This window comes from Micropterus dolomieu, linkage group LG01, assembly GCF_021292245.1.
Source record: "Micropterus dolomieu isolate WLL.071019.BEF.003 ecotype Adirondacks linkage group LG01, ASM2129224v1, whole genome shotgun sequence".
In the NCBI taxonomy this organism is placed as follows: Eukaryota; Metazoa; Chordata; class Actinopteri; order Centrarchiformes; family Centrarchidae; genus Micropterus; species Micropterus dolomieu.
This window is the reverse complement of record NC_060150.1, coordinates 42947340-43019428: the sequence shown is the minus strand read 5'-3', so window position 1 is coordinate 43019428 and position 72089 is coordinate 42947340. Positions and strand designations below refer to the sequence as shown.

Genomic DNA, 72089 nt, shown 5'->3' with positions numbered 1-72089 from the left:
GTAATGTTACTTACTTACAGTCTAACTGTTGTAAAGTGTAGCAACAAGCTCATTTATAAAATTCAGTAATGTTAGTTACTGAAAAGCAACATTCGAGCTGATGCCGATGTATCATGTCAGCTAAATGCAGTCAATGTAACGTTACCATGTAACCAGCGTGGATTAGTTCAACCTCAAGCTGATTAAAAATACTACTGTAATGTTGCAGTGGGAGTTTCCAGCATGTTGTGTGAAGCTGTTTGTCTGTCTGTCTATAGCAGCTGTCACACTGCCTTTTTATCTGGGAGTATTGTGCCAATATGCCAGCTTGCTCGTGTTTACGCGTTTATTGCAGGATCTCTGTATGAAAGCGATTGTGTTTCGGATTATGCTCGCTCACAAGTTCAAGTCTATGTGTTGAAGCGTACGAACACACTTCTGGTTGTAATCTTAAAACCGCAGAAAATTACATATTGCCCCTTTAAAATATCATAGATTTTAATCCTATAGGAAGCACTTTTTTAAATAGTTAAATATATATATATATATGGTGTTCCATGTTTGGAAGCAGGGTCTGCAAATCTTCCTTAACACACGAACAGCTGCACAATTTATTCACATAAATGAACTCATACAAACCTCATATAACCACATTATTTCTGAGTTGCTCAAGTGAAAAAGAATAATTTAAACTCTGCGTACAGCACAATTCTTGTGGTTAAAAAGGTGCTTCTTACCTCTTTTTGATCCCTTGCTTCCTCTCTGCAGTCCCGTATGAATAAATATGTGCATGTTTCCTGGCATCTTCAGTTTCTGCAAGGTTTAGCTCTTTTATACAATGTACATGGAGCGGAGGCTGCATGTTATTTTTTATTTTTTTTGTCTTCTCTGCTCCATTCTCTAAAAAAATATGGACACACGATGACAGCAGCACAACATTACACAACAATTGAAAAAGTAGCTTAGCGCTAGGGCCTGACAGGAACACTGAATGACATACTGTTGGCAACAATACAAACAATACAACAAGCATGTATAGCTTCTGGAAACACAATAAGACATAATCTGCCTCCATTAGGAAATGCAGTGGGAATAATAGTGAATTACACAATGTAGTACGACATATTCCTCTTTTATAAAAGTAAATGTATCTTACAGATTGCTATAATGAGTACAAATGTGACTGTGGTTGTAAGGATGCGTTCTTCATGTTACCAGTGTCAGTTAAAGTGGATGAATTGTATCCGGGTGCTGTGCTTTCAAGGTAAAAAGCAATAACAAGAGAAAAAAGCAGTCCCAAGGTAGCTGGCCCAAAGCTTTAACAGTAATTGATTTGACTTGAAGATAAATTGAGTTATTGTAGTTTTATGTGCTGTTATGTTAACCGTGGTATAAGAATTATTTACCACAAAATCTAAAAATACAAGGTATATTTATTTAGCATTTTATAACACAGGATTGTATAATGACATGCAGTTGTAGTTCCCTTTACTCCACCAGTTTGTTAAAGACATATACGATATCATATGCTCTGCTACAAGTAAAAGTCTTGCATTAAGTACAGAGGTCATCAACTATAAATCTTGGTGGCACGCCACCAATTTTACACAAGGTGAGTTTAATCTTCATTAGGAGTACTATTTAGCCCGTGAACAGTTGGACAATGTCGTCCATGGCTCCGAAGTGAGCTAACAAAAAAAACAACTTTAAAAAATACTTATCTCTGATGAGGTCATCAAGACACTATTGAGTTGCATTATGGGAATCTAGTACAGGAATTTTGGCACTTGACCCACAGTTAGGTGGTGTTTTTTTTATAGCAATTGTTGCTTCAATACCTCTAATCATAAAGTGTTTCAACATTTGCCCCCCACATGCCAGAGAACAGAGCTTCCACGACTGGTTGCAAATTTTTGGTGCCAGCAAAGTTGATAAGCAGCATTTTAAAATCCATAAAGGAATACATGTGTGGATATATGTTACAGTGTCACTGGTGTGTGAATGAAATCTTGTCCTTGTTCAGGCTCTGGTCATTGTGGTAATCTACTGTAATAGGAATGACAATAGCTTCAAACAGTTCCTGTTTACATGACACTTCTATCACATAAGTGAGTGAGAGGCTGAATTTACACACCTGCCAACCTCCAATATGCTGGGTAGGCGGAGCTTGCAGTTGCTTTAAAACACTCCTCAAGCAACACCTCACTGCATACCTGAATGCTCCAGCAGAAACAAGGTGCTGTCATGTAGGTTTGTGTTCTTATTTCCAGGCTACATTCAGACTACAGCAGCTGTCTGATTTATTTTTTTGTTCTGCCCATGGCAATGGCCTGATGCTTCTGAGTGATGGGCTGCGGGAACAGTAAGGTGCTGCCTGGGGCATCCAACAAGGGCTATGTTAGTGTAGTGCAATCACTTGTGGCCTTTAGTAAAGTAGATGATGATAATGAGCCAAAGAAGCGTATGGAGAAGCAAAGACATCCATGGTTTTCCACCAGCATTAACAATTTTCAAACCGCATCAAACGGCCAACAGCAGACGCTCAGTGATGGACGACACCAGGACAAAGTTCCCACGTATAAGGATAAGTTTGATCCACGTGTGACAGCAAGGTAAATATTAATAAGGATTCGAGAACAATATCAATTCACAAAAGCAGATTTGAAATACACTATACTGCTGTAGCAAATGTGGTGTTGAACACTACATATTAGCACACTTAAAAAGGTAAAAATAATTTCAATACAGATCCACTTTTTTGCACACCCATATTGACAATATTCTTAAGAATGTACTTGAATCCAGTGATACACAGCTTACATAGCTTATTTTTGTGGTTAAATTTGTTTATACTAGCCTATAGTGATGCAGGCATGGCAGTCAGCTAACTTCACATTTGCTCCGACCTGTTTGCTTCATAACGTTCAGATTTTTGGTTGTTTACCGATACTCCGGTACAAACACTCAGCTGCTGCTGTAACTAACTTAACCCACATAATATATAATACTGCAACAAAACGGACAACAACACATTAGAAGACCCATCCAATACAGAAACGTTACTTACTGCGGTCTAACTGTTTATTTATAATATTCAGTCTAGCTCACTAACCGTTTCATAATAATCCAATATATTTAGCTGTGCTCACATTGCTGAGCCAAATAAGGTTGGTCACTGAAAAGCAGGCAGGCGAGCCAACGCCCATGTCTCATGACAGCTAAATACAGCAAATGTAACGCTATCGTAATGAGCATGGATAAGTTCAACCTCAAGCTGATGAAAATATTACAAATAAATATATTGCCACAGGGATCTCTGTATGAAAGTTTCAGATTATGAGTTCAAGCCTATGGTTCAAGCATGTGGTTGCAATCTTAAAACCGCACCGCTAGTGGCCGCTGAAAACTACATATTGCCCCTTTAAAAAAGAAAGAACCCTGTGAGCAGCCAGTTTTCAAACACATATTCAAAAATAGATCACAATGCAACACAAGGTGAAATGACTTATTAAGAGTATTCGTAGTGCTCATGGGAGCCTTTTAATGTCACCAGCTTTCTCATTCTACTCTACCTACCACAGCCAACCTTGGTGCAATACAATTTATTAGCAGTAACAGTAGACATTCATTCGAGAGACTTAGGCCTTGTAATACCTGAAACTGCTTTCCCGTTCTTGTCAGATGAAAGCCAGAAAACTGATGCCTTTAAGAGAAGTGCATGCCTCCCTCTACATCTGATTAGTCTCCGCTTATATGAAGTATTGCCTTGTTCATCATTGATCTAAATCAGATTCATCGTATATGCACATATCTGAATTTGCCTGGTCTACTTTGCAGCAGTAGGCTATACAACATGCAGATATCTTCCCGTACATCACAGCTGCTGATGCAGTGAAAGAAGTTGAGTGCTTTGCAACAGTGTGTCATGAGATAGTTATACTGTAATGAGTCATAATTCCCCTTCTGCCCTGTCAGGTACGACATCAAGGCTCTGATCGGTCGAGGCAGCTTCAGCCGTGTTGTGCGTGTGGAGCACAGGGCCACTCGCCAGCCCTTCGCCATAAAAATGATGGAGGTAGAAGCCCCAGAGGGCCGTGAGGTGTGCACCTCGGAGCTGGTGGTGCTGCAGCGGGTGAGCCACTCTAATGTGATTCAGCTGATTGAGGTGTTTCAGTTTCCGCAGCGGGTTTATATGGTGCTGGAACTGGCCACAGGGGGGGAGCTTTTGGATCGTGTGGTCAGCAGGGGCCATTTCACAGAGAGGGATGCTACCCAGGCCCTCCGTATGGTGCTGGCCGGGGTGGAATACCTGCACAACCTAGGTATCACCCACAGAGACTTGAAGCCTGAGAATCTTCTGTACTACCACCCCGGGGCCGACTCCAGACTGCTTGTTACCGACTTTGGACTGGCCACTTTTGGTGGCGCAGGGTCTGAGGTTTTAGGCCCTGACAGAAGCAGCGACGGGGGAGCAGACAGGACTTGGTCCCTCAGGACCACCTGTGGAACCCCAGAGTACATGGCCCCTGAGGTGTTGCAGAGGAAACCCTATTCCTGTGCAGTGGACATGTGGGCCCTGGGGGTGATCACCTACATTGTGCTCAGTGGATCCATGCCTTTTGAAGACGACAGTCGCATGGTGCTCTACAGAGCCATTGTGAGAGGAAAATACAGTTTCTACGGAGATGTAAGTTCACTGGGTTTTTTCGTTGCAGATTGGAGTTTAGTTATGTACACTATGAAGTTCTAGAGTCAAAATATCGTCTTAATACCAGTAACCCTTGAAAATACATGCATTTTGGACCCAATGATTTAATACCAATGCCAGTGTTTGTGTGCCCTGTATGTAGCAAGAAACGAAGGGTGTGGAGGTTGTGGTGGTGCACAGGCATGTAGGGCAGGTAGCAGGTCCAGCTACAACTTAATGGAAAGAACCAAGGAATCGTAGTATTTTGGGGTTAAAGTTGGCTAACTTGCAAACATTAAATTTACATACAAAAGCAATACAAAGTCAGTTTTTACCTGTTATACTATAGCCTACATAGAAGCTCTTCATTTTACTGTTTGTTTTGTCTGATCTGGGACAACTTGGCTTTCAGTCTTTTATAATGCATTTCTGTTTTGTGTCTTCACACAAGCATTTCTCTATGTCCTTATAGAGTGTTTTTATGTTGAAGGGCAGTGTTTCCAAGCAGCAAATGCGTAGTGTTCAAGTTGTTCCTCTGAAATATTCTCTCATAGAAAAGGTGGAACGTGTCATTCTCTTAATGCATATGCCTTTGCATAATGTAGACTTGACCCCTGCTTCTAGTGATGCATTTTTGCATTTTTTTCACTGTGCTGTCTTGCAGTCAAAATGGAGTTTTTTTTGTTTTGTTTTGTGGATGCTAAACAGAAGCTCTGGAGCACAGTTTAACTACAAAAGATGTAGTTATTTGCTGTGTTTTAACCATAGACTGGATATAAAATAAGTGGACATAGCAACCGTGATGTCACTCATTGGTTTATGGAATACCGTTTTGAAGCCTCATTGTATTTTGGCCGTTGCCGTCGTTAACTGTGATATTAATTGGTAATTGGCTAATTTTGGCTAACAAAAAACAGGCATAAAACTCCGACTCCTAGAGTATCTTTTAGTACACCTGAACAATGAACAAGACATTTTTTAATGAAAACATACTGAAATTGTCTTAGACACAAAAACAGCACCCAAAAACAAGTTCACGGACAGTTAAATTTACACAGTGCAGTGGATACGATTTGTCTCTAGCCTGATTGACAGGTCACCATGGTAGCAACTTGTCAATCACAAGGTAGCCACGCCCTAAAGCATACCCTGTTTTATCATCTATTTTACTCTAAATGGGAACAATTTACAAAGTGAACATCATGCTGTGTTGAAGAAGACTTGAAACTAGTGACTGAGACCAGAAACTCATTTGGAAAGTGTTTACTGAGGTAATAAATCAAGTGAGAAGTAGCCTCATTTTGTCACAGACTCCAATGCAATCTGACTTCTCTTTGCAAGTCACCCCTGCTGGCCATTAGAAAAAATGTCGCTTGCGCATTGGCTTCACTTTTCATAGCTGGAGGTTCTCGCTTGGGTTTAACCCAATGAATAAGACTATTTCTGTTTCGAGAGTATCTATGCTTCAAAAAAAAAACAACAAACTGTTTTAAATAAAACTCCCATCTGCCGTTTCATTTTGACATTCTGCCTCTCCCTCACAATCTGGTTTGTTGTGTATGATGTGCATGCTTTGTGCTACTACCAGAAATAGCTACATTATTCCATCCTTGCCTGGTACAAGTAGCACATTTTCAACTGAGCATGTAGCAGTGCAGGCATGATAACAAGGTGAATCTTTCCTAGTTTTCATCCCTTCCTCTGCAACATTGTACAGCACAAGAATGTATATGCGGAAGTTTGTTGTGGTGTTTCGAGTTTCTGCTTGCTATGGCTCTTTGAGAATACCTCGAAATGGGGAAAAAAAATTTTTTTTACCCTTTTCCTCTGTCATACAACTAAAGTGGGTATTTTTAACAGCCTATACTGTCAAGCTCAGTAGTGAGTTTGGGCTTGTTCTTTCACGCTGATTACACCCAAGGCTGGATTATTCACTGGGCTTTAAGCCTGGCCCGATTCTCAGGGATGCAGTCTGACATTTTAGTTTGGCATACAAGAGGCTCCCTTTACATAGGCCCTGCACTATTATCCCTGTGTTTACCGCTACACTGACCACCAACTGAACAATAGTGCAAAATCCTTCTAGAGTTTATGCAAGGGCTTATTTCACGTCTTCCCTGGTGGCTTTCGACGCAGCTCATATGAAGGCCACAGTGGTGAAGAAAAATCCATGGGAACAAAGCAGAAAACCACACGTATAGCATCTTACCACCCACTGAGATGCACTCAAGGCATCAATCTGTAAATTTACATGATGACAATATGAAGACATCATACATGCCTGAGTAGCCGTCGAGGGCTCGATGGATCAGGCATCAATCACATTTCCATCTTGACAAGACACTTATTCTCCATCATGACTAAGGATCTACCCTCTCTGAAAGATCGAGTCACGACACACACACACACACACACACACACACACACACACACACACACACACACACAGTGATAATAATGTTGTAATGTGTGATGAAGGTTCACAAGTATCCACAAAATGTGGACCTCTGCCACAAGGGTTCTTCATGTCATTCAGAAGAGCGCTTCTCTTTGAAACGAGAATACTTTCAACAGCCTAAGCAATTCCCCTCACATATTAAAACTCACTCGAAGAGTTTAATTTCACATGAGCTGTCCGCCAATTGAACAAAGTGACACAGAGACCTGAAAATATACATGATGCCTTCATAGCATGGGGAGTAATGAGGAGACCAGAACTGTACTTTCAGCAACACAAACACATCCAGTAAAGTTCTCTTCGCAAAATAAAACATTTTTGAATAAATCACAAGCACTGTTGAAAACATCCTAAAATGCAGGTTTGCCCGCAATAACCAAGGAGTAATGCTTTTTTAACTCAAGATGTTACTTCTCACTTTAATTAGATGTCAGACATTTTAACTTGTCATAGAAGGAAAAGCACAGGTGTTCCTAATATTACCAATCTCTTTGTTCTACCCCAGTAAGCCATGACAGTGTGAGCAAGCATGCATACTACCAGAACTCTGAAACCAAAGCCACTAAATGGAATTCCGCCATCATTAATAGCCTTATTTACATCTGTGCTTTTCCTACTCTGAGTGAAAAAGGCCTATAGGCCAGAATAACGATTATATGATTACATGAGAAATCGCACTCAGTGTGCCAAGAGAGCCTTTTAAAATGATTATGTTACTAAAACTGAAATGGGTCAGGATCACGGGCTGCTGCGGCCCAACCTGACGGACGGATCAACATTTCACAGGGCTGACACACAGAGATTCACACATTCCCACATACATTCACAATATAGAGTCTGAATTAATTCTATCCATCTGGATTATGTAGAAAAATGGCATCCTGGAACACAGAGTTTTATGTAATTGAAAAATTTAATAAAACATATTTTCAGAAATGGAAGAGAACATGCAAACCCCTTGCAGAAAGGCCAAACCGGCTAAGCAGCTCAAATCTTGGACTTTTTTTTGCTGTAAAATAACATTGCCAACTACTAAACCACTGTGCCACCAAAAATAAACGTCACCTGAATTTGCAGGCAGCGCACATTCTTCTTTTTCAAAAGTGCAGATAATTGGCGAGTTAGTACAATTTGGCATAACAAGAACCAATAAATAATTCGTAAATGGAATAGGAAAGGCGAAACCATTTGGTAAATCAAGATGCAAATTAAAATCCAAATACTAATAAAACTATTTATTTAGTCTCACTCTAACCATGTCGAATATGAGTTAAATTGCTATATAACCATATGTGAGACTTATTCATCAAGAGCAGACCGCAGAATATTGCCAGAGGAATATTGTAAGTATTCAGCGAAGATGTTTGATGAAAAAGGATCAACTTCAGGTAGTATAATTTTTCCAGATGGACAGATTTTAAAAGTTACTCTTCTTTTCTACTATGCAAATTAATACTCAAGGGCTGCAATTACAATCAATCTTCCAAAGGTATCAGTAACATTTTTGTGTTTAGCAGAATAGGGAGATTCAGTAAATGTGTGTGAGTGGGTGGGCTTGGGGTTTCAGCCGTAAGCTGGAGGTGAGACTCACCGAGAAATGCAAACAGCCTCCGGCACCTGCCCACGAGCCAGGTCCCTCTGTCTCCCGAGCTTCCCCCACCTTTTCCACACTGCACTAACAACACACGCCATGCATACATTCCCCCAACAGGTGCAACAGCCCCTACCCCTAAGACCTGCACTGCAGACTCACACTGATACGCTTACTGAACTGCAGGGGGGAGGAGGGGAGTTGGGGAGAGATGAGGGAAGAGATTGAAGGGAAAAGAAAGAGGGAAGGGACAAGCAGAGGACTGCACATAGGACGGAGCGTTTCCTTCGCACGGAATCAGGGCATCTCATGAGTGTATAAGTGGATTTCTGTGTGTGTGTGCACGTGTGTATGTGTGTGTGTACGCTCTTGTCATGGCAGCCTTTTGTATATGTAAAGCACAAAAATCCTTGTGTTAGTTCAGGCCAGACAGCAGCACAGTAACCTCCTCTGCATTCTGCTGCTGTGTTATTGTAGACACACTTTCCTGACCCAACCCAAACATCTGCATCTCTCAGCAGCAGGGCAACCTGTGTAACGGTTAGCCCACTCTGCCCCCTAGTGAGCACTGAGTGAACAAACCCAGCCTCCACTTGGCCACAGTGTATTGTACATGACAGCCCAATTTCTCCTGCCTCCTGGTATTGATATTTTGATTACTGTGTTTTAGCTGCAACCTTCACCTAAATTAGCAACAGGCCACCTCCCCCATTTGGACTCATTATGATGAGGGATATTTAAACTTGGAAATGCTAGGTGAATCAGATTTGAGACAAGTCTGAGGCGGGGACTCTCGTATGGAGTAGTTCATTACTCAAAAGTGTATTTCCTCATGATCACATTAGCGTAATTCACCCTTCTAGCGTTTTCATCACTTGTTGCAATTACGGTTCTGTCAGGTAAAGATGTAGCACGCCGCAAACACAGTCAGCTTAGCTTCTCATTCACTCTAACAAGATGTTGCGCAATAAGCCAAGCCCTGTAGGTTTCTCCACTGCTTATGCTATATCTGCAATCCACTTGTCTCCCTCCTCGGCTAGCTCAACAGTGATGTATAACACCTGCTCTCTCTCCCCCTTCCACCAAACGCAATAAAGCCTTTGTGCATTTTGACGTGAAAAATGTTCGAAATAAGGGAAAGAGGTAAACTTTCTGCAGGCGGCTCAGTTACAGGAAAGCAACACTCTTTAGCTGTATCATGTTGATAGCAGGAGGTAGGCAAACTTTTGCTACCTCTTTTGTATGATTTTTTTTTTCTGCATCATCCCCATCTAGTGAAGGCTTTACCATCTATCTCTTATAGCCAGCATGCACTAAACTCAGGCGTTCCCATCTTTTCAGATCAAGGATAAAAGGCATCTGCTATCACATGTGTTTCATGGCACAGTAATAAGGAGCCTCGCTGAATCACCGCCAGGGCTAGATGTAAAGGAATGTCAGACTTGTTAGGCATGGGAACTCAATCAAGCACTTTCTCTCCTTCCCAAGGAAGCCAAGTGTCCCTCTGCCTGCCTCTCAGGTGTGAAACAACACACAATGAGAAGAAAGTTTGAGTGAGAAGCATTTTTTATGACTCTTTCTGCAGGCGGCTATGCACCCTCTACTGTGCTCGCACACACTTCTTTCAGTCAGTGCACCGTGAGAATAAGCAACTCCCCGCTTCTTTGAATTCCTCTCACCGGCAACAGTCTCGCGATTGTCAATTTCATGCTTGATTAATTGTCATTACTCGGCGATAGACAAAAAAAGGGGAGAGAAATGCATTTCAGGATTAAAATGGAGAGCGAGACCTCCCTAAAGAGTGAGATTTAGTCTGTGCGAGTATGAGCAAAGAATGAGAACATTTTGCACATAGAGATTTGACTGTATTTAGCTTTTCTTCTCCTCAGCCAGACACTGAGGAGTCTAATTTGCATCTTAAGGACAAGAGAATGAGATAGAAGTGATAAGGAAGCAGTCTCTGAATTATGCTTATCATTACCTGACGTAAATTCAAACAATCCCAACAAAACATTATCTAGAGAAAGAGAGCGTGTTTTGCTTTTTGACACTGATAGAGGTTCTTGTGTTACAGCCCGGTCTTCATAACCAGTTGTCTTATATCTTTTTAATCTGATGCCACATCATTCTAATTCAGTGTCTAGTAATATTGTATTTAAAAATAAGACTGAAGCACAAGGGTCATCGATTTCCTGAGGCAGGCCTCCACAATGTTGTCTCCATGACAAAGAACCAATGCCGTGATGAATAATTGAATGATTCTGGATCATGATAATGATTCTGATGTCTTCTCTCCCACTGGAAAGATGTCATGGCAGATTTCAAAGCATTCTTGAATGTCAGCTTGGGTCATGACAAGGGGAATGATTTGCTTTTTGAATTAACAGAGAGCAAAGGATCCCAGTGAGGCTCATCTGTGGTGCTTTTATTGTGAAGCTAATGCAGGCAAAGAATAAACATGAGCCCAAATCCCACACATACGGCAGGGCTGTCCTACCTCCCAGGCTTCGTATTCTGTCAGCCAAGACTGCTGCTTCCCTTTGCCCAGTGACATTTAGCTTTTCTTTGAGTTTAGTTCTGCTTGTTAGGCCTGCCTAGCACAGGGATCACAGTTTTATTGCTTTGTTAGAATGAAATCTTGCATCCTGCTTTGAAGAGGCTTTGAATCTGTGCAGGCGCCTTGTGTAGATACCCAGCCAGCGCTCAGGGAGGACTGTGGGTATCACAGTGTCTGTGTGTGTAGGTTGAATTGACATCTTCTGGGGTGAGTGTTCTTATATTAACACTGAAGGCAATTACTCTGCTCTGCTTCTACTGTTCCTCAGCCTTGGCCCTCAGTGTCAAACCTGGCCAAGGACTTCATCCAACGACTGCTGCCCTTGGACCCAGCCACTCGCCTGACGGCCAGCCAAGCTATCCGTCATCCCTGGGTGGTCACCATGGCAGCCAGCTCCTCCATGAGGAACCTCCATCGATCTATTTCCCAGAACCTCAGGCAACGGACATCACAAAGCTCCTCCCGGTGCCCGAGCAGCACCGCAAGCTCTGGAGATAGCAGTAGCGTGGGCCCAGGAAGGCTAACGTCACTGGAGAAAAAACAACAGCAGCAGCAAGTCAGAGCATCTGGACTGACTCAACCTCAGAGAGCCATACATCATCCGGCCTGAGGGCTCCAGGAGCATCATCGCCATCCAACTAATCACCAGATTCATAAGAAGGCTAATGAGGGGATGGAACCAGCTGCCCCAGCTCAGTATGTGTTGCAATCACAAACCTCAGAGCTGCAAACAGGGAGCCGAAGTGTCTGGGACAGGTGTTGTGACAGAAAAAAAGTTTCCTCCCTTCTCTGGACTTCAGTCAGGCTTCACTACTAGAGTAATAACCCAGGTTCCCCTGAAGGCTGAGTTCCATCCTCCATTAGTTCCTCGTGGTTGGATTAAGCTGTTAGTGAATATTCTTCAGTTTGAGGTCCAGGCTTATAATGAGACAGAGCTATAGTGTCCATCTCCACAAGGTCTCTAGCCCCTGGTTATTCACACAGCTTGGACTAATGGGTTCAAGATCTCATCTAGATTATTATGAGTCACCACACTGAATAGGTTCATTCCACAGATGAGAAATTCATCATTTCAGAAATATGGGAGTTAATCTTAGCGAGGGTGGAAGAGATGGTAGAAGAAACCTTGCTTTTTTGCTCTGATCGTTTTCTGTCTTTAGAATAGAATTTGAACTACCCACCACCAAACAGCAGGAAGATTTAAATTTTTAATATTCTGAGGCAGAAAGAAGCAAATACACTGTAGTCTTGTCTTTTGTTGTCACTCCTCCTACATAGCAGCACCCACAGTCCCGTGTAACCATTGAAAGCACAATCCAGATATTTGGTGACAGGCCTCTATCAAGTTAAAATTAAGCTCTGGTTTTAAAGAGCTCTATACTTTACCCCAAACATGATGTAAGCCATAAACAATAGCATTTTCAAAATAACTTTTTTTATTCCAATGAGAAGTCTTAAATGAAAATAGTAATTCTATTATGCAACGGGGGGCTTGTGAGAGTGTATTGAACTGCAGGTTGGATACATATGTACCAAGTTCAATCTTGTTCAGCCATATCACATATTATATATGGTGGGTTCTTTCATGATTAATGCTTTTGGTTGCAGATGATAAATCATGTATTGGACTATGTGTTGAGCTGGATCGACATACTTGCATGCAAGACAGATTTGAACAGAAAGACTAGTAGAAGAAGCTGATGGAAAAAATAACTAGAAAATGGTATTTTGTCATTTAAGAACACACATTTCCTCTGGCTTTTAGGATAACTTTAATTTATGTTGCAATTAGGTATCTAATAAGAGAATGTATGAGTTGTACATAACTTTTTGGACCTCATACTTAACCAACGTTTTTGCGCAATCCTTGATATTATTAAGCCTCAGATGCATATGTATTTTTTTTATTATTGAAAGAATCCAATCAATTCACAAAATGTGTTGTGGGGCAGCTACTGTCGTTATACTAGTTAGTTAATATTTGCCTTACTAGATTTTTCCAGAGCTGTCAGCCAAAATTTCTAGTTTGATAAACGTTGAACATGTACAAAGAAGAAGGAGAAGTAACGTTAGTTAAGTAGTAGTAGTAGTCAACTGGTATATTAGAAGTAAGAAGAGAAGTGAAATTTGGACAAATGGAGGACCACACATATTATTTAGCACAAGAGCCGACAGAGCGTGTTGGCCACTGTAGCCTCTCTTGGGCGTTCTTTATTTCGTCCTTAAATCTTTATTGCAAAAAGACAAATAAAGTGTACATGGGACATGAAGAAGTATGAAGAACTTTGATTCATGCAAAATCACGTATTGCACCATGTGTCGCTGGTTACAGTTTCGCCACTAAGGTCCTGTCTACACGAACTAGAGATGGGAAAAGTCACTCTTCTGACAGACTCGAGTCACCAAATCTCTCATTAAAATGAACTAATCTTTTTTTGTGTCATTTTGTTCATTTTAACTAGGCTGGTTATTGCGGCGCTGCAGCCCTCTAGTGGGCGATTTTTAACAAAACAGCGCAGTTCTCAAACACAGAAGACTGTCTGGCTTGCTCTAATAGACAAAGTTTAATGCACAAATTCACCTCTTGATCATTCTCTATCATGGTTCAATAAAGCCCCATGGAGCCACAAACAAATTCAAACCATGGAAATACCACAGAAACATATATTGTCAATATTCAATTAAGCCACTACTCCGGCTAAATCCGTCTATTTTCACAATCTTTCCTGAGTATACTACCACACCAGCCATATATATGTATATAATTATAATTACAATCTTTATATCTCTAAAGTGCTCATTCATACAACAGCCTAACGTCCCTATCTATGGGTAAAATCTATATATTAACATCAGATTTGCGGGGAATATATTGAAGTAATAAGCTTGACACACTAGATGAATAAAACTTTTTAACTCTTTTTAACAAATAATAATCTCAAACATTGCCAGGTTGTTCACCAGTCAAGAGCGGTGAAACGACAGCACGGCTCTGTTGATAAATAAAAAGTAAAAGTTAGTTTGCCTTCTCTGGTGGACCGGATCAGCTGTTAGCTGTAATCAAAACAAACCACAGGGCTAACGCTAACGTTGCTATGAGGCTGTCTTTTAATGTTTTAATGACCGGGTCCATTTGTTTTGGCGAGGAGATGACCTCTGTGGTAATTCGGCTCCCAGTAGAACCCTGTCAGGGCACTGAAGTGGAGCGGACCCAGAACAACTGTCATCAGCTGTTAGCTGTAAACACTAGCAGGACTAAACTTATGGGACAGCTGTGTTAAAACTATGGCACAACATCACTGCTCTGTAATAACGTTATGCTTTGTTAAATGTCATCAGTCCGGTGACTGTTACCTGACAACCGACTTGCCTCTAATTCCCTGGTGCTGGCAATTACTCAGCCTGCCGAGTGAAGACCGACTCTGAGGAGAACCCATGCGAGCGGTGAACGATTAGCTCATTCCTGCTCCACAGTAGCCAAGATGTCATGTGAAAAATGAACGACTCAAACCCGGAGACCCACACTTATGAGTTCTGAACTAATCAATTCTGCTTCCTGTGCTGCCTTCTAACCACAGCCCTGTAGCCGAGCTGTCACATGAAAAATGAACGACTCAAACCCAGAGACCCACAGTTGAGAGTCGTGAACTAATCAGTTCTGTTTCCTGTGCTGACTGAGACCATGCAGCTGCCGTATGACGAGTGAACATAAGAGTCCAAGACTATTCACGCATGCATGAAAATGAACGGATTACTAAGTGAGACAACCCGTTCCTCCTGAGTCACATACAAGATTAGGTCAAATGAACAAAACGTTCTTTGAACGACACAACACGAACACGGGTATTTTCGAAACCAGAACTTTTTCTACACAGTTTGGCCGTTCGTCCAGACAGAAACGCAGTATCAGGTCAATGAAACCGAATATTTTTGAAAACCCCTGCCAGGGTGAGGATTTTAAGAAACGCCGGTTGCAGTGTTGTGTAGACAGTAAAACCGTAGTTTTTGCCTTCAGAGTGCGCGTCATTTGTTAGTGCCAAATCCTTACTGCCAGATCTGTTCTGCACATGCACAAAAGTGGTTCTGTTAGTCAAAGAAGGTTATAGCAAATCTGCCTATTCAAAATGATCTAACTAAATATTTTAAATCAAGATAACAAAATGTTTTTTAATCACTGGAGACTGAACTTTCCACTATGATGTAATAGGAATATACTTAAGATATGCAAAACCTTTTTCATCAGTACTTTTTTTTTTTACATACTTATCGCTGACTTAGGTTTAGGCACACACCCTTGTGATGGTTATGGTAAGAGTAAGGGGCTTTGGGAAGCTGTCAACGCCTTTTATACTAAAGGCTATGTAGCTAGCTATGTAGCTAGCTACTAGTGCTTCCGGTCTAGACAGGGCGTCTCATACATACGCACCCGGGGGTGTCTCATACAGACCCTGAAGGGTACATTTTACATCAAATAACGCTTTGTCAGGCTTTCTGAAAGTGTCAATATTTCACACCCTGAGATGAGAACAGACAACGATACACAAGTAATTGTGTACAGGCACATTTGTGCTAATCTTCTTTGACAGACAGGACCACTTTTGCACATGTGCAGATAGGGATCCGTCAGGCAACACAGATTTGGTACCTACACCGTTATCTGCTGTGTTTGATGTCAGATTGTGCGCCACTGCCTGCTTTGTTTATGAATTTACTAGGCTCTGATTCACCAACATTGCTTTGTGCTTAGGGTCATATCGCAGCCTGGTGGTTTGGCATGTTATTGACAGCGCTTGATAGTGTGTTTTTGCATTTTCATGTAGAAAGGAGGAAAAACTCTGGTTATAAAAGTACTGGTGTCCGTGTGGACTAGGCCTAAAACTTACACACTGAACCTTTAGCTCAAGGTCCACTAATTTGCATATGCTTTTGCTTTAGTAGAACACTGTAAAAATGTGGTTAAATCATCTGGAAAAAGTTGTGCTTTTCATGCTTGACCTTGGAAACAATAAAACTTGCTATTTTTCTCTGGAGATTTAGAGAGTAAGTTGACCTTGACCTGTTTTTTTTAATAGAGTTGGTTTGCTGGTAAAATCAGACTTTGGTTCCAATAAAAACAAACAGTTTACTGGAATCTCACAGATACAAGGCTTTATTTAGTGTCTAAGATGTGAATATGGACAATGTCATTTGAATCTCACGCATTATTTCTCCAGCAGGGAGCATTGGAGAGTTGTCAAGGCCTTTAAATGGCTTCCCATACTCAGTGACTTGAGATCAATGTCCCTTTGGGAGGGAGATGAGAACTGCTGGTGCATTTAGGAGGTAACGTGTCAGCAAGCAGAAATACAGAGAGAGCACTGTACTTAAAGTAGGATGTTGGTGGGCAAAGATGAAATCTCCTTAAATTGCTGGAGTTAACAGTGCGTGGTCTTCTGTCTTTGTGCTTTAAAGGGAGAGCTCCACATTCTACTTTAAAATGAGTCACAGTAACTTTTTGAACGTACAATGACATGGCTTCATGTGGCTGTGAGAAAACTTTATATTTTTTATTGAATTGTTTGAATTGTGTTGTGCAATTGACTCCATATCTGGTGTAATCAAATTATGTTTGACTGCATGGTCGAGGAAGAGGTGATTTGTTATGCACTTTTTACTCTGAACTATCTGTGGGCAAACAAAATTCCACTCACAGACTGATAAAGAAATATGAATTGAATTAAACCAAATGGAAGTCAGCAATAATGGAAAATGGTCTTTTTTATTCTTCCTTCTGTTATCTTTCCATTCTCAGTGCCACTATCTCAATCTTTCAAAGGAATAACAAACCAACTGTCGCTTCGATGTATTGTCCATCTAATTTTTGCACACTGACTAATTCTATTGTCTTCTGCAGTTACAGTTTGAGTGGGCAGTGAAAGCTGCTTGATCTTGAAGAAATTCACCACATATTTACTTCCAGTCTTTAATAGAGTACTGCAGATAATCCTTCTATTGTTTTAGTCTGTGATGATATGTGATCATTCAGCAGTTTATTTCCACAGAGCCATGGGTACTGACTGTGGGATAAAGCTGCAAAACCCACCAGATGGATGCAAATAAACCTGCCATCAGCTGTGGATCAGCTTTCATATTATTTGTTTGACTCCTCTACCTTGTAGTGGTTCTGACCAGAGAGGTTTAAAGGCTCTAAATGTGGAAATTTCCAAGCTTCTGCATAGGTAAGGTGGATTTTTAGCAAAAAACACATCCTCAAAACTAATTTAGCTTGTGTGCAGTTGGGTCAATACCGTATAGGCTTTAGTCTCATACAGTGGTCAGCAAGGGCAAACAATTGAGAAAGCAGAGAGCATAGCAAAAATTGAAAGAGATAGCGTTTGCTCTCTAACACCAGCCCTGTACTCTATGAGGACAAGTATGACAGAAAGTGTCTTTTCCTGTTCTTCAGCTTTTCTCAGCAGAAAACCAGGGACTTATTCTCTTTATCTTTGGCCTTACTTGAAGAGATCATTTGCTGCTCAGGACCCTGAAACATAAGCTGGCAGATCCTCTTGTGGCTGCTATAAGAAAGAGGATAACAGAGGGAGGGAGTCATGGTGGAGTCCCCCAGATCATGTACTGAACAGGATGTACAGAGGAACCATCTGGTCCCTCCCCAAGAGGGAAGACACCCCCTCGTCCTTCATGTTTGTCTCCACACAGCTGAATTGTTCAAGGTAAGTGCCTCTTATTTCTATTGTATAAACCAAACACCCAGTAGATCAAATGTTGGCTTCTTTTGTGAGCTTCTCTGTGCAGAGATTATTTTCCTTAAACAGCAATTACAACTCCACTCCACCTTAATGATTTGAGAGGAAAGAATGGTTCATGTTTTTAGTAAGAAAATTGCTTTCCTTCTCTTTTTTTTTTCCAGATGAGCCTGCTATTTGCCGCTGTCCTGTTATTGTGTTGCAGATACAATGCCACGGGAACTCAAGGTGGGTCAATACTTTTCTCATTGAGGATGCAATAAAAGTAAACTGTCTCATTATTCTTCCTACTCAGAAATTCTCATTTAGATTGTAGCCTGGATCCCACCAGTTGTTTGCCACTTAAAATTAGCACTTGTCATCTCCTCGGGGCTGAGAGGCCCTTTTTTAAATGCAAGTGTAGATTTAGATGTAATGGGATAGCAGGCGGTGTTCATGTGTTCATTTCTCTGTGAGGCATTTCAGCACCGTCATGTTGATAAAATGAAACAGGTTGGATTCAAATTCAAGGAAGTTCAAGGAACTGTATGCTTATTCAGTTTCTTGTCGACAGTTAGATGAGAAGATCTATACCTCTCTCATGTCTGACCGTTAAATCTGAAACAAGAGCCAGCAGCTGGTTAGCTTAGTTTAGCATAAAGACTGGAAACGGGGGGAAATAACTGGTCTGATTTTGTCCAAACGTAACAAGGTGCTTGTCAGTTTGTGGTTTTACAGGAGGTTGTGCTCCATTTCTTGCCGGGGAGCAGTGACCTTCTAAAGTCTTCACTTTTTGCCTGGCAATCTCACGCTGAAGACAGGACTCCAAGAAGTCACTACTCCTGACCCTCCCTGTAAAACTGCAACCTTTCATTTTCACACCTTGGTTTTATACAATTTAAACAAACCAGATATAAGTGAACTTTAGCTGTGCTGGCAGGTAGATTTTGTTACCTTTGGACAAAGCAAAACTAGCTGTTTCCCCCTGTTTCCAGGCTTCATGCTATGCTAAGTTAACCACCTTCTGGTTGTAACTTCATATTTAGTGTACGTATATGAAAATGGCATTAATCTTCTCATGTAATTCTCGGCAAGATTGCAAATTAGCATATTTTCCATAATGTCTACTTTAAGATCAGGAATTGATGTATTCGGTCAAGATGTCTGACATTGAAGATTGAATTGGATAATTACATTTTTGAGGTTTCTGATATGGAAAATCAAGGACAGTACAAGATATACATGGTTTTCAAGTGGTAAATTGTGAAAGTGCTTTTGCTGGGCAATTGACAACAAAAGTGGACATTTATGGCTGACAGTTTTGTGGGGGCTTTTGTATTTCAATCACACAGTTAAAGAACAAAAAATGAGAGGAAAAGAAAAACGGATCTAATCTAAATACTCCCACAGTGAACCTCTACATACCAGACCAGGATGTGAAAATAAAAAATGTCTCTTGCACAGATTAATGCAGTGGAAAAGTGTAACTTTTGGCGGGTTTCTGTTCCATTCAGCTCACGAATGTCAAGGTCAGGGTGTCATGAGCTGTGGCCAGTGTCTGGCAGCAGGGCCACACTGTGCTTGGTGTGCTGAGGAGGTGAGTGACCTCGGAAACACACTCAGCCATCCTCTGCGAAGCGATCACAGGTGAGACACCCCTGTGCACACTATGGAACCATGAAAAAGCTTCTTAGTTCAGTTCCTTTATATGAGAAATGCTTTTTGGGAAAGGCTATGAATTATTTGGAAATTAATTCCTTGTTTAAATGTGCAATCAGTAATTTATTTAATTTATTTATTATTTGGAGAATTTAAAAGACAAATTGATAATTCAATCAAGGTTTTAAGCATATTATGCAAAGGCATGTCCTCATAAGTATTGATAACTGATGACAGATAGTTATGATTTTGATGTTTCAAAATTGAGACTGTAGTTGAAAAATGATCTAAAATCTAAAAAAAAACACTTGCCCCTGCTGGAGACCATATGTTAAAAATGATTTACATTACATTTGAATCATCTTATCTTGTTATTGACACGTTGTGTTGAAAAATAATATAAGCTTGATGTAAGTTGTCCCAACATAAACACAATAAAATTAAGTGCTGAAGTAGGCCATCATATATATAAGAGTGTTAAAGTGTTGATAACTTTATATGCAAATGGAAAGATGCAGCTGTGAGCAAACACTGAAAAACATACACACCTTTCATTATCGCATTCACACCCTGTCTATAGTCTGTAGTCTACATCATTTCTTTATGCAAATTGCCATTTTGCACTATAGTATGTCATTTAGTCTTAGCTGTCTTAGTATCTTCCATTTTCATTTTTGAGTTTGTTTAAAAGGGACTGAACTCGACCTAAACCTTTTCTAGAAGTGGGCCAGCACGTATGGGAACGCTGTGACACAGCCGGGGCGCTGCTGAGGAGGGGCTGTCCTTTTGCTCGCCTGGAAGACCCCAGAGGTTCCACTGTCCTTATAAAGATCACCTCCCATCCTAAAGAACAAAGACACTATGGGCAGCACAGAAAGGTCACTGAACTCCAGCCTCAGACTATCCTGCTGTACCTCAGGCCAGGTAGGTGTTTTTCCATCCCATCCATCCATCCATCGTCAACCGCTTGACCTGCGTAAAGGGTCGCGGGGGGCTGGAGCCAATCCCAGCTGGCATCGGGCAAAGGCAGGGTACACCCTGGACAGGTCGCCAGTCCATTGCAGGAGGTGTTTTTCCATGTTGGAAAAAAAAAAAAGTATACACCCCCTTTGTTTTTGACAAATATGCATGATAATTAAATTTTCATTTCATTCATCTTTGTCTATCAGGCTCACGGAGGTCTGGGGAAATTCAGGCACAAAGAAGTCACATAGAAAAGCAGTTGGAAAGCAGTTGCCAACTAATTAAAGGACAGTATATGGATAACTTTCCAGAAGAGGTGATTTCTTAACACATGGACTGTGCTGACTCAGGAAAGTCAATTTCCTGAGTCAATTGTAGGTAGGTAGGTAGGTAGGTAGATTTTATTGTCACAATACAACAAGTTGTAGAGTGAAATTGAGTTTTGTAATCAATTGTGATGAGATTTCCTCCACACCTCAGTGAAGTGGAGGACATAGTTCTTCTGGAAATAACATAGCTTAACCTCATAGAGTCTTTAGCTCAAGAAGCAACGTTCCTGATTGCAAACAGAAGCAGCAGGCTTTACGGCAAACTACGGTATAGATAGAAAGTACACATTCATCTTAAACAAGTTGTTTTACCATGTGACTGATATATGGAATATTACAAAATTATATATGTGGCAGTTTTCCAGATGGATTTTAATTTGATTGTAAATCAGAGAGATTATATATCTCATCTGGCTTGGGGACACCTCAGGATCCCCCAGGAGGAGCTGGAAAACACTGCTGGGAAGAGTGACGTCTGGACTAACATTCTTAGCCTGCTGCCACTGGATAAATGGCGGAAGATGAATGGCACAGCTAGAAATACTGAGTTCATGGATCCCCCAGCAACCTTCTACCCCTCAAAGAAACAACTACATTACACTACACATTTTATTTATGAATTAACTGTCAAATTAAAACTGTATCTCTCTACATGATGGTCTAAATGCTATTACATATAGTAACTTTCTGTGAAAATATAAAGAAATCACTGTAACTCAGTTGTTGGCCGAAAATGTTCAAATTAAAAAAATACAGACTCTAAACAAATGTCCTTAAAAACTTACTGTATGTGATTTGTGAGTAGAAACTCCTCATCAAGACAGTAACAAATCCAAAAACCCAGGACATGTCCTTAGTGTTACAGCTGTGTAATTATGTTTCCAAAGAAATTACCACATTTGCAATTTGTAGGTGAACCCCAGAGCTTTGAGGTGACGTGTGGAGGACTACCCCATAGACCTGTATCACCTGATGGATCTATCGTTCTCCATGGAGGACGACCTGCCCAATATCAAGAAGTTGGGAGTTGACCTTATGGAAGAGATGAGGAATACTACCAGTGACTTTAGAATTGGTCTGTCTGCCTCAGTTTCCATTTCCTTCTCTCCTGAAATGTAGGCTAACATAAATTGTCTTAACTTTTTATACCTCCATACTCCTTTTTATGGTGTACTCCTGTGTCACATTCACACAGCTACACACCTGGGAGCTGCCCGGTACAATAATAATCTTACTACTGGCCACTGAGCAGCACTATTGGAGCGATTGGGGATTAAGCGCTTTGCTCAAGGACAACTGGTAGCTTTTGAGAGAAGGGAGAGCATTACTTATTCACTTTCCACCCTTCAGTCACAAAATCGCTTCTCAAAACTTTGCGCTACCTCTTACCCCCTTTCCATTCATTCCCTCTCCAAAAGGCTTTGGTGCATTTGTGATGCCGTACATCAGCACTGTGAAGGACATGCTCAGCTACCTCTGTAAGAGGAAGGAGCCCTGGCCCGGCGCCCCTCCTTTCACCTACCACCATGTCCTGAGTTTCACCGCCAATGGAAGCCTCTTCACAGAGGCAGTGGGGGGGCAGCAGATCTCGGGCAAAACCTGGATTTACCAGAGGGAGGGCTGAATGCCGTGATGCAGGCCGCCGTGTGTGAGGTAATGCAAGGAAGCTCAGCAGGGAGCAGGACTGCAATACTGAGATTGTTGTTTTCGTTTGGGTGGGCGTTTATGTGGAGGAAGTGCAAAGACTGCAGACAATAGATGAGAGGAGCATTTCAGAATACTAATCTTCCTTTGGGAAACTGCACCAGTTAGTTTTGGGTGTATTTTAAACTCAATAACAATATGGAAATTTGATTTTAATAATTTTATAATGACTGGTTTGAGTGATTTAAGCCCTAAAGAGCATGAAGGAATACATTATAACTCATCCACAGTCATTTGATTAAATACAAAAGCAGAAAGGTAATTCTTTTCCCAAAGCCTGTCAGAAATACTTATATCAGTCACGGTGCTCCATTTGCTGCCAATTGGCAGTTTATTGACTGTTTGATGTTCTTCGTTTGTAGGAGCGGATCGGCTGAAAGAATGTGACTCGTCTGCTGGTGTTTTCTACTGATGCTGGCTTCCACTTTGCTGGAGATGGAAAACTTGGCGGCAATGTACTGCCCGCCGATGTAAAGTCTCACTAAAGTGTCATATATAAAAATGTGTACACAAGCGCAAATTCCCAGGTTTGGTATTAAGCTTAGAAATATTTTAAAGCCTGATTTAGCAATTTGTTTTTAATATTAACACTCTGTTAAATGGCTATGTGTAAGGTCATAGGGGCCATTTTTATAATCTAGAGAAAATAATTATCAAGCTCTGCATCAGCTCTCCTGGGTTTTTATGCCAGTACCAAAACAATACTTATTCTGATTTCCTGACTTTGAGGTATATAAAACATGAAAATAAAACCCTTGACAAAAGAAGTTCTCAAAAGTTACATGTGTCTAAACACAAGCAGCTATATAAACGCTTAAAATACAGCAAATTTATTGTTCATATGAGTCAGGTTGCTAGCAAAAGTAGCATTTCTGTTTTTCAAAACTTGTTGGTACTTGTATTGAGGTTTAATACCCATATTTAGTTCATTGTTTTGTTTAGTTTTTGGCAAATTTACTGCATGGTTAAGTTTTATCACTCTCATCAACCCAATTTCCAGCTCTAGCAGCAGCTATTTTCAGCAGTAAAAGAGAAAAACCTCTTAAAAGCCCAGTAGGCTAGACTACCTGCCAGGAACCAAACAGCAGACAAAGTAATCAACAAGCTTAAAAAGAAGTTGAACATCTAGCAGCTAAAGATCAAGACAGTTTTCTCAGGAGTTAATAGACATCAAACAAGACCGGAAAGGAGAGTAAATACCAGACGTCCATTCATTTGGTGGAAAGAAACACGATTTTAATGGGATAATAATGTTGCTCTTTGGCTGCTGTGTTAGCAGGTACTTGTGTGCTAACACTTTAGCCTTACTTTTGTGGGTTGCTTTGTTTTCACGTTCTTTTCTCTTGTGGGTAAAAAAATGATGAATGCAGCTTTGTGATATCTCAAGCTTATATTCACAGACAAAGACCAAAGCTTTAGCTCAGCAGAACAAACCATCACAGCGGGATGTGTGTGTGTTTGTGTGTTTTCACTCTGTTGCATGTACTGGCTAGCAGTGGTCCAGAGGAGCATACAATGCTTATCCTATGGACCAGATATTGCAGCGCGTGCTAAATTGATTCCCATCTGCAATCCTAGCAGTGAAATAGAGGTCCAGGCTGCTGCAGATAGAAGTCAAAGACAGTGATTTAAAGGTCAGAATCAACAGCACAATTCCCTGGGTAAAGAAGATGCTGACAGGCACACCCTGATGGGAAACAGCTGGAGTGTTTGTGGAGTAATCCAAACCAAAGCTTTCATCTCTAAATCTCACTGTGTGTGTGTGTGTGTGTGTGTGTGTGTGTGTGTGTGTGTGTGTGTGTGTGTGTGTATAGATGGCTACGTCTGTGTCTGTGTCTATTTACCTGCTTGTGAGTGTATATCTTTGTCCCTGTGTGTTAAACAATCCATATAGCTCTCTCATTAAGTTCATGGGAGTGTTATGTGTCTTGACCTCATTGCAGTCCAGGCAGTTGACAGGTGGAGTGAATATAGATCCATTATTATCTCTTATCTATTTCTGTCTGGATAAATGGCCACCCAAGGCTGAAAATTGATGTGCAAGGCTCTGGTGTTACTCCTCTCTGAATGGTACTTATTTATCTATTTGGAGGAAATGGAAAATCTGTCAGGGAGAGTGAATGAAATGAGCGATTAAAAGAGATGTTAGATGGGAGGGAAAGTGGGAGGACAGCGATAGAGGGAAGAGGGAGAGTGTGCTTAACTACTGATTACACATACATTCTCACCTGAGTGTTATGCATTGCATTTTGCATCTGCCCTGACTCCCCTCTGTCAGGACTATCCTTCAGTGGCTCACATCGCCGAAACATTGAGACGAAAGAACATCCAGACCATCTTCGCTGTCACCGTAGAGGTCACTCACTTGTATGAGGTACAGCAGTGACTCTCTCTGTTCATTCATTATTCATCCATCCATTTTTCATAAATGCATACTTTGGTGCTATGAAGAGTTGTTTTCTATCCAGGAAAGTGGGCGGAAGTAAAGTGGCGGCACCACAGTTGTGCCACTTGTGCAATTGTGCTGTAGTGTATAGAAAGGATTTCACCCTTTAACCACTTTTATGGAGCTTTTCCCCAAAGAATATGCTAAATTCACAAACCTTCCTGATACCTTAATGGATCTCACTAATGCTCCATCTGAACCTATCATTTTACATAATTTTCCAAGATGTAAATAAGTATTTATTGAATCTGACTACAATGAAGAACATCATGATTTATGTGTTTCTTAATTGTATGGCTGCAAATCAAATCTGAAACTAGCTAGGCTGCACACTATATAAAAGGTCAAGTCTTGTGATATTCTGCATTTTTGTTATTGTCAAATAAATACCATGAAAAGATTAAAACTAACAATGTGTTAAGACTAGTATTTTCAAAAACAATTAGCAAACAGTAAATGGTGTATTTGTTGGAAACCGCTTTCAGCTGCACATCTGGTGCTCTAGTGGGTATTTACAGCACCAGGACGGTATATGTAGGACTGAATCACAATAAACTACAATGCCTGAGCGCAATGTAATGACATGTCACCCAGTGCAACGGTGTGGCTCATTGATGTGTTTTTAATAGTTTTTTAGACAACAGTGGACGTCTATGGCAGCTATATCAACACAGAGAAATACTTATTCTGATCACATAACAGAAAAATCAACAGACTTATCCTTTGACATTTACATGGATCTTGTGGAGATCAATCAAAAGTGGTAACATTTAAGTTGTTGTTTTTTAAGGGGTTTTATTCGAATTCAACTTCTTTCCCATAGACTACTTTCATCCATCAGACGGGGTGATTTCCAATTCAAGCATCCGTGCTTTGACACCACATGTACGGAAGGGTTGCTTGAAAGAGTAGCATATAAATCAGCTGGCAGACTGTCAATAAGCACATATTCATTCATCTATGTTGAGGATATTGTTGTTTTGCTGCAGGGCCTAAGAAGCATCCTCCCAAAATGTGCAGTCTTTCCAGCAACTCCCACAACATCCTGCAGATAATAGTCGAAGCGTATAATGTAAGTGAGGCAGAAACTCCCTTCCCACAAAGGTCATTACCCTCAGGTGTGTTGCCTGCTGACACCTTCTCATCTTTAAGGGGTTAACTGCTCTATTGACTGCAGGCACTGACCTCTGAGGTTGTTACGGAGAACAGCAAGTTGCCACCGGGCTATCACATCTCCTAAACTTCCCACTGTAAGCACCGCAAGCCGAGATGCAGCGAGCAGGGGTGGAAGTGCTCCAACATTTCCATAGGTGATGAGTTGTGTAGGCATGTGGCTTGCTCTGTGTGTGGTTGGTAGTGTAAGTGCTTCTGTTAGCATGTGGCCATTGATGCTAATGCTAATTATGATTACCTCGTTAGTGGAGCATTATAATTGTGCTCAAGGAATTCTCACCTCCCCTCTAGGTGAGCTTTAATATAAGCATTACAGCACCTCTGTGCGTGACTGCCTCACAAAGACAACCCCGTATTATTATTAAGCCCCAAGGCTATAGTGAAGAGGTTGAGGTCCTGCTGAGCCCCACATACGAGTGCTCATGACAAAAGGCCCTGGTCCCACACAGTCCTTCACGTAGTCATGGCAACGGCACTCTGGAGCGTGGCACATGCAGGTAGGTGAAGTAGCTTGAATGGCATCAATTTTGCTAATAAGCTTAATTTGAGGTTATTCAGGACAAAATCAAGCAACATATATTTGTTTTATGTGTTAGAGGTGTAAAGAGGGGCGGGTCGGAACATTGTGTGAATGCGATCTAGCAGAGCCGAGCAATGCAGTTGACTCATACGTTTGTTGGCGTGATAAGAATCAGAAGTGTGCGGCGGACACGGAGAGTGTGTTTGTCGCAAGAGCAGCAGTAATGCCAACCACGCTTACTATGGGCAGTTCTGTGAATGCTGTGATTTCAGCTGTGATCAGTACCAAGGACTGCAGTGTGGAGGTGTGGGTAACACATAGACAACCACTGTCAGATAAGATGTGTCACACAATCGAAGAGGTGATGAAATAATACTCTTTTGACATGTTTGTTATATCCCAGGGCACAGCAGGTGTGTCTGCGGGGTGTGTACGTGTCTCCCAGCGTTTCGTGGTCAAGCGTGTGAGTGCCCTCTCACCTTGGAGTCTTGTCTGTCTCAGGATAAACAGATTTGTGTAGGCAGGGGGGACTATCACTGTGGCGCTTGCACTTGCCATGACACCCGCTTCCAAGGCCCAACTTGTGAGCTTTGTCCTTCCTGCCCCAGTGTCTGCACCTTGCACACGTACCATGACCTTTTCAGCTCTAGCAAGTGAAAATTCATATGGAGTATATCAAGGTTTTACTGGATATTTAATGATAAAAATATATTAGAGAACTCAGCCTGCTTTCATTGCCGTCCTTTTCTAAATACTGTTTCAATTTTGATTACACTGATAGTTCTTTTCCACAGAGAATGCATCTTGTGCAAGGCCCTCTCACTGGGTATGAATCCAAAGGAGTGTGAGACGAGGCGTGCACACCTGAACCTCACTCTGGTAGGTCAGGCTGGTGTCTTAGCAACAGTGCCCCCCTCTCTGGGCCTTCAAAGGTGTATGGAAGTGGACACAGAGAGCTGCAGAGTGCACTTCCTGCTGAGGACTGGACAAAGAGAAGACTTTGGCCACGTTTATGTAGCTCTTGAACGAGGTAGGCAGACCAGATTCTCTAGGATTTTATGACTTCACCAATATATCAATAATACATTTTGACAGTTTGAGCAGCTCTAGGGATTTTTTCTTAATGTAAAAATGTATCTTTAAGAAGGGCTTCAACAGAAAAACTACTTAATGATGTTTGCACTCACCACCATAAGATTTAACAAGCATATTAATCTGAAATACTGTGCATTTTTTGAAGGAATATCGACAGTCTGTTTCCTCTGTCTCTCAAGAATGCCCATCAGGTCCGAACGTGATCCTGATTACCGCAGTGCTATCAGTTGTGGTGCTGGGTGTGGCTTTGTTGCTGCTATGGAAACTACTCACCAGCATCCATGACCGCAGGGAGTTTCCCCGCTTCCAGAGAGAGCTGGAGCAGAGATGCTGGAACAGGGTGAGCCCTGCCCAACAAACCCTTCTGACAGTCCCTGTCAATCAGGGGCTGTACAATAAATGCAGGAATGTATCTTGGTGACATTGCTGCAGGGACCTTTTTGACAACTGACACAGGAAAACAAGAGCATGCTGGTAAGTACAGAAGAATCAGGAAAATACAATAAGAGCTAAGGAAAGGCGTGAGACATATTTTTTTTTTAAAATAGCCACATATACATGTTTAGCTCTAAAATTAAACATTCTACATTGTACGTGTAACTCAAGACAACTCTAGACTCTAAAATAAAATCAAGTTTGATCACTAATGCCTTCAATTTATCAGTGGTAATGTGACACAAAATTAATCCCTTCATGTAGCATGACACTTGTTTCCACTCTGTTGCAGAGTGACAACCCCATCTACAAGAGTGCCATCACAACAACTGTCAACCCGAAATATAGACCAGTGATAGCAGCCATGGAAAGCGAGATCCCTGTTGTGAAGCACAATGAAGCAACATCTTTTATCTGAACTGTTGTCAGCAGTTGGTCCTACTCATTTGGCAAGGGGGAAGACAGATGTTGATGTCTGACTTACTCTCCTTTGATCTCAATATGCAACCCCAGACTGCCGGTCTCCAGCCCTTCCCGTTCCTGCAGGCCCTGCACGCACACAAATTCAAACAGCATCCCCCACATAAACTTCTTCTTATACAGGGTTAGTTGTCTGTGGGATACATGCAAAGTTAATGCCCTCACATTAATAAAATCCACAAAAGCTAATTACATATAGTGTAATATTTTATAAGACATATGCAGGGAAAATCTCACGTATATGCCAACGGTTACCTCGGCTGTGTAACTTGGGGCTCAGAAGAAAAGATATACAAAGAGAGTGAGGTGAGAATTCTGCATTATGTATTGTAATCCCAGCGGAGACACTGCTCTTTACATGGGTCTCCACTGCCCTCTAGATGAGAGGAGAATAAATTGTCATCCTGCTAGAAATGATGAAGCAGCTTTACATTCATTTACAGTTCACCATAGTCAGAGAAGATGCTATTTTGGGCATGAACATGAAACCCACAAACTTGGTGCTTTTGTATTCCAACAGTTACCTGTGAATTCATCAAACAGAGCAGCGCAGGCTTGATATGGTGCAATGTAATGTACAACTTTAAAAGAGCAGCCCGTGTACGTGCCAGCCACTTTGCCAGTGCACTGGGCTGAATCATGTAAGCGCCGAGAAACAATGGGATGTTCAAATCTAAATGGATATTAGGGTTTTTCCACTGCCTTATAGGCTACAGATGGCTGCTGATGACCTTGCTGTGAGAGTTGAGCAAAGCGATATTAATCATAGCGGTGCCTCTTCCACTCCCAGAGTCACTGGGCAGGCGTGCATGCAGCTTTAACAGCCAGTGGGTGGCGGGAGGTGGTGGTATAGTGGTGGTGGTGGAGCATCAGAGAAATTGACTCCATATGCTTCCACTATGCAGCATTCTCTTTCATCTGTGTCTGATGTAAAAAAAAAAAAAAAAAAAAAAAGACAGAAAACATAGTGTGGTGCGAATATCACAGTTTCAGAGGAGGCAGCAGAGGCAGCCCTGCCCTGCGACAAGACTCATGTGAAGGGGCAGAGATGGGGGGGGGGGGGGGGGGGGGGGGGGGGGGGTGGAGGGAGGTGACCAGCCCTGGAGACAGTTACATAACAAATACTGCAACCATGTTGGGATTAACACTGTAGCTGTTGCATCTCATCACTTGTTGGTCTGTGAGTGGCTTAAATAAATTAGTAACATTTTGTCAGTGGCTGCCTCTGGTGTCTATAATAAAAGTATATTTTTATGTGTAGCCTTTGCTTTTTCTAATTATTTGAATGCATAATTTGAACAAATAAAATGCAATAACAAATTGCATGATTCTTATAACTTGTATTATTTAAATTTGTTGTTGTTGTTATTATTATTATTATTATTCATGTGTGGGCGGGGGGGGCGCAGTGAGCTCATCCTCCCCGAGCTCTCCACAGGTGATTGGTGGCATTCACCCTCCAATCACAATCCGCCTGCAAAGTGGCTCGGTGGTCAGTTTGGATCTCTTTTTATTTTTTTATGTTTGTCGAAGTAACCTTAGCGAACTATCCAAGTTTACGGTGACCGACAGGATATCACTTTCTCTACCCTGACGTTTGTTTCCAGCGACCTCTCGCAGTGAGTTAACGGCACTTTCAAAAATAAATTATTAATTTTAAAAACCGTTTTCCTCTTGAGGCGTCCTGAAGGGAGCTAACCAGCGTTAGCATTCGGCTAGCATGACAACCAGAAGAACTGCCATCATCATCATCTTCATCATCCTCCCCTGTGGCTTTGCTAGCAGCAGGTAAGTTGCAACTCCGACTCAAGCTAGTTTCCCCTCCGTGTTACCTTTGTGGGAATCGAAAGGGACGCATTTCAATTGCGGACAAGTTAGTTGCGAGTTTATAATAAACTGTTGGCAGTCTGTCCGCAAACTGTTAGCTGGCTGGTAAATGGCGCAGGGTCAGGGAAACTGGGCTAAGCTAGCGGTAGCATCCTGTCAGCTAGCCTCGGTGTCGCTGGTCCTTGTGCAAACACAGCTGTTTCTGATCTTTGGGCTCGAAACGATTTATGAACCCTTTAAAAGCTGCTTTTGTAATCGGCCTTGTAAGCGGTGAATGCATGTCGTCTACATTTTGTGAAGACGCCTTTTCCACCTATCGTGTCCTGTCCTCTTTACTCTTCCATAAATGGGTTTGCACTAATGTACACTCTGTGGTGTTGTATCAACAAAACTTGGTCTACATTATTAAACATGGTTCAAAGGAAATGGCTTCTAAAATGAATTCATACAGTCCTTTTGAATTGAAAATGAGCAAATGTGAACTTGAGAATGGCTAGCGTGAGTGTGTGTTGTAGATAATTGTCAAATCTTGGTCCAAATGTTCTCCCCAGTGATCCCACAACAACAGTTTATTACTGTAATGAATACCCAATAGAGAAGGAAAGACGCATCTCTGTGGCCAATAAATCATATTAACCATGTATTTTGATTAGACAAGACTCAAGTTAATCATGTTTTTTTTAATATTAGTATGTCTTTCTTGCCACTCTGCTTCACAGGTCTCCATTATGGTCTGCAGATTTGAGCCTATTGCTCCCAAACGGATGATGATTAATCATGTCAGCCTCCCACATCTGTGCCATTCACTCGTGCCCACAGGAAATCTCACCCATCCCTACAGGTTATTTGCTTTTTTAAATCTTTATTATTCTATTTAGATGTGACCGTAAACATATCTTGTGCCTCTGTATATCACAATGTAAAGCTCAGGCAGCCAAGGTCAGGGCTGTGTTGCCCATAGGGGATACATCCACTTTAAAAATGTCTGCACACCCATTTCCTATTTCTCAGTATTGCACATACAGATAATCGGTATTTGCACAATTGATCTGGTGTTTAACATTTGTGTTGCAGTGGCAAACTTTATACCTCCACATGTATTGTATTGATGAATATATATCTAATGACTTTATGTCCGTCCGTCTAGATAAAAGTGCTTGAGTTCTCTTAGATCATAAACACAATGTGAAGACAGGTGTAGAGATCATACTTTGAACCGTTTATAATGAGGCTTGCTCTTCTGCATGGAGGAGGTTTTTTCTTGAGTACTTATTGATTCTTTCTGAATATATTTAATTCTATATAATTAGGCCTATTACTTTTACATCTGAAGCAACGAATGCTGAACTGTTATGGACTAGCAGTTATTGCACTTATAAGTGTAAGGCATGTCTCCCTTCTACATTCACGCAACTCTTTTGGGCCACATTTGAATCAAATAAACATTAAGCACTTAAGCAAGTGAGATGTTCAGCAGTGGTTGGCCTAAATATTAAAAATGTACAAGCCGTATTATTGCATTGACTTAGAATGTGGTCTGATTAGGGCTGGACAATAAAACTATAACAGAAATGATCGTGATATAATTTTTTTTCAATAACAATATAACAGATGTTCAGTAAATATTCAGTAAATGTTTGATTTTATTCACTTGAATCACACACGAATTAGGACTTAATTTTTTATTAAGATGTTTATTTTGTTGAGGAAAAAGGACTGAAAAAACCTTTTACTTAATTTTGCTCATGCATATTTGTTGAAAAAGATTTTAACATAATTGTTTTGAATGTTCTACCTCAGATATGTGAAGTGATCCACTGTTTGGATCATGTGTTGACCATAAAGAAGAGTTTAAACCACAATTCTTCAACTTTCCCTCAGGAGCCAAAATCAGCTTTTAAACTCTAAATAAATGACGATTTGATACTTATCGTGATAATTATCGATATCGAAAGATATGAAACTTTTTATCGTGATAACATTTTTGGCCATATCGTCCAGCCTTAGGTCTGATCATTTGTGCCAAAACATATTGCTATTGAGCATTTCAGAAATGATCAGCTTTTGAAGTGTGTGACTCCTGTAATGGGGCGGGGGGGGGAGAAATGCCACATTGTTGAAAGTCATCAGCGGAGAAAGGCAAGACGTCTCATCTAACAAGTGGTCAAATGTACATAACATTGCAGTACATCAGTAATGTGCAGAAGGACCCGTCAAGACTCACAGTTTTTTCACCCTTGAAGCTGTTGGGCTACAGCAGCAGAAGACTGTGCTGATTCCCACGTCTGACAGTTAGGAACAAGAAGATGAAGCTACACCGGATCACAACAAGTGACGGCTGACAAATTAAACAATGTTTGAGTCCTTCTTGATTTCTGTTGCTTGGCAAGGCGTGAATCCATGGATCCATCCTACCCTTGTTGTGGTCGTAACATCATATAAGAAGCATTAGAAACATTTATTACACCACCGGAGCATTTTAATGCCAGTGCACAGCATTTATCTGGTGAACAAAGGATAATGCACATACTCAAAAACTACAAAAGAGCATCAGTTAATACATTTTATGTAAAAAGTGCTTGTTGATGACTGCTAACTAATTTACAGTATAAGTCAGTTTCAGTATTTTCAGTATTGGAATAACTTTTGCCATCTTGCAAATCGTAATTAGATCAATTTCTTAACTGTAAACATGTCATTTTCAGTTTGCAGGGAGTACTCTTCTCCAGTCATGTGTGAATCAAGGAATAACTAAAAGAAATTAACTTGGATGTGGCCAAAATGTATAACCTTTATGTTTCATCCTTATCCAACATTACATAGCTTCTTAACTACATCGGTATTTACCAATTAAGCTGTTTCTTTTATTGTGTCTAGGTCCATGTATCGTATGTGAGTGAAAATAATATTTGTATTTTAATGTGTTAAAGAAAAGAATGGCGTAGGTGTGGAGATGGGGATGTTTACCCACTTTTCCAGCGTCGTCTGACCGTGTTCATGTCTTCTGCATGGACAGAAAAGAACAGCAGAAAATGTTCACATGTAATCATAGTGGGGGATTTTAGTTTATTATTCTTTATACCACAGGGTGGCGCTATTCGCAAAACAATTGAATCTAATAGGAAGAACATGTGTCCTATTTTTGGTTACTCATTAATTTAAACACATGATAGAAGTTTAAAATTGTGTGTGTCATTGCAAGGTTAAAAAAACAACCTCACATGCCTATGAGTGTGTTTTACTCAGAAATATATGTAATGCTGCGGTGCGACACACAGGTTTGTTTTTCATGTATTTGTTTATTTATTTATTCTTACATGGAGAATAAATATGTATTCGTACGTCAGCCTGGCGTGTTACAGGGTGACAACATCCCGAGCCTGGGAAGTTCACATCCCCTTCATCAGCATCCAGCATCTTGCCCCCACCGTCGGTACACCTCCCCTCCTCCCGTACCCCAAGGGTCTCGCGAGCGCGCACGCGTGCGAAACTGCGTGGGAATGGCTGTTTGTGTGATCGAGGGGGTTGGGCCGCTTGGAGCGAGCGGAGAGCTGCATGAGTTTGTAATGTCCGCCATGTTGGCCATGGCGTATTGAACCGGGGAGGAACAGCGGATCGTAGGGAAAAAAAAGACCGACAGAGAGCGACCGAGACCCGGGCCTGCCCGGCTCAGTTCGCGCTGCTACCCTCAATCGACCGACTGACTCCTAGAGACCGTCACAGATTCATCCATGAGAACTCGAGGCAGAGCTGCTGTTATTCCTAGCAGATCGAATAGATTTATGCTACATCTTTTAATATAAAAATGAGTAAATTGTCGTTTCGGGCACGGGCGCTGGATGCTAGTAAGCCTCTACCCGTCTTCCGCTGCGAGGATTTGCCAGACCTGCACGAATATGCCTCGATCAACCGGGCAGTGCCGCAGATGCCAACTGGGATGGAAAAAGAGGAGGAATCGGTATGTTTTTTTTATTGCTGGCCGACTGGTGGTGGATCACTTTAGCGGTGTTTTCACATCGAGGGGCGCCACTATGTTGCCTGCGCAAGCTTATGCAAAATGGCCGCCATATCTGCCCTTTAGTGCACACGACGGATCTCGGTGAATACTCAATATTCCGACCCCGCTTTACTGCAGGTGTTATTGCAAGCTCGCACTGGTTTGATTTTTTATTCGTAAGCCGTGTTGTGTCCATTTATTTCACTTGCAATTGCGCCCGAAAGCACAAAGAAGTCACGTGACTTGTATCTGTTCCACCATTTTGTTGACTTTCTCTTTGGTAAAGGCGAGCGGGGATAGGCCTTGGACGTGGTGTACCTCCGTGAGCAAATGCCAGGGGGAGACACTGAGCCCCCCCAGCCCGGTTTGACAGCTAGGTGTTGCGTGTTGACAGCTCCAGCTCTTGCCATGTGTGCTGCTCACTGTCTGCACTTGGCATAGAAAGGGGGGGAAAAAAAATGTATGACTGCCCTCAGTTTAATCCTACTTGCAGCATTGCACAGTGCCACGGGAACATAATGTGTTCTGACATGCATGGTATGGCGATAACAGTGTTGTCTTAGAGGCGGTTTCTTTTACTTTTTCTCAGCATGACATCTGTTTTGATCACGCTATGATAGAAGTCTCGATTGGTGTAGCCATGTTTAAAGTGTTTATTTATTGATGAAAAGTGAGATGGTACAACACATTGAATCAATAATGACTTCAAACGCATTTTAACATATCAAGTCGTGTTTAGTGTGTGGTTTGTAAAAAGTTGTTGTGAGTTTAGTACATTTATTTTGTAATGTCTGCACATTTCTGTGAAAGGAGTATAAGAATCAACCACTTCATTTATGCAGTTATGCACAAATATGTACTTTATTTGAAAATCTGCTTTTATTATGCAGGCTTAATTTAACCCTCTGGATGCTTGGCTTGTAACTTAAGAGTTATTGTTGACTTAGAGGCCAGGTAATGTTTTTGGATTGCATTCAGGGTTGCTAATATTTGATTTAACGTGTCAAGTGTGGAGCTTGTGGTATCTGTACTGCATAACCCTAGTTTGTTTACTCTTGCGTGTAGTAGGGTGGTGCTGCATGCTAGTCACATTCAAAACATGTTTAAATATAGAAAAGATTTGCGCTGCTCATAGAGAGAGTATGTAAAGCCATAAAACTAAAACCCACAGCTTCTTCAATTTACTTTCAGCTGACCCCACTGTAGACTTTCTTACTAACCCTCCACATTTACAGTTTTCAGCTGAATTGCTTTTGGTTTAAGTTTTATTTCTGGAGTGTAGTCTATGTTGTTGTCAGTTAAATGCTGGTTATTGTTGCTGGTTGTAGACAAAGCATTAATGGCTGGTGTTTATTACCCCTCCTGGCTCGCTCTGCTGAGTTTCTCCCCGTCAGCTTGTCAGCAGGAGAGCCCCTCTATGCCGCTGAGAAGCCTCCGCAGACAAACACAAGGAAAACACATACGGGGGCACGCAAAGTCAGCAGAAATCCTGCCCCCCTGCCAGCCCGCCCCCACCCACTGTACACATACACACAGCGGCATTACATAACAGAGTGACAGAAGAGATAAAGAGGACAGTTTTACTACAAGGCTGTGTGTGGCTTAGCTCCCTGACCCACATCAACAGTGGAGTGTTGCTGGCTGAGTGACCACATGCCGGCCTGAGAATTATGTCACTTTAAGAAGCGACTATGCACACTTTGCGATCGTGATGAGGTTGTTGCATTGATGGCACACATAGGAAGGGAAATCTCGTGTTATTAATCTCAATTATCGTGGCGTACAGTGTTGTGATTGAATTTGACGTAAGAATACATCTAGTGCCATTGGTAAGTTGAGTCCATAGCTTTTTGGGGAGGACTGATTTAAATCACCTAAATAAGTGCCTTTGTATGTCTGCCTCATCAGCATTCATGGCATCAAACCTGACAGAAATAATTAACCGCTAAAAGCATAATTGGTGCGCCATCAGTAGTTGCATTGGAACTGGAAATATGGCACTTAATCCATCAATAATCTGCATGCGTAATGTCCTACACAGCATAAAACAATTCACCTGCTGTGGCTTTTCAACAGCCATCACATAGATATTTGTTCTGTTGTAAGGCTTTGTATTTCAGTGCTATATTTCAGTTTGTAGAAGCAGTACGCAGTAGAGTCTGTATACATCGCCTTGACGGTAGCCAGACTATAATTGTTACATTTGCATTGATGATTAAAATATGTTGAGATTCATTGTGTCCTGGTCAGAGGAGCAGGTGAAGCCTGTCAGTAATCACAAGGGTCAGTTGGAGAATAGCGGTGTCGTCTGCAACGTAGGAAGGGGCGCAAGAAGAAATAATCAAAATCTCATGAATATGTATGTTTGCATAATATCTTGCTGCCATTTATAATGCAGATTAGAAAAAGCAAACGTAACAAATTAATTCTGTGTTGCTCAGACTGAGATTCTCGCTCAGTGCCTTTTTATAAAATGCTAAAATCATCTTAGTACTCAAAATAAAGAGAACTTAATGCAACTGCCACACTGAAATGAAGGAAAACACCCTCATTACATTGGCTTAGCTCTATTGCATGTTTTGCTACTTGTTCTGTCCTATTTGTATGTTGCGGTAGTTTATAAAGGGCACCATTTATTGTCCTTTTAGTTATAGGTAGAACTGCACAATATGGTAAAAAGAAAAATCACATTGCGATGGTTTTGACAGATACTATGATTCGCATTATGATTCACGATTAATGGGAATGATCACTTTCACAGAAAATGATTAAAATCATGTTGATGTGACATTTGTCGGTCTGTACCAAACAAACCATGTTTTCTTACATCTGGAGGACAGGGAGTATTATCTCTGCAGCGCTACAGTTCTTGATTTAAGTGGTTTTCAATTTACCTTCATCACCTTAAAAAAAAAAAAAAAAAAAGAAAGACAGCTTCTGTAGTTTGGATATTGCACTTATTATTATCGCACCATGTTTTGATTAATAGTGCATTCTTGGTTATAGGCTAGATGTTGTATCTTTTGTTAGACTTAAAGAAATGTAGTGGTGACATGTCGCGTTTTTTGGCTGCTTTTGTTTGTTTTATTGCATGCATATCAGTGCTTGGTGGAATATTATTTTGGTGTGCCTTGACTCACTGAGCTGATTGCTTTCCTCAAGACTTGCTCGCCTTCCTCCGGTCAGCATGAGCTAGAAACACCTGCTGGAGGCCGCACTTTTGTTGCCATGGCAGCTTTTATTGGAGTCATCTATTTTTCTTGGGAACATTTAATGGAAGGAACGTGCCGCGCTGTGAAAAATAGATTTTCTTTTTTTCCCCCTTTCTATCTGCATCTGTGGCCGTGACAGAAAGCAGCGGCACTGCCACTGTGAAGTCTTCCTCATTTCTTAGAACACTTTGTGCAGAAAGAACAAGATAATTGGAGATAGGATTTTAGTTTTTTTTATGTGGTCAGAGGCAGAGCAGTTAGGAACTATTGAGGGTTTTTCTGCATTGTCTACTGTGTGTCTGTTAACAGTCAGTTGTGTGTTCTCTTGAAGTGGCCTTGAACTCTTACCTCTTATTAGGGATACACCGAAAGGAAAAATCTTGGCCAAAACCGACTAGAATGAGGAAAATCTGCAGCACACTGCACTTTTATACATTTTTGCCATTTTTTTACCATTGCATAAATTGAGGAGTGAAAATGTGCTTTTTATTCAGTGTTTCCCACAGGATTTGGAGAGACTATGGTGGGTCCAGTAAAGTGACTTACATGTGTCCATTTACTTTTAATGTACACATGTAATATGTTTTATGTTGTCTGAATATAATGAAATTAATCTTATTTCCATACTTTATAGACACCTTATTTTGAAAACCGGACGTTGTCACTTGTGTATCCTCGCGCTAAATTAATTGATTGATGAAATGAATCAAGTCCGACCTAATATGATAAATGTTGTATGTGTTTCTCGTATTGCATAACATGAAGACTTCATAGCCAAGTAGGTCTCGCATACTGCAACACTTGTCTGTAAAGAGAAAATTACAGGATAAAGTCAGTCTTTCAGTTACCATAAAGGCTTGAATACGTGTGCACTCCAAATTTAGGTGCGGCTAGCTTAATGGCCTTCTCAGAAACGAGTGACAGAAACACTCAAAGCGGGTCAGACCGTTTATTGCCTTTTCTAAAAAGTCAGCCACAGGTGGTGTGGATGTGCTAGGAAACGAGTAAACTTTAATCGGCCTTTTGACTTTGATTAGGCTGAACACAGAAAGTGCTATTTTTGGCCGTTTGATTTCAGTGGCCGAACAGTCAGTGCATCCATACCTCTTATTTTATGTGTTTGTTGTTGTTTGGACAGATTAAAAATAAGTCAAGACAGTGTTTCACCAAACTATTAAACTTAACATTTTGTTCAAAACAGTTGCAAAAGGCCGTAGAATAACCTACTGTACTCGTTCCCACTCAAAAAAACAAAAAAACAAAGCCCTTTACCGCAGCTCACCCTCTTCCTCAGCAGAGGAAATCCTAGCCTATGGACCTCGGTTTTGAGGATCACAGCTGTGAAAGATCAGGATATCTTCAGGTCAGAGGCAGCTCAAGGCAGCCTGCTGCAATTTGCCAAACTCATATCCTCTACAAAAGCGTGCAAATGCAGGTCTGGGCCCAGCTCAGGTTTAATTGGTTCTTTACGCTCCCCCTTAATGCAGGTTCCCTAACTCACAAAGTCAACAGTGACGACGGGGTTCACAGAGGCCGATTTTTAAGGATGTTTGACAAGTAATTTGAAAGAACAAACCCCCAGGCCATGTTGGTTAAGAATTGGTTCATAGACCTAACATAAGGTCATGTCAAATCGGCCGACATCTCCTTGATGAGGCAGCCTGTCCTTGTTTTTGCCAGCGTCTGTTTGTTATCAGAGCCATGTAACTACTGGCCACACAATCATGCCAGGTGGCTGTTGCTGAGTAATGACGTTTATGATGTTTATCAATGTGTGGAAGATACCTATTTTTACATTTATAAAACCATAAAAATATGGTTGCTCAGTTGTTGGAGGAAGCAGAAAGGGCCTGCTTCTGAATCCACCTGCTGGCCGGAGTCTTTGTGTGAAGTTTGCATGTTCTAGGGTTTATTTCCTCCTACACTCTGAAGTTAGTTGAATTGGAGATGGCTTGTAGGTGTGAATTAAAGTGTGAATGATGTACTGCACATGGTTTAGACTTTTACCTCAAGCCAAACCAGTGTTATTTTGATCTAAACAGCTTTTCATCACTACATACGTATGACAAACTTTGACAGCTTTTCTGTGTCAACACTTACCATAATACATACATGTCATTAAAATGTTTCTCTAATTCAATACAGAACTCCCATAGCTGTACAGTAGCATTTGCTTGTAATCCTTGGCTAAGGCTGGCAGTATGCTCCAAATAAAATTGATTTTGCTCTTCTCAGCTGTCAAACTGGAATTAAATGGAGCGCTGAGGGGATTGCAAGAATGCTATTGCAACACAACTGTGTGTTCACAGTAACTTTAAACTTTACATTTAAAGTTGCTGAGATCAGAGAATCACAGCCTCTGCAGATTTAGACTGGCTGAGCAAGGGGCTGTTAAATGTAGGCTCGCATGAAACTGTTGGCTAATTGCAGGCGGTTGTGTGTTTGTGGGCAGAGAACAAGGCTGTGCGAAAGTTTCAACAAGCTTGGCTGTACAGTCTACACATACTGTAACAATGGAAGCCAAATGCAGCGCTTTTTATTTTTTGCCCATAACCTGTGATTTGCGTGTGTGAACATGCCAAATTCAGACATGTTGTAGAGCAACATGCGAGCTCAAGTTGGGGATAAACTACCAGTGATATGTGAATAGATGGCAATTTGCTTAAGTGTATGTTTACATCCCAAACTCAGGTAGAGCCACCGACAAGCAGTCAGTTGGAGGTTGTTCCCTGAAACTTCACAGGTTTTGGATTTTTCACAGCTGAACACTTTCACTTTAGCCTCAAGGTTAAATTCACAATGGTCTGGTGAATACAATAAGGTGTTTTCTTTGTGTATTGGTTTTAGAGAAAGTGTACAATGTTGGGCGCAATGATACGCTTACCAGGGGCAGATGGTTCAGCTCTGGACACATGCTGTGTCCTTTCATGCCAGCTCACAGCTCTGATATGGTTCTCCTGTTACTCCATGTAGAGCTTCACACGGCTTTGGATTATACTTAAGGCCCTAACCACTTAAAACACCCACGCAAGTGTGGAAGTGTCTAAAATGTTTTCGTTTCCATGTAAGGAAAATTAGCCATGCACAGACATGGTTTCATTGATGCTCATATTTGCCAGCCACAATTGGTATCATTGGAACGCTGACCCATATCTGAAAATCCACCCAACAAACTGTGGCTGTGGAAAAAGTGTGTAATGTGCTAAATGAGTAGGAGCCCTGTTAATATACTTGTTAGAGGAAGACATGCAGCAGTCGGTTTGACAGTAGTATGTGTTTTTGTGTGGGATTTGTGTTGATGCGAGTTTCTTCTTGGCATTATAACTTTCAGGTGACTGAGCCCAGATTACATAATGTAAAAACATTCTGGACTTGCTGAGTTCAAGAGTCAAGCTGTGTGACTCATTTGCCAACATCCTCACTTGTGCTGCCAAGTTAGTATTTTATATAGGTATTTCTTCTTTGGTCCCATGGCTCAGAATAGGGCTACACGATGTGGTTAAAGTCACATTGCCATAATTCACGATTAGTGGGTAATTTCTGAATCACAATTTTCATTTTCGCGGAAAAAACTATTTAAATCATGAGGTTTGATTTGTTGGTCTGTACCATAGACTGTATATAAGAAATGGACATAGTGATCGTGACGTCACCCGTTGGTTTGTGGACTGATGACTTTGTCTAGCGAACAACAGTCTTAAAACTAAATGTTCGCAATGAGAGTGAAAGTGAACAGCCAAGTCCTAAAAGCTTTTTCAACGGCGCTGGTTGAATTTACACTGTGCCGAGGGTACGAGTTGGCTCTAGCCTGATTGACAGGTCGCCATGGTAACGACTTGTCAATCATAGATAATCCCGCCCTGAAACATTCTCTGCTTTGTGGTCTATTTTAAAATAAATGGGATCATAATTTACTAAATAAACATCATTTTGTATTGAAGAAGACTTGAAACTAGCGACTGAGACCAAAAACTCATCAGGAAAGTGTTTGCTGGGGTAATTATTCAGCTGAGAAGTAGTGTTGTTTTCCCATTATTTCTAATGGAGCCAGACTTCTTTTTGCAACCAGAAGAGTCGCCCCCTGTTGGATTTTCAATAGAATGCAGGTTTCAGGGACTTCCGCATCGGCGTCATATTGTAGACCAGAAGCTTCCTGCTTGGTTTGTACCAAACAACCTGGAAATTGCACTTAACCATATTTCAATAATATATTGATTAATTGTGCAGCACTAGCTCAGAATGTGCAGTAGCATTTTTGTAAACGTTTTTAGGACGGATTTTCTTTCTTACTGACCATCTTTGTGACTTGCTCTATCTTGGAGCTGCTGCCTATAACAATGAGTCACTGTTGCGATAGTAGGGTTACCTGTGCAGGGCTTAATATGACATCTTTGCCAGAGAGCCCATGCTGTGAAGTATATCCACACTGACTGACACACCAATACGCTTGCTGATACTTATTATATCTCATCAGCCAGCCTTGTTCATCACCCCTAATCCTACATCATCCTTCTCCTGATGACTCATTGCTGAGATACTGTGTGTGTGTGTTTGTGTGTGTGTGTGTATGTGTGTGTGTATATATATATATATAAATAATGACAAATGGTATGTTCTGCCTGATTAGACAAACCTCGACAAATTATTAGAGATAATGTTGAAAATCAGAGCTACGAAATGCCAGAAAAAACATTGGAAGATAATCAGTGAAAGGAACTGAAAATGATTTGGGTGGATATGAGTGTGGCAGCCTTATCTTGTTTAGAAATGCTTTGTTTTTGGTTAAATGCCATCACATTTTGCACTCATTCTAACAGGCAGGCTATTTATTTAGTTTCATAATTTAAAACGTACAAATATTTCCCCACATATCTTCTGCAACATATTGTGCGGAAGATAGTGTGGGAGTTTGGATTTGGACTCTGTTTCCTTGTTCGATATGTAATTCCCCTGCGATTGTCCAGAGATTTGTGTGGAATGACCTCAAGATCCCGTGCTACAAACCACATTTAGGCCCCGATCAGACAGAAAGCGTTTTGCAGGTTTGAAAACGCAAGCTGAATTTAGAAAAGAGCAGTATGCTGCTCCCGAATCAGCTGTCCTGAAAGTGTAGTGAAAGTTTATAGTGCCGGCGCTCTGTAATCTTTGGTTTGCTGCTAAGTAATAACTGTCATATTAGCAGAAACTCGATCACAACTCGCAGGTGTGTCTATTTTGTTGCTAAAAACATCTGCTTTAAAAAAAAAATAGACAAACGGAGGGCACTTGAGGGTGAGAGGTGTGCAAACACATCCAGTAGCTTTGTCTTAATGGTCTGTTCAAGGCTTATTTTAGAGTCTGGGACAGTTTGTTGCCAATCAGGCCCGTCTTTCCATTCATTTGATTGGACGATGGGGGGAAAAAACGCAAATAACGTCGGCTCTTTTCTACTCAGAGTTAAATTTCTTTTCAACTTTGTATGCTCAAAGCGCTCCTTCGAAAACGCAAGGCGCAGCAGGCGCCCAGGGCACGTAAACAGACCGCAAAACGCTCACTGCCAATATAACACAATTTAAAAAAGGGGGCCTCTAACGGCAAAAAACGCGTTCTGTCTGATCGGGTCCTAATTAACCCACAAGCCTGCACTGTTACACTGTACCTTCATGTTGGTAGTCTGGAATATCTGGTTGTTTTGTGGTTGTTAGTGCTCTCTGAAAAAGACTGGGCTCCTGATTCAGTGTATCTGGAAACAAATGGAAAATTCATGAAACAATACTGCTGTTTCACCATGAGTTTAATCAACTAAATCAATCTTCCCATCGCGCATCAGTTTACTTATTTGTTGATGCATATCCATGTAATGAAGTAATATTTATGAAAAACAGATTCTATCTACTGGTTGATAAATCAGACATTCACTTTGCCTTGCTAGAGTGAGCATGTCTGGTGGAAAAAGAACAGTATACAACTAAATCAAGAAAAGAGAGTCTGCAGAGATCCTCAGATTGCAGACAGTCTTATTATAAACAGCTGTTTTCTTTCTCTCTTCCAGGAGCACCATCTCCAGAGGGCCATCTCGGCGCAGCAGGTATATGGCGAGAAGCGGGACAACATGGTTATCCCCGTTCCCGAGGCAGAGCGCAACATCACGCACTACGAGTCCCTCTACCCCGGGGAGTTCAAGATGCCAAAGCAGCTTATTCACATACAGCGTGAGTAGCAGGCCACTCGCAACAGGATGATCCTCTTAGCTGTGTTAGTGCTCTTGGAGGAGCACGTGGTGACGGTGTTGTCGTTTGGATTCACCGGGTGTGTCTTATAGTTTCAAAGGGTTTATGTCCACCCTGTGTGTGAAATATCTACCATACATGGATAATCAAACAGCAGTGTTTCATGTGGGAAAGGGATATCAGTATGTCAGTCTTGACACGTTATGTTACATTGTTGTCCCTTGAGTGTCTGACGGCAGATGTGTGATTTCAGAAAACGTCTGAAAGCATTTGAGCAGTCTCCATGGGTGATAACAAAAAAATGAGTCAGTAGGTTATTTGTGGAGAAACTGACATTTGGCATTCGCACAGGTGAAATGAAAGGTTCCCAGCCAAAATAACTCCTCTCTGTCTTCTGTTGCCAGTGGTCATGTCACATCCCTCTGTCCAAATATTTTATACACACACTATAATACACAGTGGCGTGATATTGGTTGCAGTCTGTTTAAATGTGGTTAGTTATGTGGTTCCTAAAATTGACTATCTATGTAGGTTCCTTTATCTGGAGAGAATGGCATTAAACAAACGGGCCGGAAGTCACAAAAGTGTTTCTCAACAAAAATGAGACCAGAGAACTTCTTTTTGTTTTTTGTCTTTTTTTTGCTGTATCCTGCAGCCATTAGATGTGCTGTGCTTGAATTAGCAACACGTAAACCAGAGCGACCACTGTAGGAGAAAGCTTTATCATAAGTGTGCAGCTCTGTTTTTCTGTAACAGTTTAAATATGGGGTGGCGTGAGGGAATGCTACCTTTCCAAATGCCTTCAGGTTGTGACAGGTAAATGTGTTGATTATAGTGTGGCTCTCGTAGTCACAGTGCAGTAAGCATATGTTGTTGTTTTATGTCCAGCGGTCACAGTAGCTGATGGATTACAACAGACAGCTACTTCCCCATTTTAACGTGTTACTGTTTTGACCATGACTGGAGATTCTGGCCTGACTGGTTGAGCAAGTGGCTGGATATTAGTGCTTGTCCTGTAGCCCTGCGGTGAAGGCACAGAAGCAAACACAATGCCAATGTTTTGTCATGATAAAATGTTGCTCATTTTGTTTTTGAGTAGTTGTCTAAAGATAAAGGCGTCTGCTTTTCATTCCTGATGGCTTGTGTTTATTGACTTTGCCTGAACTGCTCTACTGCTAAATGCAAATGACTCTGCGTATCAAAATGACATGTCAAAGGGGAAAAATGTTGGAGCACCCAAAGAAATTCAGGAGCACAGTGAGAAGGTAACAGAGGTTATTAACAGTTATTACCCACATTTATACTGCGCGTGTGCTTCTTCTCCTTGTGTGCAATTATGTAAAAACCAGTGGAGGACTATGGAAGACCTTTAGTATCTGGACACCAGCCATTGGCTTTTTTGAAACTTTGACACATTTAACACAGATTTTTAAACATGTACACACTGATCACTCATCACAGAAAACTCTGCTTCAATTTGGTGCATTGCTGATTATGGAATATGGGACTTGTAGTTTTTTAAACTAGGTACACAATACACCAGCAGCACCCACATAACCCACGCCACACTTCATGTAAACAAGATTACGGCACAACATTTAGAGTCAGAATCAGTTTTATTCGCCAGGTGTATGTACACACATAAATATATAGGATTATAATTTCATATAATATTATACTATATAGCTTACCACTAGTATTATAATAATTCCATTTACAATAGGTTGGTTTCATTCATTAAATCCTTGTTCAAGAAAAATGCACTACATGGTGGTTGGTCTCAAATTTGCTGATGCTAAGTATTATACTCGTCAGTAATCATAACCGTGCATGACAATGAGTTCAACATTTTGAAAGTTTCACTAACTTTGTTGTAGGTTGTAGTCTTAACTTGCACACTGTGCTCGTAAATCTTGCTTTCTGGTTTGCACGTATGTTTTTGTAGGGGCATATGTGAGTGAAGTACTCGCACCATGGAGCCCCGCATGGCTTCATTGCTCTTTGGTAGATCTCATTTGTTCTTGAAACAAACCTACAGATTTTATGAATATTGTGAGGTTGTCTGTGCAACGTAAAGAGTGAAGATTTGTTTTGCGCTGAGTAATGAACTGTTTAATATGCCAAAATGTCATAATTATTTGCCAAGAAGTCATCGAGTTCATGCACAGTGCACCTTACTCTAGTGTTTACAGAAGTGATGTTGCCTCTACTTTAGGCAGCACTGTTCCTGACGACGCATTTGATTTAATGTGTCTGTCTCTTAAGTAACCGACTCTTTTCCATCTCGCAGCTTTCAGTTTGGATACAGAGCAGCCAGACTACGACCTAGATTCAGAGGATGAGACGTTTGTGAATAAGCTGAAGAAGAAAATGGAAATCACAGCCCTGCAGTTTGAAGAAATGATAGACCGACTGGAGAAAGGCAGCGGACAGCAGGTGTGTGTCATTCTTTTGGGGGAGGATACTGATATTTGCATGGTATTAGCACAAACACATCTCTGGCTTTGCTTCACACTATTCACTACAGAGTAAAGCGCAATCTGACTTCCTTGGCTTATTTATTCTGATTCTCACCATGTCATTTAGTCATTTCCAGAGGTGGGTCATTGCCTTAGTCCTTGGTTTCCTTAATGGTTATGTACAGCTTTTTCTTCTCCAAGCTACTGCATTCTGTTCTTGTCAAGTCTGACTAATATGTAGGCTACTTAAATTCATACAACAAGGCAACAAGATTCCTCCACTCCACCACACTCCTGAAAGCCCAAAAGCTTTGTTTTGAAGTGTGTTTAGCCATTTTAAAACGACTGCAGCTCGGATGCGTTGTTTGTTACATCTTTTATTACACACACTTAAATGTATTGTCACAGTGCTGTGGCTCTGACCACTTACATGTTCTCTCCTTTTTGTTGTTTCACAGCTCGTCAGTCTCCAGGAGGCCAAACTGCTGCTGAAGGAGGACGATGAGCTGATCAAGGAGGTGTTCGACTACTGGAGTCGCAAGAGGAAAACCTGCAAGAGTGGCTCCCTCATCCCCACCGTCAAGCAGGAGAAGAGGGATGGCTCTAGCACCAGCGACCCCTATGTGGCCTTCCGCCGACGGACAGAAAAGATGCAGACCAGGAAGGTAGGAATCTGTGGCCAGGCAAATGGACAACATTGGGCTGTTTTACCTGTTGCATGCAAATGATCACTTCTTGGTGGCCAAGTAGCTGAAAAATGTACCTTTTATCTTTAAGGGCCTTGTGAGAGGAAGCAGGCAATATAGTAGTCATGGGTTGTAATTTTGTTTGATACCTTTATTCCTTCCTGATAATTGGTAAACAGTGTAAGAAAAGTATTTGTGTAAAAAGAAAAAAACTGAAAGGCTGAGCTGCTGGTTATAGGAGTTATTGTTGCATGCATGAGTTGTATTTTAACCGGTGTTTGGCGGCCCAGAATCATCTCGCGTGACGCTACTCAGCCAATCCAATGTGCGCATTGCGAGTCGTGAGATACATACAGCCTGTGACAGGGAGACGAGATGAGAGACAGTCAGTGAAATAAGGGTGTCAGAAGCAATTTCTCATGACGTGCTCTAAAAGAGAACCGTAGAGAGTTTTTAATCGAGAATGGACAGACTCTTATATGTTCATTCTTCCTACGGGCAGACCGTGGCGAGCATTAAACGCGGCAGTGTGAAGAGCCATGAATGTTACGAGACAAAGCATCTTTTGAGCAAACATACCCACTCCAATGCAAACTGAGCGTACAGAAAACAAACGATTTAAGAGCCAATACGATCAATCCACCAGAAAGAGGAGCATTCGTGTGTTTGACGGTATTTAAAATCATACCTTAGGGATTTCTCTTCCCCTGATGTATTGTAAAACCTTGATATTGCACAAATCTAACACATGGCTGTAATACTGTTCTGTAGGTATTCTTCAGGTATGGACCAAGCCATCAATATAGCTTTGATATAAAGGTTCTGTAGGATTCTTAGAACCTTTAACCTGTCAAAGTAGTAGTAGTATTATTACCTAAAATCAAAGTTTTGAGAAGATGTGCAAACCTCAGCAACTTAATAAACTGTAAGTAAAAAAAGTTTCATTGTAAGTAACCGTGGCTTCGTCTGGATTACCGCTGTTCCATTTTCAGAACCGAAAGAATGACGAAGCTTCGTATGAGAAGATGCTGAAGCTGCGCAGGGACCTGAGCCGAGCTGTCACCATCCTGGAGATGATCAAGAGGAGAGAGAAGAGCAAGAGGGAGCTGCTGCATCTCACCCTAGAGATTGTGGAGAAGAGGTAAGAAAGACCGGCCTGTGAAATTGGCCCAGAGAGAGTTTGGCAGCGGTTGTTAGGGTTGTCTGCACCGCATCAACTACCTTGTTAGGCAAGTAGCTGCCATTAGGAGACTTTTTCAAAGGGATTTATGATGCACGAGTATGATAAACGCATGCCTCGCTTGTCTGATTAGATGACTGATGTCCATGAACAGATACGTCTTTGAATAACATTGTGTTTTGCAGCTGTGCTCTGGTTCCAGTGTTTTTGGAATGGTTTCTGATATGGTTTTTAAAACGCTTCTTGTTGAGTTAAAAAAAAGCTGTGAAGGTGACAGAGTCCTAGCTTTACTTTGTGGCGTTTTGGATTGCTCATGTGGTTAACCTGCATGTTTGATTATGCTTGTGTTCACTCTCATTAAAGTGAAATCCCAAGTAGAGGTCATTAGGACTCTTGTCTACAGAAAATATGTGGTCGAGTCTTTTATACTATCAATCTTGCAAAGTCAGGGTTTGCTGCTCGTGTTAATTGGGGTCACACTTGTGTACACTGTTTTGCATGCTTTATCAATTTAGAGTTCACCCTGTTTATTCAGTAGTGTCAGGAGCAAATTAGCTCATTAACTTCTGTGTCTGCTAGAATCTTGTACCCAGTCTGTTAGGCAGTACACTAGACTATATGTTTGTATTATTTTGTTTGGAGTTTTAATTTATTTTTTTCTTCTCCTAGCTCCACTTTGAATTGTTATATTTTTTCCCCCCAGTGGAGCCTTTGAGATCCATCCTAAACATGACATCTGAATGGAATGAATTTGCTCTGAAAGTAGCTGTCAGTGTGAGCTTAAATTGGACCCTTCTCCTTGAAGTGCTTTTGATTTGTAGTGACATTTCAATTTCCTCTTGTTATCCCGGCCTGGTTTCTGCCTGTGCATCAAAGCCAGTGCTCACTCCAAGATTGGACCACTCTATTCTCAGTAGATAGCTTCTCCGGCCCACTTCATGATATTTTGCTGGTGTAGAGTGACCCAGGTGTGCTGTGTGGTGTAGCCACTATGACAGAAGTGTGCTTTGGGCTTTTCTGTGCACTGAAGTTTGATGCTTTTGTCTGCTGGTTGCAGCTGTGTGGTGTTGACAGCATTAATTAGCAATAATGTTGCTGAATATTGAAGTATAAATTACAATTTTACTAAATTGACAGGGTGTTTGGTAGAGGTGGGAATCTCTGGGCACCTCACGATTCGATTACTATTCAGAGAGCTGCGATTCAATTATAAAACGATTATCGATGCATCATTTTTTTCTATAGAGGATCGCTGGATAATTACTAAGCATTTAATTTGCGTATACAGGACAGCTGTAAACCAGTTTAGTCTAAGCTTGTGCCTGATGTGTTCAGCCCTTGACTAGTAGTTTAGTTAGGAATGACATACAGCTGATAATATTACTTTGTTACTAATTTAGCGAACATTACATAAATAAATAAATAAATAAATATTTTAGCGCATTTCACAGGACTCAAGGACGCTTTACACATAGTTACAGAACAACAAACTCATTCAGGATTGAATGCCTGGGTAAAGAGCTGGGTTTTTAGTAGATCTTTGAAAGTGTCCAGAGAGGGAGCGGGTGGAGGCGGTGACGCTCCCGGCTCTGTCCCCAGAAGTGTGGTGTCTGGTGTGGGGGACAGAGAGCAGAGGAGATGTTAGATAGCGCTAACAGCCTTCACTTTTTCAGCCGTTGGGGGAAACTACAGACTTTTATTAACGGACACACAGTGACCTACGCTGCACATTTACGACCAGACTGAAACTTACTGCTAATATTTTTCCTCCGCTAACTTTCACCATCACGTTCTGCCACTCTCTCTCTCTCACTCGCTCGTCCTCACACACACAGTACGCAGGGATCTGCCGAGCGTCACCATGCTCGCAGTGTGCGAGTTAAAATCATAACTTGCGCACTGATATTAATGATTGTGTGACATTTTAGTGGGATGGTTATTCATTCTGCAGCGGTGGCGAATACAGGGGAACACTGGTCTCTCTGTTGTGCGCGCTCCACAGACGGTCCGGGCGCTGCATTTCCACCTTTTGCGTTCTGTCAACATTGCAACATTGCATCAATTAACATTTAAATAATCGATTTTGAGACATTTTTTAATCAATTCATAATCTTCCACGTCCGCATCGTGATGCATCTAAGAATTGATTATTTCTCCAACCCCTAGTGTTTGGAAGAAGAAAGTTTCGGTTTACAGCTACATGATGTGGAGAGACACAAGGAAATCTTCCTTTACTGCTTTATGATTTGTCTAAAATAACCTTGAATAAACCTTTTTAATTTGTAGGTCAGAAGTTACAAATGTACTCTAATAAATCGATGTTGTTTTAATGTTATACAAGTACAACCACTCATATCAACTTTATCTTAAATCATCTGTCCCTTTTGAGGCATTTTTCTTGTGGCCTGTTTGTGAATTAATTATGCTTTGCAAAATAGTGACTCAGTTTAACCATAGAATAATCCCTAAATCTATTCTGCAGCTGTTTTGCAAATATGGCCCTTTTTTTTTTAATGCTCACTAACTCCTCTACCATTTATTTATTTATTTTCCATCAGGAATGCAATGCCAGACCTTGGCAGCGAGGTGATGGCAGAAGCACTTGCGCAGCGAGCTCTGGTGAAGCCTGTCTACACCATCCCCATCATTCCCCTGTCCAGCAGCAACCAGTACAGACACCAGGACCACTTGGATATGAAGGACTACAAGAAAGTAAGGCCATCTATATTCACAACACACTGGCTTCCTCATTATAATGTCAGAACAGACTTTCTGGCTCTTGATGAGTGTGGGTGTTGGAACAGAATGTCTGCAGAGAAGTATCTGAAAATGTTATTGACTTCCCATTTGTCCTTCACTTGATTTAATTCACACATTGATGATGGCTGAAGTGAGGAGCGTTACAATGCAGTATACTGTACTTCATATTGAACACTGACTCAAATGAGACCTTGACATTTTTGTTGTTGAAAAGGGACGTTATTTTAAATGGCAACTAGAAGGGCACTGTGTGAGCGCAAACCCCCCCGCCAAGGCCAGTAATCCAGTCTTCTATGAAATGCAAATCCGCAAGCACAACCACAATTTAGAAAAATCTGACTTGCATACCTGCTGCCTTTGTTCCTACAGCAACATTGGAGGTGGCTGTTAATGCAGGTTCACGCATGTCCATTGAATTCAATTAATTTTGCCATAGATACCAGTGTTACAATTGTCCCGCAATGTTAATGAAAGTGAAAAATAACAAGTATTAGTACCATTCCTAAATTGAATGGGTTATTGCTTTGCCCGTGCTACACCCTCCCACCAGGTTTCAAGAAAACCATTGAGTACTTTTTTCCATAATCTTGCTGACAAACAAACTGCACTGGAAACATAACCTCCTTGGTTACTATGTATGAATTATTGGAAATCCTTGTCTTACTCAGAGTACATAACTGATTTTCTTAAGGTAACCAATTCACCATTCAAACAATTCACTGCAAATCTGAAAAGCTGCACAGGTATTAGAGGAATTCATTTTACCATGCTCTTGGGTATCCGTCAGCCAAAAGACTCTGACGCTTGTGTATCTCTATTCATGCCTGGTAATCAGTTATGTCATTGAGTCTGTAGGGTACATGCTTTATGTGCTGACTCCTTCAAACTGGAAAACATTAACTGGAAAAGCTGAGTTGCCGTATGCTTCGATAATGTAGCACTTCATTACACAGCGATAATGTGAACTCTGTGTCACCCCTTCTCATTATAACTTCATTAGCTCCAGTATCCCAACAACCCTCCCACTACAACCATCTCCCCCTTTTTTTTTTCCTCCACTCCCTCTACCAGCTGGTTGACTTTTTCCTTTTGTTTACAGATGCTCATTTTTGGTTTAACTCTGCCCCCTCCTCCCTCATCACTCTGACCCTCACTTCTTCCATTGATTTGACACAGCAGTTCTTCACTGTAGAGTCTCTGCCTCTCTGTTTGTTTTGTCCCTCACGACTAAGGACTGAATAGGATCTGACTAATCCTAGTAGAGTTGGAGTCTGTTCAGACAGGGAGGGGTCGTCCCACTGGGGGAAGTTGGGGTGAACAGTGGCACGAGGTGGATTGTGGGGGGTGGGGGGAACAGCCATCTGGCTGGGCAGCGGCATCTGGCACATGCTGCCATCTGCATATCAATGCCTCTTTTACTCACTGCTGTTTCTACACATACTCTTTGCCTGTGCGTAGACCACCAACAGTAGACTACCACAAATAGCATTGCTTTAAATCTTCAAATGCCTTTTTAGTTACGCAGACCGTGGTATAAACATTCAGCGCTGTTTCCCTCCCCTTGTTTCACAGCCGGAGAAGACGGAGGCAGTGCGAACCAAAAGGAAATATGAAAAGAAACCCAAGATCCCTCCGCTGTTGGCGCCTCAACATTCAGGGCCCTCAGTGTTCAATCCCAAGGACCTCAACCAGTACGATTTCCCCAGCTCAGACGAAGAACCCTTCTCACAGGTAACATGATTTAACTTCAGATGAGTGTGAGTTGATTTAACTTTTTTGTTGTGACGTGGTTTCAGTAAACGTTTCACACGGATTCTAATATAAGATATGAACCAACAAGGAACAGAGGCTGAAAATCACGCTTGCGTAGAAATATACTCACGGTATCAGGTGTGTAAAAGGCTATGGTTTCAAGTTCTACGCTCTTCATTTACTTAAATAGTTTTTATTGTATAGATCCATTCAGGTTCCTCAGAGGAAGAAGAGGAGAATGACCCAGATGGCTGCTATGCGTTTAGGAGGAAGGCCGGCTGTCAGTACTACGCTGTGAGTGCCCTCCTGTGACTCCCATGCTTCTATTTATAGTGCCAACAGCAGGCTGGCCAGTCTGGCTGCCCTGGCTGTTAGTCTTCCACACTGATGGACAGAACAATGCAATAACGGAGACTCACCTTTTTACTTTTCCAGTTTCTTTAATTGTTCTCAATTTTAATATGTGACACCTTCTCCTCCCTATTTTCTCTTTCTGCATGTCCTCCTCGCCTTCCTTCAGTCTCGTCCAGACCAGAGTGGCAACTGGCCCTGGGTAAGCCCGACAGAGGGCGGGCTCGGCAACCCACGCTTCCGCTACTGTCTGACCTCGCTGAACATGCCACGGCGCTGCATAGGTTTGGCACGGCGCCGCGTGGGCAGAGGGGGCAGGTGAGTTCAGTCTGGCTAGTTTGGTTTCTTCACGCTTGCTGAGATTTGATCAGTGATGCTTGGATTGTTCTGCAGGTACACAAGCAAAACAGAAGTGGATTGTTTTTCAAGTCCAGACAATTTGGCTGAATCAGAAATGATTATTTTTGGTGTTCATATTCTGTGAAGCTTTTAAGCTTTCATCATCTGTGACGTAAAGAATAAGGGTTATATGATCAGCATGTTGCGTTCATTATAGTCATGATGTACAAAAAACATTCAAATTCAGTGAAGAAAATGTAGAAATTTGAAATGAAATGTGTGTAGGAATGCAGCCAGCACCAATACTGAGCAGGGGGAATTGAGCCAAGTGTTGGCTGAAGCTGCTGAGGTTGTTTACCATACCAGCTCTTTGGCAGGTTACCAGCGATCATTTGGCGGGCACATTCTATTATTAATATCAAGCTGGCTGGTGAATTGATGAACATGACAGTTCCGTTTTGGGATTCACCTGCCTCTGTGGCCTGTAGACAAATCAGAAAACTTAACTTCCGCTGAGTTTAAATGGCAGCGTGTCCCACAGCGCACACTGATATCTCCTCAGTAAATTACACTGACGATTGAATAAAAGCACACTGGCTGGACGAGTTAGCTTGCGGCTTCCACAGTGCCAGGTGTTGTCGGGGACACCAACTGGGTTAGACGGCGTCTGTTTCACAGACACACACGAGATTAGCAATGTTCTGTTTCTGTCTGCCGTCAGCCTTATCACCATCCCCGAGGGAGAGTGAAGGGACCAGTCTGTCTTCTTCAATATGATGTGTACTTATGATAGCAATACTTAATCATGTTAGAAAGCATGGAGCTCTGTATGTTTGTTTAGGCAGCAGTCTGCCTGTGGGGGGGGGGGGGGGGGGGGGGGGGGGGGGGGGGGCAGAAGTACTTCTCCAATGATGCATCAAGGAATTGATGAAATAATCTGTAGAAGCTTCAAGTACTAAAATCATCGTTAGCTGCAGCTCTAAATACTCTGCTCAGAAAAATAAAGGGATCACTAAAATAACACATCCTAGGTCTGAATGAATGAAATAATCTCATTGAATACTCCTTTCTTTACATAGTTGAATGTGCTGACAACAAAATCACACAAATTATCAATGGAAATCAAATTTATCAACCCATGAAGGTCTGGATTTGGAGTCACACTCAAAATCAAAGTGGACGGCGTCTCCAGACTCTGTCACGTCTGTCACATGTGCTCAGTGTGAACCTGCTTTCATCTGTGAAGAGCACAGGGCGCCAGCAAATTTGCCAATCTCGGTGTTCTCTGGCAAATGCCAAACGTCCTGCACGGTGTTGGGCTGTAAGCACAACCCCCACCTGTGGACGTCGGGCCCTCATTACACCCTCCTGGAGTCTGTTTCTGACCGTTTGAGCAGACACATGCACATCTGTGGCCCGCTGGAGGTCATTTTGCAGGGCTCTGGCAGTGCTGCTCCTGCTCCTCCTTGCACAAAGGCGGAGGTAGCGGTCCTGCTGCTGGGATGTTGCCCTCCTACGGCCTCCTCCACTTCTCCTGATGTACTGGCCTGTCTCCTGGTAGCGCCTCCATGCTCTGGACACTATGCTGACAGACACAACCTTCTTGCCACAGCTCGCATTGATGTGCCATCCTGGATGAGCTGCACTACCAGAGCCACTAGTGTGGGTTGTAGACTTCGTCTCATGCTACCACTAGAGTGAAAGCACCGCCAGCATTCAGACGTGACCAAACCATCAGCCAGGAAGCATAGGAACTGAGAAGTGGTCTGTGGTCACCACCTGCAGAACCACTCCTTTATTGGGGGTGTCTTGCTAATTGCCTATAATTTCCACCAGTTGTCTATTCCATTTGCACAACAGCATGTGAAATTGATTGTCAATCAGTGTTGCTTCCTAAGTGGACAGTTTGATTTCACAGGAGTGTGACTGACTTGAAGTTACACTGTGTTGTTTAAGTGTTCCCTTTATTCTTGTGAGCAGTATATAATGCAGACGTGCCTAAGGTGTATCCTTGGTTATTCTGACATTTCAGCCAGCACCACACAATTTTGCAATTGTACAACATGTAGAAACGTCACTGTGCATGACCTAGTTAACAACGAAGCCTTTGCTGTGGTACCAGCCACAAGCCAACTAAAGTGTTTAACCCCACTAGTTGTAAGGCTCTAGAAATGCAAAAATGTCATCTCTTCTCCTCCTTTTGCTGGATTTTTAAAAAGCATAACCGCCTCATGAAGCTGCAGCTCGGCGGTAAACTTTGAGTCTTGTTCCATTGCATAAGTGTTTGCTGAACTGCATGTTTTTGCGATTTTATGTTTTTTGCGCAACACTACTATATTTGGTACTGGCCCACTGGACGTTGTAATTAAATGAATGGAATGCCGAACTTGTGCAACGCTCTGGCCACGACCAATGATGATGTTGAAATGTACTGATAATGACTACAGTGTGTTTTTCATTTCGTCTGGCCTCACTTGAGGTTTTTAAACAGCTCACTGATGGGGATTTGTTCTAATGGTTTTTGGTTTTGTTTCAGGGTCTTGTTGGACAGAGCGCATGCAGATCTAGACAGCATCTGTCAGAGCCTAGACTCTGACCCAGAGCACAAACCACTCGCCTCACCACTTCCAAGTTCTCCGCTCCGCAACTCCAACGCCAGTACCTCACAAACCAATACCTCGGACCCAGCCAGCTCCTCCCACCTTCCCTCCTCTTCATCACTCCTGCCATCATCATCGGCAACATCTGTGGACCTCAGCCAGATTCTTTTGAACATTAAATCTTGCCGCTGGAGGCACTTCCGACCACGGACGCTATCCCATCACCCCTTGGGTGGAGGAGACTTGCCTCGCAGAGGATTTAGGGATTATAGCCGAACAGTGTCAGGACTAAACCGGACCCTGTCTGGAGGAGCCAGCTCCCAGAACCGCACCGGCCCAGCCCCCACCCCTGTCAATGGTGAGTCAGTTGTTTCCTCTGCCATGCTGCTCAGCGTTTTCTTTTTCATCTTTGGCATTGTAAGTGTTTTCATTGGTCTGAACACAGAGTGGAACAGTTCACTTTGTTGCATTATTGCATTGTAAGCTGAGGTCTCTTGGCGCCACAAGGAGCGAGTTTAATATAGTTTTGATAAAGTGTCATTCTACAAGGTTAGTGGCTCTGGCAGTTATTTCTGGGAGTAAATTTAGCAAACCCTGATACCGGGATTAAAGAAGTAGTTGAATTCATTCTGAGCATCAGTCAGAAATACCGTTTGCCTTCTGTTAATATAGCAATTACTGTTTGAACATTTACTTTCTTTTAGCGTCTGGCCCAACACATTTTAGGCCGTTTTGTGTGGCTCTGGGTTCTGTCTTTTATTTATTGTATGGAGGTTTTAGCCTGGTCTTATTTTTATTGATGGTTTAGACTGCACTTAGTGTTGCCCTTTGCTATGTTGCTCTAGAGTGTGATCTATTATTATTTTTATGGGCACTTTTACTCATGATATTCCAACCTTGTGACATACTGTTTCAGTGCCATCTATCTTATGCTGGTAGTCTGTAACTCATTGCTATTGCTGTCCACATTAGTTAGTGTATTGTGAATTAGTCTGTTAAACAAATACTGCAATGGCACAGTCCTGCTTATTGATTAGCAATAGGGCTGCAGCTAATGGCTGTTTTTATTGTCGATTTAAGCTGTCGTTTTTATTTTCTTGATTAATCGATTAGTTGTTTGGTCTATAAAATGTCAGAAAATTGAGAAACATTTCGCTCAGTTCCCAAAGTGCAAGTCCTCAAATGTCTTGTTTTGTCCACAACCCAAAGATGTTCAGTTTAATGTCATAGAGGAATAAACAAAACCAGAATATATTCACATTTAAGAGAATTTGTCTTAAAAATGATTCAAAACAATTTAATCAGAATAGTTGACGATTAATTTAATAGTTGACAATTAATCGATTCAGCTCTAAGCAACATTGCCTAGAACTACAGGTATTTAAGGTGTCCCTTTTGTGTTTTATGTTCAACGCTTTATTTTCTTTGAAATCTTAAATGCTGCATTGTTTACATCCATGTTTGCTAGCTTGCAGCCCTCTCGTAGCTTGCCATCGTTGGCACATTGCTCTGCTTCTGTGCAAATCAAAGCAACTGTCACTTGGCAGAGTGGTGGCAGGAATTTATATCACATTGCCTGCATGCATGTGTGTGTGTGGATCCACTTGTAAAAACATTGCTTAGTAAAACTAGGTGTCAAAAACGTGACAGGTTATGTATTTCTCTTTTTTTTTTTTAAATGATATAGCAGAATCACTTGAGGCTTGACAATTTATCTGTCTCATGGGACATATTGTCACCTCCCCCAACCCTAATAGAGGTTGAATAAATCCTCAAAGTGTCAAGAATAGATTGTTTAGAGCTCAGGCAGATGGCGTGGCAGGAAAGGCTGCCCGCTTTGACCATCAGAGGATCGTCTCTGTCCGACTTCAGCTCTTCATCGCTCAGTGCAGAAAACCTCAAAAATTAGAGAACTGCCTTTGTGGTGTGCATAGGGGACGGATGTAATTGGAAAAGATTCTACATGCATAAAATGATGTGAGGCGCCGTTGTTAATTGATTTTGTGTGACTGTGAATATTCCAATGGCGAGAAAAGCAAGTTAGACTTAAAAGCCAGCTCGGTGTTGTTTAGTTGAGATTTACTGCTACTTATGTGTAACACGTTTTGATGAGGCACCTCCAAAGGTAGATAACCCTGCTCCAGCCTGGGCTCCCATGCTGCTGGTAAATCACATGAACTTTCCGCTTTCAGACCCTCTTTCCATATTATAATACATTAATTCCTGCTCCCATGGCTCGGGGGAGTCAATTAGAAATGGTCTTGTATAAATAGATCCATGAGACGTGCAGGAGTGCGTCTGGGCTGGTGGCTGTAGAGAGGGTCACTTTGGGCCACACTGGGCTGGTTCAGGAACACAGTACAGTGTCAAGCAATTACAAGTGAAATGACTTCATCAGAAATTTGGCCCCGCTTGCTTCAAACATCCTAATCTGTCTAGTGCAAGTTTAAGGGGTTATCTCATTTTGTTTAGGTAAATGATGGATTTTCCACACAGATATTCGAAGTCTGAATGTATTAAAACTTGGCCACTGTCACATGTGTCACTTGTGGAATAATTGTGAACTATGTTAAGATTTTGTTTCACAGGTGTTTTTTTTTTTAACAATGTCTTAGCAATGATTAGGGCTGGAAAGGTTCTGAAACCGAGACAGAAAGGTGACACACCCTCTCCCCGGACTGTTGAACTCTCATTAAGACTTTGTGGCAGCAGTAGCGGTGGAGGCCTATATCGTATTTGTATTTTAGTGTTTATTTACTACTTGAATCTGCTGCTCTCCCCTTCTGTTCTCCCCACACACACACATTGCCTGCACCTCTGGCCTTTCAAACACCCCGGCTTTCCCCACCTCTTTCTGTCTCTCTCTCTCCCTGTATGTGTGTCTGCTGGCTTTCTCAGCAGTACTTTTAATAAAGTCGCCGCGTTTAATAAATTCACCCGTTCAGCATTCAGTTTTCAAGTGTGCCGCATGTAGATCGAAGCCGAAACTAACTTGAGTGAGTGACATCTATCGTAGTGCGTTCACTGTAAAATTTCTACCGTGGCCGCTTAATGTAATATCAGATCACATCTCTGTGTTTCTCTGCAAAATGCAAAAGTGGGTTGCCAAATATACTTTGGCAGGTGCTAATATACCTGGCCGGGCTGCACAAGTAAAGTATATGTGGGAAAAAAAACTGTATTTAAAGTTAGTGCAAGCTGTAGGCCTATATTGTAAATATTACACCTTAGACTAATTTTACTGTCCTCCAGCTGCATGTGTCACGTGAATATATTGGTCCAGTTAAGATTGAGTGATCATGACAACAAATCTGACTACTTTAATTAACCACATGGAGAAAAATAATTTTTTATTTTTTTTAAACTTGGGGGGAAAACTGAGGAATGAATCAAACCGTGGCTCAAAAATCGAGGTCTGAACCGAACGGTGGATTTGGTATATTGTTACACCCCTACTGCTGATTGAACACTGACAATCTTCAAAACTAGTTATAAAATCGTTCTGAAGGTATCAAGTCATGAAATATATACATATATATTAAAGCAACAGAAGATAACTTATTCATGTAAGCCTGTATTTTTCATCTTTTGTGATCGATGCCTGTATTTGGTCAAATAATAAATAGTAGCCACCTTGAGGGTTATTACAGTAATTAAAGTGAAATGAGGTAAATCATTTGTTGTGGAGTATGCCCACAGCATGGAGTTATGAGTTGGCGTTGCTTTGTTTTGGTGTTTTTCTAGAGTCATTCATCTCGAGCCTAATCTCAAGACATTCTGATTTAGGAACTCAGTATGTTTTCTTTATTACTCTCCTCAGAGCGCGCTATAAGATATTACTACTGGACATGTGGCGGCCCTGATTACGGCTGGGTATTGTTTGTAGTTTCATCATTAATGAAAAAGGCCTATCTGCATCAGCAAGACATGTTGACATGTCACAGTAAGAAAAACAGGTGTGTGAATGAGAGCTGAATTCCATTTAGCTGCTTGGGTTTCAGGGTGCTGAAATTGTACATGTTCACGCTATCGGGCTTACTGCAACCCTCGAATAGAACAGAGCTGTATTTAATGTTAGTGGGAAAAGCACAGGTATTAATTCTATCACAAATCAAAATGTCTGCTTTGAAAAAGGCCTACATGATACTTGAGTTATCAGCTCCAATACCAAAGCAGTACCTTTGTTGGATATGTTTTTCTGATAATTATGAACATGTTTAACAAACTCCTTGTTTATTTTGTGAGAAGCAGCTGTACAGGAATGTTGCTTTTAGTCTTTTAGTCTAGATTGGTTGGAAGTTATATTCAGCTGACTCATGAAAGAACAAGTAAACAAGAGTCTGACCACAAACTGCCAAATTTCGTTGCTTGACAATTTTTCATCCTCCAAATTTCATCCTGCCCAACTGACATTGTTGAGGTTTAATAGTCAACCCTAGCTCTGATACCATTTCGAAATAGTTCTGTCAAATTTGGTTTCCTTAGTTTATCACTTGTTCAGAGTAGGGCTGCACAATTCATCTAAGAGCAATCACGATGTCGTCTTGTGCGATTACAAAAAGTGTGCGATTTTAAAACTCTGCAGTCTGCTCATTATCTCCGCCCACACCGGGCTCTCACATGTGGGGGGAAAAAACAGATAAGCCTACGTACAATGAGAAAAAATGATTTATGAGCAGTCTGCGAGTAACTTTTTAAGACAACAACCTGCCGTAACCCCCCCGCCCCGCCCCACTGCTAATTGTTCAAAACATAATCGGAGCACCGAGAGAAATGCCGGTGCTCCAGAGAGAGAGAGAGAGACGTCGTCAGCAGCTACAGCGGTAAGATAGAAGAAAACTGGGAGAGGATAAGGGTGGTTTGGGTTTGGCTCGCCATTCAACGTTCGCTGTATCGGTGCATTTACTTGTTAAACTTTTCACAGAGCCGACATGCTTGTCAGTCACTTTTCATCAGCCGACCAATCACAGCCTGGATGGGGCGGGACATTAGAAAAGTTTGACATGCAGCAAATAATTAAATGTTGAACAATATGATTATTGACAAGTTAGTACTTAGCATTAACAAATTAAAGACCAATGTAGAGCCTTTTGCTTGCACAAGGATTAAATGAATAAAAACAAGCCACAGAAATGAAACAGCTGTAACTGGATTTCATCTTCAACTTTTGGTAAAATAGTATAGTATTATATGAAATTATAATGAAACTAAACATTATACTCTTTATTTAATACACTCATGTACATTTCCTCCTCCAGGTTGTGGATAGAGACTCTGCATTTGACAGATGTACATTGAGCCGGTGCCAGTGTGCCAATATTTGCTGCTCCTAGCCGCCTCCTCTGTAGAGCAACACGCTCACCTTGTTTCGTTTTACATCTGTTTTACTAGTTAGTTATAAATATTGTTTAACTTTGTTCAAGTTGAGAAATATACATTTCAAAGTCAGTATTTTGTGCATTTTCCTTGATAGTTAAGCAAGTAGACTCATAGTACCATTTGTTCCTTGTACAGTCGTGCAAGGTTGAGTGAGAGCTGCCTCAGGGGTATAAACCAGCTTTGTGTTTGATAAGCCTTCAAACTGGGCTCTTACTAGCTTGTATTTCATTTGTCTTTACCTCGAAATCTGTCGCAACACGCCCACATCAGCCAGACCCTTGTGGTGTTGTGCTGCAGCGCTCTTGCCACCTGAAAGCCCACTGAGGCATCACTTTTGTATACACACACAGATAAGTGTCAAAAATTCAGTGACTGTTATTTCAAGTTACCATCATGCTGGGAGCATGTTGATTAGGAATGGGGTCCTGTCTTCAAAAGCTGCCAGCTTTACAATTATTGCATTGTTATGTTGATAATTGTAATATTTCAGAAGTGTTTCCCTCCTGACCAAAAGAGAAAATTTGAGAAAACTAAATGTTGTCATTCCAGTTTAAAAGCTGTTACAATGTTAACTTGATGAGTACCTGCACAAATATTAGCAGCTGATCGCTTCAGTACAAAAATATCTTTATTGTTGCGGTCTAAAAAACCCACCAAATCAAAACCACTACTTGTTATGTTTGTTGTCAGTGTGCTCTGGTTAAGATTCTCAGCTAAGTGTCACATAAACCGACTGAACCACACAGTAAACAACATCCAGATTCTGGTTTTGACCGGTGCGTCTGGTCCTTCCTGTCCACAGTGTTCACGGCAGAGCAGTACCAGCAGCACCAGGAGCAGCTGGCCGTCATGCAGAAACAGCAGCTGGAGCAGAGCCAACAGCAGCAGCAAGCCAATAAACCTGCAACAACTACCAACACACAGGTCAGTAAGGAGGACACACAACTTTAAAGCCTCTCCTACACCTGTGTTTGCAGGGGAAAAAAGATTTTAACACAAAAAAGCAGAGCTGTAGCAGCCATTATGGGTGTTAAAAGTATTGTAGGAGGAAGAAGGTTTTATCAGGTTTTGAAATTGAATCCTGGTCAGATTTGGATCTACTTCTACCTACTGGTACTTTACTTCCCTGCCTGTTTTTGGCAGTTCGTGTCATTTTGTGTAACATTTCATGCATACTTTTAAGACCAAATTAGAGGTAAAGTGGAGCTTGGTTAAACTAAATCAGCCAGACTTCTCCCAATATGGAAATCATTTACAGTTGAAGGTCAGTTCACCCATCCTTAGGAAATGGGACACATCCTCATTCCCACGAGCAGTATTAATGCCACTGGCTGCGTTCCTGTTTAGCAGCAGAAGTGCTGAGCTCAGTAGTTTTGAACATTTTAGCAGAGCGGTCAAATCTTTGGCACACACCCACTGTTTTTCCCCCCTTTCTGTTTTCCATCTAGGCACTTGTGTCTAAGACGTTGGACCAGGCCAGCGCCCAGTTTGCGGCTTCGGCCCTCGTCACCACAGACCAGCTGCTGGCCTTCAAGTCCAAAGAGGAGCTGGTGCTGGCAAGTGGAGTCAATGGTGTCCTGGCAGGTGCAGGTGGGTGTCACTTATGTTGCTACTGACTTATTTTACTTGTTTAACCAATAAATTGTTTTGTACTTATATTTGAAAAATGAACACACAGATCCAGATTTGTAGCTGTGCACCCACTGTCAGCCGTCCTCCCCCCTTCCGCTTGTGTATGTAACTGTTAGTTATTTCAACAACACCATTACCAACAGTCTTAAAAATTACCTTAGTGTTGCATCAACACTTCATTGACAGTGTCAGCAATAACACTGTAAGTTTCACAAAGATAGGATTTATTACGTTGCTGTTGTACTAGATTGCATTAGATTGTGCAAACGCACTCTTGTCTTGTCATTGAATTTGCCTAACTCTTGAAATACAGCCAAAGAAAACAAGTGTGGGGAAAAAAAGATGTTTTACTGCCTTCCTGTGTTGTCCTCGCTGCTTTTTTGTTTTCATTTGTATTTACATGAGCGCCTCTCTGTTCACCAGGTGTTTTCAAAGGCTTGCACCTCTCCAGCACCACCGCAGCCCTTCACCAGACCAACCAGTCGACGCACACTACCACCTCCGTGGCCCCAACTTTCCTCCAGCCCTCCTCCAACTCGGCCACTCCTTCCCCCGCCAATGCCGTCCCCACCTCCCTAACCTCCACCCCCAGCGCCCACGCAGCAGCAGCGCTGGGGATCCTGGGATGCAGCGCCGCCAACGCCACCCCCGCCACCACTCAGGTTCTCATCGGGAACAACATCTGTCTGAGCGTGCCGTCGGCTGCCAGCCTGGCCGGACGCCACATTCCCCGGACCCTCGGCAACGTGCCACCCTCTGCCTTAAAGCTGTCCGCCACCACCAACATACAGATGCCCAAAGTCTCCGGAGCATCGCCCATGGACCTTGGCTCAAGGTGAGGCTTTGATACACTAGAAAAAAATTTAAACATTTATATTAAAGAGCATTAAAGGAATAGTTCAACATCTGGGCAAATTTTTATTCATTCTTATTTGTTTCTTTCTTGCTGAGAGTCATTCTCACGTAAATACAAGTGAATACAAGATTACACCCAGCATCAGGTTAACATACTTTAACCTGAAACAGGAGGAGACGGCTTGCCGGCTCTGTGCAAAGGCATCCTCTGTGGAAGCCAGTGCACCCAGCCATAAAATAGTGAGGCACTAACCCCCCATAAAACTACAAATGTCTCGCTGTTATAAATATAAATATTATGTTGATTAATGAGCTTTATAGGTGCTGCTAGGTGGATTTTCTTTGGACAGATCCAGGCTACATATTTCCTGTCTTTTCCAGACTTTAAGCTAAGCTAATCATCCCCCCTGGCTGTGGCTTCATATAGCAAGTGATATCAATCTTCTTACTTCACTCCTGGCAAGAAACATTTTTGATTGACTTCATACTGATTCAGAATAAACAGACATTTAGCCACGGGCTTAAATTACTTTTCACTCAAAATTAAGCAGCACAGACGTAAAGCCTCCACACAGATGTGGGCGATCAGACGATAGTTTGATTCCTTATGGCATCATCTCAAACAACGCCTCCATGTTCCAGAGATGACAGAGAACACACATTAATAAAGAAAAAAAGATATATATAAATGTGCATACACAGAAGAAGAGAACTTTATTGTTAAGTTTGTTACTGTTGTTGTAGCTGTGTTAGATTTATCTTTTTTGTGTGTAATGTGTGTTTGTAGATAAGCAACACTAAAGCCTTTGCATTAACATACAATCCCTGCTTTAAGTATTCAGCAAATATCTAAATATTGCCAACGCAGTGTCTGCCAGAGATAAAGCAGCCGAGATTGCCACAGAACTCAGACACGGAATCCACATAAGTCCTGGAAGAAGATCGGAAATAATGTGACGTCAGAGCTGTATTCACGTACAGAGAGAAAGAGATCTGTCGCCTGAGATCTGGGACAGTTGAAGATATAGTTTTGTCAAAATAACACGGTGCGCAGGAGATAAAGAACACCAGCGTTAATCTTCTCCTCTCGTCCACAGGGATAATCATGACGAAGACAAGCCAGCACTGAACAGTATAGCAGACAACACAGTGGCCATGGAGGTGACGTAGTAGCGGTGCAGTGAGGAGTCCACTCTTTAGGTGCTGTGCATCGTAGCATCGGGAATGCAAAAGGGACAGCGGGACTCTGACGCAGACTGACAGAATGATGAGGGGCTGCGGCCGTTAGCTTGCAATTCTCATCTCTCATACTTTTTAAACCTTCTTTGTTTTGTTCTGTTTGTTTTTTTTTTGTTACTGTTAAAAGTTCAAGATTGACATCTGTAAATTATGAATATGGCAAAAATTAGTATCTGTACAGCAACTACATATTTGTAATATCCCCCTTGTATATATTACTTGAATACAGAACTGTCCATTTGTGATGTTTTGCACTTGGGAGTCAAACTTAAAGGAAAAAAAAGTAAGCCAAGTAACTTGTGGCGAGTGAGAGATGTGGGAGTTGTATAGAGATAAATTTTATCACATCATGTGCATGGTGCGGAGCCTGCTGTTTTTATCTATTTATTGTGCTGTGTTTACAGGTTTTTGTTTTGTTTTTTGTTTTGTTCTTTTATTTGTACACTGTACCTTTGTTGGTTCCTGTGCTGTAGTAAATGTTAGGTAGCTACGGACTCCTGGGTATTTTTGTAAATTGTGAACACAAAGCAGGTTCCCCCCCACCCCCCCACCCCCCACCCACGTTTATTTTGGGTCCCTGTGCTTCTCTCTGTGGATCATGTGAAAACCAATGGTGATATACATACAGACCGTGAGGCCAGGAGAACGAGAATGAAGAGGAGGCGGTGTGTTGGCGGCTGACTGTGGTTCACTTGGAGAGTGAGCTTCCATTAACATTGTCCCAAACACAAGTAACAAAACAGGGGTGAAGTCTCTTCCCAGAAGCCTCTGCTGCTTCTAATTAAAGCACTATTTTGTTTTCGTCTGTTTTTGTTCATGGTTTTGATAAATATCAATGCTGCTTTTGTATTTTGTTTGTTTTAAAAGGGGTGGTTCTTCATTTTCATGCAAGCAGAGTCCCCTCTATATTTGTTTTATCCCACAAAACATTTTTGTAAAACAAAAAATCAGTTATTTTTGTATTTCTTTTTTTTTTTTTCTTGTGGTAAACTTGATTGTAAGCTTTTCGTTTATTGAAAGACTTCATTCTTTTGTTCATTTGTTACTTGTTCGTGCATAGGTGATAAGGGAGGTGAATGGGCAGTAATCGCTGTACGTGTTTCATCATTCCAGTTTTTAATAACAAAAAATGCTAATGAGGGGACGGAGGAGTTGTGGGAAAACCGCCGTTTTCTCCTGTCTTCCCCTTTTTTTCTTTATTTTCGTTTTTTCTTTGAAAAAAGAATCTCCAGACGGCTGCAAGGCCAAAAACCACAAGTATTGGGTGCCTTCCTTTGGGGAATTTTATGTACTCTCTTCTGTGAAGAGTTAGGCACAAAGGCAGCATTACTTAGTAGTGCTTCTCGTCTTTGTCAGAATCTGAATGCCCAGTCCAATGGCAGGATATATCCTTGAGGTTTACTTGTCCCACCTGGAGGCTGAAAAGACTAAAAAAAAAAATGTGACAGAACTCTCACTAAAATAAGACAATAAAGCCCAGGGCATTAAATGTGAATTGTTTGGACTCTGGTGTCTTTTATATATGCGTGTTGTATACGTGTGTGGTGGGGGGGGGGGCATAAATCTCTTGACACAGTCACATTGTAGGGACTTGCCTTCCTTTATAAGGACAAAATCATGTAAATAATCCGATTTTAGGGTGAAGGTTTAGGCAGGTAGTAGTTACAGTTAGGATAAGTCTCCAGGAAATTGATGTAAGTCAATGAAAAGTCCTCTGAAGTGATGGAAACACTTGTGCGTGTGTAAATATAGGAACTGAAAAGTGAGGAAGTACAAGAATGAAGCAGCACTATTTGAGTTTGCTGTCTCTCTTATGAAGTGTGATCTTCATACACTCAATGGTTTTTAGTAATTTTAGTTCATGTGAAAATTTGGGGTCTTTTGAAGCTAGCAGGTAGATACAGCTAGCCAGCTATTGCTAAAGTCTCTCAGGCCTCTTAATGCTTGGTCATTGGTCCCAACTTGAGACTTAAATGTTTCTTTTATCCGTGTCTGACCAGTCAGGGACTAGACTCCCTCGAGTCCTCATTTAGCGAGTTTAAGCCAGATGTGGGTTAGCTTAGCATAAAGACTGGAACCAGGTGGAAACAGCTAGCCCGCTATAGCTTGCCCCCATAAAACCACAACTTGTCGTTTTTAACTAAACTAACATGTTCATTAGTGACCTTTGGATGTGCTAATAGGCACATTTGAACAGAGCCGGGTTAGCTGGTCTTAATGCAAAGCTGCAAGCTCAAGCCACCAATATTTAGCATTTTACAGATTGTTGGGTGGTATTAATCTTGTCGTCTAACTCTTGGCAAGAAAGCAAAGCAGGGAAGCAAAATCTGCCTACCAGCATCTCAGAAGCTCACTTATTAACACATTGTGTCTCGCTCGTTTAATTCGTACAGTGAAGTAGTTGTAAAAATGACAATTTGTAGGGGTTGTGTTCTTGAGTCAATCTTGGTTGGGTGCAGTTATTTCCTGAAGTCTTATCATCATTGTGAGGTGGCCGGGAAAACTCCCGAGACGCGGAGGAAATCGCCCCACCCAAGTTACTTCACTCCTGTTCTCCTCTATTGTCTTGAGGGGGGGCAGAAATCCCAGAGAGGGATATTGCAAAATGTAAACAGGTGAAAAAACTAAATGGTCTCAGGGCTAGAAAGTAGTTACTGGAAGTTAATATAAGAAAATGTGTCTTTGTAATTTGTGTAAGAGTTTTTAACTAGGCAGCTGTCCTCACTGCTGTCAACAGGCTGAGTGGTCCTGCAAGGTGGACTCGTGAGCTGCATCTCACCTCGCACACTTTACACACTTAGTTCTGCCTCAGTGTTTAAGGAAGAATAAAACAACACAGACACAAAATCCCTGTGGCGACACAGCTGTGTACATATGACTCTCTCATCAGAGGCCAAATTACTTCCAAGTTTTTCAATTTAGCCCTGCCAGCTTTTTTCAGCCACAGATTATTTATGCCGGAGAAGAGAAATCACTCAGTAAGACACCCGGCCCACCTCACAATCTGCAGGGTGGGCGTTAACCCTGCCACATGCCTTCTCATTACTATAGTGAGCGATTTTTATGGTGCAGACCTGAAATAAAGTTGTTTTTCTCATCAGCTTTTCTGGGTGTTAACAGTAGCTTTGTGGCTGAAATAAATCACTGATGTCGTCTGGGGAAGATAGCTGTAACTGTAGCTCATATCTTGGAATTTTTCCATTAAATTCACAACACATTTTTCCCCCCAAAGTGACTTATGTGCGTGCAAACAGCAAGACTCTGCAGCTTCTTTCTTTTTGTCTCAGCTATAATTTAGTTTGTAATGGGAACTAAGCATGTGTGAGCGTCAAAAGTCCACTCCTGCAGCCCAGAAGGTAGACCGGGTTTTGTTTTTTTGTTTTCATTGTTGAGTAATTCGTCCTCTCAGGCCACATTCTCTCCAGGAAAGTTTACTCAGAAAAAAAGTATTTTTTGTTTTGCTGTTACATTTTCCTCTGAACCCATGGCGCATTCTGGAGAAGCAGGGAGACCTAAAGGCGTGACTGGTGTGGCAGTGCCAAAAACACAGTGCAGCTGTTGTCCACCGCTGGATCAGATGTCACGGTGAGAGTGCTGATTGGCCAGGCGGAGGGCCAGGCCTGTTCACACTATAGAGTCTATGGTTCACACACTGCTCACACTTGGTCTCCCTGCGGTCTCAGACAACAGGTGCAAGGCCGGAGGCAGCAGTTCACGCGGTGGTGACTGGCGCACTGATTCTGTGAAAGGCGACTCCGTTTTCCAAGTAATCAAGAACAGGAAATGCCACACACACTTTAATTACAGTCAGAGCAAGGAGAACAGAATTTGAATCGTCAGTTTAACAGCCAAGCATGTTTTCCCTCGTCTGCGGCTGTGAGGACACTGGAGCCGGTGCAGTGGCATTGGTAGTGGTCCTGCTTCTCTCTGCACGTCTTTACAGTGCGTCTGAAGCGCTCAGACCTTCTGCAGAGGAAATGAGTCACACAGGCTGTGGACAGTGAGGTGCAAAGCAGTGGCAAGTACAGGTGCCTTCTCTCTGACAGCAGTTTGAGGAAACTGGAGGGTGAAGAGCTGCTGATGGGGGCACTTAACCACAGGCGAGATGGTTTCGTTCTGAATGCTGTGAACCCTGTTATATCACATTAACCAAGAAATGTGTCTTCATTTCCTTTATCTGTGTTACTCATGGATGTATTAAAGAAATAGCAATGCAGTTAATTTGCTTTCTAGCTGAGAATTAGATGAGAAGATTGATTCTCATATTAGTCTATTATAATTTGCTTAGCTTGGCATAAAGGCTGGAAACTGAGGGAAACAGCTAGCCACTGTTTCCAAAGGAAGTAAAGTCTGCCTTATCTTGAAAGCTCACTGATTAACACATTTTATCTTGTTTATTGAACAATATACCAAAAAAATAAAACTAATTCATTCTATTGAAAGCTACTTAACCAGCTCATGCACCTAAAAAGTAGTCCTGATTCCTTTTAACTGCCTATAACCATAAGCATCCACGTCTTATTGCCCAAAAACAAGAATGACACTAAAATAGCTGCTTGATACATGTATTGGTGATCTACACCATCCATCCATCCATCCATCCATCCATTGTCATCTGCTTATCCTTTGTACATGGTTGCGGGGGGCTGGAGCCAATCACAGCTGCCATCGGGCGAAAAGCGGGGTACACCCTGGACAGGTCGCCAGTCCATCGCAGTGCGGTGATCTACACTTTATACTTTAATGTGCCAGATGTAGCCATATGGCTAGTTTTCATTGTCAACTATGGCACAAGGAATATACAGCACTGAAGGTACAATATCAGTTAATAGCGATCATCCATTATCACTTAATCTCTTTGCCCTGTCTTGTTGAGGACAATTGTTTTAAAATTCCATTAATTGAGTTGTTTTGGCCACGTGTGGTCAGCATAACAACACTGATTACATTTTGTAATGGAAGTGTACTGCAAAAAAGCTCACTGTGTCCTGGGGCGTCGCATGACCTGTTCTTCTAAATTAAGCCATTATACCAAAATGGGCACACGGCCCCGCAGTGTTGGGACCTGTGTTACTCATTTGTGTGTTTGTGTCTAAAAAAATCGACATTTGGGGTAATATGCTTGTTTACCAGCTGTTGCAGAAAGTTATGGTGGGTTTTTTTTTATTGCCCTGAATTTTGTAATGGGTGCGTTTGGCAAAAACTGTGTCTCGGGGTGTCACATGACTTGCAGTTCCAACTTTGTCCACTAAGCCAAAATTGGTGCACAGCCCTCTGGACTGTTTTGATATAATTCTCTTTCTGTGGGGGTTGACAAAAAGGAAAAGCTTTTGCGAAATATGTTTTTTTGCCATCTCACTCCACCTTCCGTCCTGGGAGCACAAAGATTAAATGAATATCGATTTCCTCATCTCATTCTGACCAAAGGTCAAGACCAAGCATATTTCCCAAAATGTCAAGTTATTATTTTAACTATTTGGCCGCACCTAAATGTTCTCTGAGTTTGCAGTTTCCATGTGCAGGCTGAATTATGAGGAGGAGCCTGTTTCTTGGATGCTCTGAGGAGTACAGGCCTGATAAGCCAGGGTGCGTTTAAACAGAACTAGGATTTAAGAGAGTGCTCTGCTTGAGTCAGAGAAAGGAACTCTCTCTCACACAAAGGCTCAGGCACAGACTACATGCATCCACAGCGTGTGCTGCAGCAATCTGTATTTCATGCCAGTGGCACAAAGGTCCACAATCACTGCACATTCTACTTGCCTCAGAGTCAATAAAGTCTTAGCTGAATTGGTTCTTGTATCAAACCGCGGAGGCAGTATGCTAATACTATCCCTCAGACAGACTTCTTCTTCCAGTTTGGCTTGGGTTTAGTGTTTCTCTGTGCCAGAAATGAGCTGCCACTTTGATGACACATTAAAATATTCTGACATGAGAACAGGGAAATCCATCTCCCCGTGCCACTCGCTGTAAGGCAAATGTATTGTTGAAGGTGACTGTAGGGAATGTTAATGAGCGACGGGCCCTTTAGTTCTCTTCCATTATGCATCCAGGGGACTTAGCTTTCAAGGTTGCCACTAGCTGTGTCTGTCTTGTTCTTCGCCTGATAGCTACGTGAAACTTTACTGATCGGGTCAGAAAAGCAGAAAAGTGGCTCTTGAGATGGAGGGAAAACACAGACAAAAGTGGCTTCGAATGAAACTTTTTCATAACACTGATGCTTCCTTTGTGACCAGATAACTTTTACATTAAAACATCTTCCACCTCCACCTGACTGGTGATGCAGCACGGGCACTAAACCAGCGGCCAAAGCCACAACAAAACTTAACATGAATGTCTAACCTCAAGTCTTCATAATGAAACTGATGCATGATGCAAGTCTTTCACTTTTAAAAAAGCTAAACACTGCTCATTTTTTATACATTTTTAAGCTTTCAGTTTAGTATCAGGAGCGCTTAAGTGCTTTCAATGCATTTAACTTTTATGTCATAAAAAGTTATGCAACCATTTGCACTTTGGGAAGAAACACTTGCTGCTCTTACTGAACAGAATGACTCAGAATAAAATGAATGGGATTATATAATAACATTCACAAATATAATTATAGTGACTCAAACGATGTATTGTTTCCTACTTTATTTTTATTACATTATTTGCTTGGTCATCCAAGGCGTGTCTGCGTGGGTTCTCTCTGGGTGCTCAGGCAGGCTTCCTCCCACAGTCCAAAGACATGCAGATTATTAGGTTAATTGGTGACTCTAAATTGCCCTCAGGTGTGAATTTGAGTGTGAGTTGCTGTTTGTCTATTGCCGCA

The 72089-nt window shown here is 41.7% G+C and overlaps 2 protein-coding genes and 1 pseudogene across 3 annotated transcripts; all 3 read left to right on the top strand.

The window, feature by feature from the left end:
• The first annotated feature begins 2325 nt into the window (after nt 1-2325).
• On the top strand, nt 2326-11882 carry LOC123982659 (serine/threonine-protein kinase H1 homolog). Its single transcript, XM_046068392.1, has 3 exons — nt 2326-2591; nt 3955-4666; nt 11541-11882. The coding sequence occupies exons 1-3, from the start codon at nt 2326-2328 to the stop codon at nt 11880-11882; spliced, it is 1320 nt and encodes a 439-aa protein (XP_045924348.1).
• Nucleotides 11883-17896: 6014 nt separating this feature from the next.
• Nucleotides 17897-29092, top strand: LOC123982599 (annotated as a pseudogene).
• A 1212-nt stretch (nt 29093-30304) lies between these two features.
• LOC123962206 (enhancer of polycomb homolog 1-like) lies at nt 30305-66773 on the top strand. Of its 2 annotated transcripts, XM_046038313.1 has the most exons (15): nt 30305-30589; nt 31348-31469; nt 43869-44028; nt 46337-46482; nt 46964-47170; nt 48184-48332; nt 50930-51083; nt 52704-52862; nt 53088-53177; nt 53404-53552; nt 56110-56531; nt 62355-62476; nt 63001-63142; nt 63608-64019; nt 65137-66773. In XM_046038313.1, the coding sequence occupies exons 3-15, from the start codon at nt 43929-43931 to the stop codon at nt 65207-65209; spliced, it is 2325 nt and encodes a 774-aa protein (XP_045894269.1). In that variant the 5' UTR covers nt 30305-30589; nt 31348-31469; nt 43869-43928; the 3' UTR covers nt 65210-66773. The 2 variants fall into 2 exon arrangements, with proteins under 2 accessions (XP_045894269.1, XP_045894205.1); XM_046038249.1 differs by lacking the exons at nt 30305-30589; nt 31348-31469 and adding an exon at nt 34074-34586.
• The last annotated feature ends 5316 nt before the right edge of the window (nt 66774-72089 follow it).

Coding starts and splice junctions, on each gene's coding strand:
- LOC123982659 (XM_046068392.1), top strand. CDS start 2,326: ATGGGCTGCGGGAACAGTAAGGTGCTGCCTGGGGCATCCAACAAGGGC. Junction 2,592..3,954: donor GATCCACGTGTGACAGCAAG/GTAAATATTAAT, acceptor CTGCCCTGTCAG/GTACGACATCAAGGCTCTGA. Junction 4,667..11,540: donor AATACAGTTTCTACGGAGAT/GTAAGTTCACTG, acceptor ACTGTTCCTCAG/CCTTGGCCCTCAGTGTCAAA.
- LOC123962206 (XM_046038249.1), top strand. CDS start 34,434: ATGAGTAAATTGTCGTTTCGGGCACGGGCGCTGGATGCTAGTAAGCCT. Junction 44,029..46,336: donor GCAGCTTATTCACATACAGC/GTGAGTAGCAGG, acceptor TCCATCTCGCAG/CTTTCAGTTTGGATACAGAG. Junction 46,483..46,963: donor AGAAAGGCAGCGGACAGCAG/GTGTGTGTCATT, acceptor GTTGTTTCACAG/CTCGTCAGTCTCCAGGAGGC.